The sequence below is a fragment of the Pteronotus mesoamericanus genome, unplaced genomic scaffold (assembly GCF_021234165.1).
Source record: "Pteronotus mesoamericanus isolate MK-2021 breed Mesoamerican mustached bat unplaced genomic scaffold, CSHL_Meso_final contig_101, whole genome shotgun sequence".
Classification (NCBI taxonomy): domain Eukaryota; kingdom Metazoa; phylum Chordata; class Mammalia; order Chiroptera; family Mormoopidae; genus Pteronotus; species Pteronotus mesoamericanus.
Window position 1 is genome coordinate 15293662 of NW_026555001.1, and position 62366 is coordinate 15356027.

Genomic DNA, 62366 nt, shown 5'->3' on the forward strand with positions numbered 1-62366 from the left:
TGAAGTGCACAGTCCGGTTGCCACCCCCTTTTTAATCTACAGTGACAGCAGGTGTGAGGGGCAGACGGCATTGAGCGTTTGAAGCTTCGGCTCCAGGCTCGGCCACCGACTTTGCTGCAAGTCGCTCCCTGCTTCCGCTAAAAGGAGGCAGAATGAGCTAATGCGCAGGAAGGTACTACAGGTTCGAGGTAACGAATCACCTGTTGGCAAGCTGACCACAGCCTCCCTCCAGGAGCAGTGGCTTGTGACCCCAGAGAGACGGGGCACTCGCTTGCTCCTCCCTCCTTCAGCTGCCCCAGAATTCTGAGTAACAAGACCGCACTCTCTTTGGTCATCAGTGTAGTTTGTGACCTGAAGCAGGAGGGGACAGAGGACGGGGTTCCCGCCCCAGCCCTGCATTCACTGGCTGCATACCCTGGACACTTCTTTCTCTGGGACTCAGTTCACTCATCCGGAAAATAGAGATAATAATGGATGGAAGGGGATCAGGAAGCTTTTTGTCATCCAAAGTCTCTGTATAAAAATAAATAATAATGAACGGTACAGCGCTTGGCAGCAGACTGAGCTCACGAATTCTGACCCCGCATCCTCCACAGAGTGGTTTCTGGCTGGAGTTCCTGGAGTTCTCCCAGACGATCACACTACTCACCCCACATTCTTTCTGGTTCTCTCGAGATAGGTAATGGATCCACACCTGCTTCTGCCTCCGTGTAGGGGGCAGGGGTCACGGGATGACCAGGTGTCAGGAGCGGAGATGTCCCGGCGCCGGCTTGCAAGGGGCAGTGGTCTTCGGGTGAAGGTTGGTCCGGGAGGTCCCGCGGCTGGAGGAGCTCGGCGTGGAGCCGGTGGGCGGGGCTTGGGTGGGCGGGGCTAGTCCCCCGAGAGGGCGCGGGCTCTGGAAATCAGGGGTCTTCGGACCCGGAGAGGCCGAGGCCGCAGAGGGCTCCCGCCCCATCCCACCTGGCTCCCGCGCTGGGCAGTGGGCTTTGGCTACGGGGGTAGGGCTGCGGGGGCGGGGCTTAGGCGTGAGGGGCGAGGCCGGGTAGCCTGGAGGCGGGGCTTGGGGAGCTCGCCCCATTCGGGGCGGGGCTCCGGCGGCCGCGGGATCTGCAGTTCAGACACCCCACGCCACAGGCGCCGCAGTTCCCTCCACTCTGGTGGCCCCGCCGCTCTGCGGGGAGTCCGGGGGTCGGCTGGCCTCTTGGACTTGGCAGGGGGCCGGCCCCACCTCTCCCTCCCTCGGTGGGGCCTAGACGGCCGGGGCCGCGAGGACATGGAGCCCGTTCCCGCCACGGGGGGCTCGGAGACTACTCGCCTGGTGAGCCCCCGGGACCGCGGCGAAGCAGGTGGCGGCCTGCGTTTGAAGAGGTAGGACAGACCTGGGCTAGCCCTCGGCCAGCCGGCCGCCGGGGTGCGCCACCCTCCTGCCATCCGTCCGTTTCGTTGTCTCCCTCGGCGCGGCCCGGGCCGGCTGCCCCAGCGCCCCGCGACCCCTCGGCTTCGCGGCGCCCCGCTCCCTCCTCTGCGGCCACACAGACCCCGACCCCCGCCGCTCGGCAGGCCCGCTACGCGCTCTCCCAGCCACACTCTTCCTCCCGGTCCGGCGAAGCGGCTCCCCGGCCCGCCCCCCGAGCCGCCGCATCCCTCCGCCGCCCCCGCCGCCTCCGGCTGCCCCACGAGCGACTGCCCTCCGTCGGACCGGAGTCCGTGGCAGGCGCCCCGATGTCCGCAGTGCTCCGGGGCCCTGGCGGTGGGAGCACCCGTCGCCTAGGCTTCGGAGCCCCATCGGCAGGCCCCCAGCCCCTCGCTCCGCGCGCTCGGGCTCAGGGCGTCCCCTCCAGCCGTGGCCAGCCGTGGGCTCCCGGACCGAGCATGGGCCCGGGCCCCGCGGCGGCTCTTCCGGGCCCCTGGGGGCGGCGGGCAGGAGGAAGCGAGGGGGCGATGAGGAAGGAGCAGGTGCGGGCTGGGCGGCAGGGGGTATTCCGGGCTGCGCACAGACGGGGCCGGGGGCGGCGAGGTGTGAAATGAGGCGCGCGGAGCGGCCGGGACAGCGGGCCGGGGGCGGCGGGAGAACCGCCTCCGCGTCCCGCCGGCCTCCCGCGCGGCGCCCGCCGGCTCTGTCCGCCTTGCCTTTCCGAGCGCCCGAGCCAGGCCCTCCTTGGCCACCTTCGCTGGCCATTTTGTCTGCTGGCCAACCGTCCGTTTGTCTCTTTTCTCATCTTTCCCCATCTTTCTGTTTCCCTCTCAGCCCATCTCCTTTTGTCTGATATGGTGTCTCTGTATGTGTTTCTGGATCCTTCTCTGGGTGGGGGCTGTAAACCCGTGTGGGTCGGGGAGCAGAAGGAGGGAGGACTCCGTCTGACTCCTTTCTGCAGGGCACTGCAGACGTGGGCGGCTGTGGGGGCTCCAGCCGTGGCCTGGGCATCTCTTCCCATATCCTGTCGACTCTGCTTCAGACCATCTTCCCTCCCTACATCTCCTGCCCCGCTCAATATTATTTGTTGTTTGTTGGAGGTTTCAGAGGGTTAGGAGAGAAAACTGCTTTCCCTTGTCTCTAAACAGCAGATACAGCCCCCACCCCCCCACCCCCCGCCGCCATACACACGCACACTCACACACTAACAATGAGGTTCTTTAGGGCCCAATTCCTGCAGAACAAAAGGGAGCAGCCTGTTGATGGGTGGCTCCCTCGGTGTCCGGCTGCACTGTGCCTCACAGGACCAGCAAAGGCGTCTCACCCACTGCCCCAAAGCCGCGCAGCCTCTGTCTACTCCCCAGACCCATAGCCCTGTCTCCCAGCTCATCTTCATTCTCATATGACCATTAGTCACCAAATCCTGCAGTATATTCTGAAAGAGGCTCTTCCCTACCTGCCTAACCCCTCCTCTAGAAGTCTGCTCAGGGAGCCTCTGGCCTGGTCTGTTCTGGACCCTTCCATCGCCTCTCCTCTCCCAGACGCACATCAGCAAGGGCATCTCAGGGCTCAGGGAAGATATGTGAAATCAATCAGTTGTACTTCCCTTTATGTTCCTTAGAGTTCATCACCTTCCTCCTCTGCCCTTTCCCTGGCTCCTCATAGTTAAACTCCCTGCTGAGCATCTTGTCATTGTCATTCCATGTGTTTGGATGCCCCTTCTCCACCTACGTCTCATCTTCTACATTTCTCCCTCTGTGGCGTTCTCCTCACCCCCAGTAGAGTTGGTCCCTCCCCGCCTATGCTCCGAAGTCCTTTGTTCATAAGGCTCCTGGCCCTGGCCTCTCTGCATAGTAAGTCATTTGTGACACATCTGTCTCTCCTGCTAGATTGGGCTTCAGCATGTGTACACTGCCTGGCACAGCTTGTTGAAGAACGAGGTGGGTTTCAAAGCCACCCCTATCTCCCCTTAGTCTCCGAAAACACACCTAGAATCACACACATCCAGATTCTAAGTCTTGGAAGGGAATTCCCAGAAATGAATCGACTTACCAGCACTCGAATTTTCCCTACAAGCGCCAAAGGTCTCCCCACTTCCCTCACACCTTAATTCGCTCACTTGGAAGAGCTTTCCTGAGCCAGGAGGCCCCAGGCACCCCTCCTTACTTTACTGCTGTGATTCACGTTTCTATCTGGAGCCTTCATGTTCACTCATTGGTATTCTTGTCACACTTCTGTGACTATTTCTAGGACTGTATTTTTCTATTTAGGTCCTTTATTCTGTAGAAAGTTCTGTCCTTGCCGGGGTTCAGGTTGGGCAGCAGTGAGGGTGAGAATTGGGCCAGAATGGGCTTAAAGCCCAGTCAGCCTGCGCTCAGCCTCTGACGTTCCCCAGATGAAGCCCTCAGCCCCAGTCATCTGTCAAGGGAGGTCTATGGCCCTGTGCCTTCACAGTGGCCTCAGCTGGGTGCTTATGTTCAGACCGAGGTCCAGCTAACGTGCGGCAGGCTCCAAAGCCAATGTTCCTACTGCCACCATCTCCAGTCACAGCATCCTGCACACCGTCCTCCCCATGACAACCCAGCTCTGGAACCCGGCCATTAGCTCTCTGTGCCAGGAGCCTCAGACTTCTTGGGTCCCAACATTCCACTCCTCCCTTAAAGGGCCGCACTTCAGCAGCGCGCCTGGAGAGGGAAGGTGAAGGGCCTGGGAGTGGAGGCACAGGCCGTGGGGCTGGGAAGTAGGAGACGCCGAGGGCAGGATCCTGTGCGGAGTCCTGCCCCACACCGTCACGCCACCTTCCCTTCCTGTGGCCTCTGTCTGGTGTGCGCGCTTCGTCTTCATTCAAGTCCTCCCTGTCCTTCAAGGGCCTTCTCATGGTGCCTCCTTCAGTTTTTCCCTGACTTCCTCATTAGAATCATCATGTTTCTCTATCAGAGCCCTGATGTCACGTTAGCTGCTCTAAGGGCTATCACTACCTTCTGGACACATTTGTCTGCTCCCAGAGATCAGAACGAATTCTGTTGGACGATTTGCTCATTTGCTGTGCCTTATGGTGCCTATCATAATGGATTGAACTGGTTGGAATCCAGTCTCAGCTCTACCACCAACTAGCTGTGTGGCCTCCATAAGTCCTCTCCCTCTCTGAGCCTCATACCTCTAATTCTTCTTCTTCATCTCCATCTTCATCGTCATCATCTTTCTTCTTCCTCTTCTTCTTCTCCTCTGCCTCCTCCTCCTCTTCCTTCTTTTAGAAAGATAGATTGCTTTCAATTAGTTTTAACCCTAAAGCTTTAAAAAGTGGAATCAATCAGAAGGCAAGCATATAGGGGAATAATTTTGCCAGCACTTCTCTTGTACACTCATATTTTAGATTCTCCTTTGGAGTAAAACAGGCTCAACTGTTTACAAGGTAATTTCGGAGTTGTAAACTCTCCGTGTTTCCTCACGGTGCTCCCCCACTGAATTTTGGTCACCACGATCAGACAGACAGAAAGTGTGAGGACCCTTTTCTCTTGCACCTGCACTGGAACCTTAGGAGCGGACCGCAGCTGCTCCAGGTCTGTCCAATAGAGGCATGGCTCGTACTTCTAATTTCTTCAATAAGATGTTAGACTGGCCGCCTCTAAGGTGCTTTCCAGCTGTGAAATGTTTAAGAAAAGGAAAGGAAGGCTGAGATCCAGGTGTTCGTTTAGGCCCCATCTCTCGTGTGGCCCCCTGCCCACAAGGTCCCAGGCTTGGCCAGGCCCTGGGAAGGAGTGAAAGATGGGCCGCGTTGGGCGAAGCCAGGCCGCAGGATCCAGGGTCTGAGAGCGGGCTGGGCCCCAGGTGAACCGCGTTGCCTGCCGCAGTCTCTTTACAGAGCCCTCAGAGCCCCTGCCCGAGGAGCCCAAACCTGTGGAGATGCCCTTCCACCACTGCCACAGGGACCCCCTGCCACAGCCGGGTCTCACCCCCGAGAGGCGGCAGGCACAGAGGCAGCTCTGTGCCGCCTGCGCCGTGTGCTGCGTCTTCATGGCCGGGGAGGTGGTCGGTAAGTTGGAGAGCTGCTCCTCCAAGCCCATCCTCCCGGCGCCTGCCTGAGCCGCTCCCCGCTCACAGTCCCCGGGGTGTTCCTGGGTGGTGACGCAGAGAAGATGGCGATGGCTGGGACGCGGCAGTTGGGAGCCTGGGACCCCAGAGTAGGCGAGAGTGAGGGACAGCACCAGGGGAAGTTCAGGGCGAGGTCCAGGGCTGCCTTCCGTGGTAACTGCTCTTTTAAAAGCCCTATTTTCTTGTTATTAAAATATGTCACTGTAGAAAAGCTAGAAAGTGTGGGTAAGTGAAAAGAAGAAAATAAAACTCTCTGTAATCCCATCCCCCGTGAAAAGTCACGGCTCACATTCGGGTGCCTGGCCCCATTCCCATGCCGGCGCACCCACCCTGCAGAACCAGACCGTACATCGTTGTACCCTTGCAGGCGGGTATTTGGCACACAGCCTGGCCATTATGACCGATGCAGCCCACCTGCTGGCAGACGTGGGCAGCATGGTGGGCAGCCTCTTCTCCCTTTGGCTCTCTACCCGTCCAGCCACCCGCACCATGACCTTTGGCTGGCACCGCTCCGGTAAGCCTCCTGCATGACCTGGTGACCCTCCAGTCTTGCCAGAGGGTACCTCTTAGGGTCCCCGGCAGGTCTCTGATAGCTTGTCTTCGCCTGCAGAGACTCTGGGGGCTTTGGCCTCTGTGGTCTCCCTCTGGATGGTCACCGGCATCCTCCTGTACCTGGCCTTCATCCGCCTGCTGCACAGCGACTACCACATCGAGGGGGGCGCCATGCTGCTGACCGCCAGCATCGCAGTCTGTGCCAACATGCTGTACGTCCCGTACAGAGCAGGCGCCTTGTAGGGTCCAGGGCAAGGGATCCTCCTCTGGGCTGGGAGAGCTGGCAACACAAACGCAGTCCCCATCAGCCTGCCCTGGGAATGCCTGAGAAGGGTCTGGGGCAGGGACCTAAAATTCAGTCAACAGACACTTGTTAAAGGCCTGCTGTGAGTCCCATCCACTCTTGCTGGGGGCTTTCATCAGTATTATCTCATTGAAAGCTCACACCCGCCCTATGAGGCAGGTTGTATTGCCCCTAGTATACAGTTAATGGAATAGATTTGAGAGGTGACCAGGTGACCTGCCCAGGCCACATAGCTATTGAAGTAGCAGGGCCAGCATCTGAATTCAAATCCCTGGCACCACGTGCTGTATTCTTGGCCCCGGGCTACACTATTAGTCTCTCTTAGACAATGTTGTCTTCTTCCTGGGGCTGGGAAAATAGGGAGAAACTAAGTGGAGAAAGAGCTCTGGGAGGTGGGAGGAGGAGGAGCAGAAATAGGCAGAGGAGGCAGAGGCAGGCCCCCCTGGGCTGAGCTGCTCTGCTTCCCCCTCAGAATGGCCTTTGTGCTGCACCAGGCTGGACCCCCCCACAGCCACGGGTCCAGGGGGGCTGAGTATGCACCGCTGGAGGAAGGGCCCGAGCAGCCGCTGCCCCTGGGGAACACCAGCGTCCGGGCGGCCTTTGTGCATGTGCTGGGGGACCTCCTGCAGAGCCTCGGGGTGCTGGCTGCCTCTATCCTCATCTACTTCAAGGTACTGCCCATCAGGCCCGCCGCAGCGTCCTTCCTCCGGCCCCACAGCCCATCCTCCCCTTCCCAGGACCTGCAGCCTCCCTGCAACCCCACCCCAGCGCCTAGCTCCCCAGGACGTCTAGGGTCACGGTCCCTCTCCCCTGAACAGGGTTCTCAGGTGACTCTTAGGGCCTCTTTGTCCAGGACACCCCTAGATCTTGCTCTGAAAATTCGCTGGTTCCCGCGCTCAGGGGTCTCTCTCTCTGTCTCTCCAGCCTCAGTACAAGGCAGCCGACCCCATCAGCACCTTCCTCTTCTCCATCTGTGCCCTTGGGTCCACAGCTCCCACCCTTCGAGATGTTCTCCGTGTCCTCATGGAAGGTGAGTCCGACCCCACGGCTCCCCGCCCCGCCGGCCCCTCTGACCTCATTGCAGCACTGGGCCCTCTATTCTCCGATGCGTGTTGGAGGGAAGGCTGGGGCTCTGGGGCCGATTCAGGCACCGGGTGAATGGTGGGGATCAACGGGATGAGTGGGGACAGAATGGGGAGGCTGCCCCTGGGCAGGAGCAGCTCTAGAAGGAAGGCTTGGCCGGTGCTGCTTGCAGGTACCCCCCGAAATCTGGGGTTTGAGCCAGTGAGGGATACACTGTTGTCAGTGCCAGGAGTCCGGGCAACTCATGAGCTACACCTGTGGTCCCTGACGCTCACTTACCATGTTGCCTCCGCACATCTGGCCATCGGTGAGTCCACACTGGCCCCAGCCACCTATTCCTAGAAACATGTCTCCCTTTCCCTCCCCCCACAAACTCGGGAAGATAGCCTGAATTACTGGGATCGTTTCAGTCTCTCTCTCCATCTCTGTGTCTGTCTGTCTGTCTGTCTGTCTCTCTCTCACACACACACGTGCATGTTGGAGCCAAAGAGCCCTGGACAGGCTGTTCTGGGGGAGGTTTCACCCTCTTTAAAGTGGGGCAGGGAACCAGTAACCCTTTATAAGATCGCTAGTATCTCCGTGGGATGGGTCCTGGGGATGAGGCGCAGTTAGGTAAATTCCAGCACGTCCACTCAGTGGGATGTCATGTAACTACTAAAAATGACAATTGTGAAGACTGTAGGGCAACTAGGGAAATTGTTTATAGTACAATGCTAAGAGGAAAAAGCTGAATATAAAGTTATATCTACATTATGATTCAACTATTAAAAATATATATGGTGACTCACAAGCTGACAAAGTATTTTTGAGTTTCTTCCAGATGCAGGAAGCAATCAGAGACTTGCAATTTGGATGCCAAAAATATTATACTTTGTGGGATATTTGATGATGTTTCTAAAGGGACAGTGGGACAGAATTTTTAACATCTGGGTTGTCCTGGAAAATTGGGCAGCCTGGCTGCTGAAATGCAGCTGTATACGGATACTCAAAGAACAAAGAGAACAGAAAAATAAGAACAGTTTAGCGTGTTAGCGCAGTCGATTTGGGGTGAGTCTCTCCAACCTTTTCTTAGACATTTTTATGCTTTTCAAACAACACAAAAAGCAAATGAAGCTCCCCGTTGAAGCCTGGCTTGAATGCTCTGCAAGCCCCTGGGTCTCCCCCCACCGATCCTTATCTCAGCCCAGCCTGTTCCCGGCTCCCCTGGGAACCTGCTGTCTCTTATCGCTCCCCCACAGACTCCACGGCGGACCCTGAAGCGGTCCTGGCCGAAGCCACATCCCGGCTCCACTCCCGGTTTGGATTCTCAAGCTCCACCCTGCAGGTCGAGCAGTACCAGCCGGAGATGGCCCAGTGCCTGCGCTGCCGGGAGCCTCCCCAGGCCTGAGCGGGCCCTGCCCTCACCCACTGCCAGGCCCTGGCTCCGCCCCGGACTCTCAGCAGCTGCCTCCTTGCTCTTGGAGAACGGACAGAGCTGGGCCCTTACCCTTCCTCTCTCCCTCCTTCCACCTTCCAACTTCCCAGCCCCAAGCCCCAGTGGGCAAGACCAAAGTATTGGGGGGTGGGGTGGATGTGGGGCGGGAATTGGGCTGAGCAGGGAATCAGCGCAGTGGGGGTGGGGGTGGCAGTCCCGTGGTCCCAGCTCCCCACAGTCTGGGAGCCGCGAGCATCCTTTCCGTGCAGTTCATTTGTCTGCATGGCAGGCTGGCTGGCTGGGCATCTGCCCGTCTGTGTGCTGCTGGTGTGCCTATGCCTGGGGGAGGTCAGCAGGGGCCCCTCCCCACGTGGCCCTCGCCCTGTCTATGCAGGAGCCCCGAAACTTGCACTTTGTCCGTGTGTTCTGGCCCTGTGGCTCTGTCTGTGTGCGCACGTGTGTGTGTTTCTTGGTGCTGTGGCCTGTGTGTCTCTGTGCCTGTGTGGCTGTGCTATGGTCCCTATGAGTCTGCACCATCCATGTGTCCGTTTGGGGGTCTGTGTCCATCCCTCTGTTGGTGCTGTGCCCTGGCTATCCCAGAGAGAGGGAGGACTCCGCCGCAGCTCCACCAATAAACGTATCTCACTGCACCTTTCGGCCCCGGTGCTGAGTCCTCGGGAGGGGGAAATAGAATCAGTCACCTGAACAGTGACAGAATCCTGCAGCCCAAGCGAAGCGACCTTCCACAGCCCGCAGACCCCTTCCCAGCCCCTCTACCCTCTCCACCGTCAAATACACGTTCCGATGATGTAGGCCAAACCCACCTGGTTCTTTACCTCGTTTCCCTGTTCACAGCATGCGCGAGCCTGGGTCCTCGGCTCGGGGAGAGTCCCCGGGAGCCCTGGGCTGGGGTGCAGGAGAAAGCAGGAAGGCGAGGAGCCAAGGGATTTTGGACAATCGTTCCTAAAAGCTCCCGCAGGCAGGCCACAGTGGCCTTGGGCTGGTTGGAGGGAAGCTGCGTCCTGCTGGGGACTAGCGGTTGGACCACAGTGTGGATGAGGGCCTGGCTTTCAAGCTTGCGATGTGGGGGGTGGGGGGCGGGCGGCGGTGCAGGTTCTCCCTGACTGCCCCAGCCCTGAGTCCAGGTCTGGGCTGCGGGCACCAAGCACCCCTTTACAGTTATTCCCCTTTTGCTTTAAGAATCATATATATTTTGACAGATTTGCTCTTACAAACCAGACTCAGTGAGGGATTGATTTTTGCCTTTTAAAAATCAAACCATTTGTACTCTGATTTTAGATCTAGTGCTTTGGATCAGCAGGAGTTCTCCAGACTTCCCACCCCAGATTGATAAAATTCCACCTGAAGCAAAGACACAGTATTTTTTTTTATTATCCTGTGCATATTTCTGCAAGGCTTTCCCCCCGTAATGGGAATATCTTTATTATAAAAGTTATCTAATTTTTATCAGTAAAACATAGTATAAATATATGCTTGTTTTAAGGGTTCAACAAAAGAAATATGTATAAAGTAGGAAGTGAAATGTTACCCCTATAATCTACTCCCAGAGATAGCTGCTCTTCCCAGTTCCAAGCCTCCCCGCCCGTATTTTTATATACATACAAACACTTCTATATAATAACATAAATGGGACCACGGTATCCTGTAAGCTGCTCTTATGACTCAACCGTACGTCCTGGCTGCATTTTGCCATGTCAATGCACATAGATTTCGTCACTCTTTTTAAGGTGAGGCCTCTGGCTTGGTTGGAAATAGGCCCCCCGACTCTGATCCTTAGCTGGGGGCCTGGGCCCAGGCTGGTGAGTCACTGCTGGCCTGATGGTCTGAGGTGGACATGGGAGGCTGGGCCAAGGTGACAGACAGGCTGGCAGTCCAGCCCACGAGGAGCGTGGAGGCTGCCCCAGCTGCTCTCCATGCTTTGCCAGCTCCTGATACGTTTCTCATTTTACGTCTCATTGATTACTGGCCCCAAGCGACAGAAATGGGGGTGGGGGTGGTGAAGAGGGAGAAAATGGGGGCGGAGAAGAAGGAGGAAGTGGAGGGTGGGGAAAATGAGGACTAGACGTCCACCTTAGCCATCGCCTCACACCGCAGGCCGACCCTGTGGACACAGTGCTGGGGCCCTCTGCAGGGGAGGGAACAGGCTGCTAGAGCCTCACGAAGCGTGCAGTCCCTGCCCCACGCCCCTGCAAGGTGAGGAAGAGGGAGGAGAGGCTAAGGGAGGGAAAAGGACTTCCCCACGGTCACCCATTAAGTGACGAGGGCAGGACCAGAGCCCGGCACTCACTGCCCCACAGGAGCCGTTGAAGCCCTTGCCCAGCTGAGTTTCTGGGCTCCTTGCTCAGCACCGGCTGCCCCCGGCGCCCCGGGCCCTGGGGCTCTGGACTCTGGCTCCTGGGCTCTGCCTCTGCCCTTGACCAATAGTCTGGTCACTGTTAACCTCCCTGCCTCCCAGCTTTTCGAATTGTAAAAAGAGGGATTAGGTGACACTGTGGGTGAGAATGTGCCTGGTATACAGAGGGTCTGTAGGAAAGGGTTAGCGTTTGGGTGGAGTCCAGGATGCAGGGGAACGGGGGCGGGGAGGGGGCCCAGCACCCTGGCAGCAGGGACAGGAGCCAACATTTATTGAACTTTTAGCAAAAGGCATCAACGTACCTATTATCTGCACTTTACATACGGCGAAACTGAGGCGAACTTGTCCAAGGTCGTACTGCTAATGACTGTCAAGAGTTGAGATTCACACTCAGTTCTGACCGCCCTAAGTCCCTAGCTGTTTCCTTCAAGCCCCCTGCCTCTCTATCCACCTCCAGGCGGGGCTCCGTCAGGGACCGGGAAGCCGTCAGGGTCAGAAGCATCCTTCTTCATCAGTACAGCAGTCCCGAGGGAGTCTGGGAAATCCTTATCTGCAGGAGCTGCCTGCACCACCCCTGTTATCTCCCCAACCACTGCTTCCACTGGCTAATCCAGAGGCCCCGTCCCTCTTGGAGCCGGTCCCTGGTGAGAAAATAGGTGGTGGAGGGAGAGGTGAGGAGAGGGGCTGGAAAGCGGTGGGGAGGCGGAGGAAGGGCAGTGAGGAAGGGCCACCATCCATCAGCACAGTCCTGGACGCTCATTACACGGCTGGTTAACCAGGGGGAGAGGGGAGGGGGCCGGCGGCAGAGGGGCCGGAGGAAAGGAAGAGCCAGAGGATGAAGTGCTCGGGAGGAAGGGAGACAGGACTGGCATCCTGAGAGTGCAGCTGTACGTGTGTTCACAGGAGACAGGAGGCCAAGGAGCCTGGCAGAAAAGCCAGAATGGAAGGGTGCACCCATTCTGCAGAGCCTGGGCCTGGGTGGAATCCAGGCAGAGGACAGGCCCCGCCTTCCTCACTGCGCAGCTTACCGGGGGCTGCTGGGCGAGGTGGGGGGTGGGGGGGCAGACACACCTTTCTCTCCAAGGGGCGAGGACTGAGGGCCCTGCAGGCCAGGGCAGCAACCTGTCCGGGGTCAAGAGGAAGAATGGGGTGGTAAAGCCGTGTCCCTCTCCCTCCACTCACCCTGCCACCCCTTCAGGGACTTCGGTGCAGGCTAGTCTAAAGCAGGAGCTGTGGGCCCATCCTGCTGCCACTGTCAGAGGGGGAGCAGCGCCCCCACGAGGCCTGTGCCGTGGTAGCAGCAGAGGCGGCCGGAAGGCTCTGGAGGGAATCTCAGGACCTGAGTCAGGATGGGAAAACCCCTGCCCTCCTCCTGGCAGATTCTCCCACCTCCGTGGAGAACTGCATTTAGGGAGTTTCCTTTATAGTTCAAGAATTCTTCACTCCCCAACTCAGGGAGTTCCCAGGGCCTCCCGGTCTGTGCCATGAGCTGCAGGGCCATCCGGCCAGCACATGGCAATGCCTTCTGGGGGCTGGGCAGTTCCCAGGCCCCTCTGGGGCAGAGCCCGAGGCTGTGGATGCAGCTGGGATCACAAATGACCCCACAGACAAAGTAGACCCTATTTCTAGAACGTGGGAGAGGAAGAGTGGGGAGTGTGGGTTTCGAGGGCCCAGGGTTGCCAGGGCCTGGGCCTCTCTCCTTCGGGCCCGCTCCCTGCCCTCTCTCCACCCTCGCTGCTCCCTTGCTCAGCACCCTGCAGCCCCAGGAAGCAGCCCCCAGCTGGCCTGGGCAAAGCTGGCTCATAAGACTGTCTTCTCCGTGTAGGAGCTGACCCTCTGCCCTGGGCACCAGTCTAGAGGTCACAGGAGCCACCCTGGGAAGGGCACATCTCTTGGACCCCTCCCCTCCAGCACCAGAACTCTGCGGCCTCTGGAAGACTTCCTGGTCAGTCCCCAGAGGGTGGCTCACTGCTGGGGAGAAGGCCAGCGCAGCCACCAATAGCCTCCCCTATCGGAGGTTAGAGTCGCGATGCTCGATGCTCGGAGGGAAAGGCTGCTGGCTCCTTGTTCAGAACAATTTCCATTCTTAAAACAGGAAGCCTTCTCAGAGCAGAGCAGGAAAGCACCGTGCAAGTGGCTATCCAGGGGCAAGTCTTCTGAGTTTTCCTCTCCCATTTGGTGCTGTGCCCGTGACGTCTGGTGCCAGGGTTCACTGCCTGACTTTCTCTGGGACCTGAACAGTCTGCACATTCAATTCCATTCTCTTATTTCCTTAGGCTCAACTGAGATAGGCTACACATTTTAAAAGGACAATAGCCAAAATCCTCAGCAGAAACAAAGGGGGACCAAACCCGGGAAATAAAAGACAGTTAAAGCTTACCAAAGTAAGCAGGTTTGAGACCCTCCAACAGCCAACTTGCTTTTTCTGGCCCTTGACGTCTGCTCAGAGATCACCTCCCTGTTGCCCTCCGCCCTGCCCCCCCCCCGCCCCCTGCTGCACCGGAGCAGGGCTCGGATCAGGACTCGCACACGGGACTCCTGGGAGGCTCGGGGCTGGGGGCAAGGCGGGGTGGAGATGAGGTTGCACGTCTGCACAGTGTTCTGGAGGGGAGGCGCTGCTTCGCTCACGTTTGCCCAGCACCCCACTTGCAGCCCGGCACGGGGGCAGCTCAGCACTGACTGTTGGTGAAGGAGTGAAAGGATGGGAAGATGGGGAACAAACGGACGTGGGGTCAGTAGAAAGCCCATCAAGTTCTCTCTTCATCCTCCGACTCCCACCAGCGGGCCAGTAAGCCAGGGCCTTACAGCTGACTCTCCAGGGCAAATCTGCAGGAGCATTTGGTGGTAACTAACCAGCGGCCTCTCAAGGGGGAAGAAATTAGTATTTCTAGGTTCCTTGGACTGGGAGGGGGGAGGTGACATGCCTGCCCAGAGCCCTGCCCTGGACATCGTCTCCCCACCCCTACCACAAACTCATGGTGTCTAGTTTCCACTTGAGCCCAACTTGGTGACCCTCTCATTAATCTGTGGATTTATCACAGCTGTCTCAGCCTTTTTTTTTTTTTTTTTTTTTTTTTTTTAGAGGATAAGGGAGGGAGAAAGAGAGGGAGAGAAACATCGATATGAGAAAGAAACACTGCCTCTCACATGCACCCTGACTGGGGACCGAACCCGCAACCTAGGCACATGCCCTGATTGGGTGTTGAACTGGTGAGCTTTTGCTTTGTAGGATAACACCCAATAAACTGAGCCACAGAGGTCAAGGCAGACATCTTCTCAGCCTTTCCTAGACTCTTTCAGGTCCAATCCCAACACCTCTTTTCCCCTTGCCTCTTGGGACTGCTGCCTCTAAACCAGTCCCTCACTAAGCCCCTGAAATCTGGTGTCTACCTTACCACCACAAAGCTGCTTGTGTTGACGATTCCGCCAACAAATGTTTATTGAACATCTACAGTGTGTGCAATACCGTTCTAGATGCTTGAGATAGATTAGTGAATAAAGTTCCTGTGCTATGGCACTTATCACATATACATGTCATGTTTTTTTCTGTTGTACCTTGCCCCAATTTGCTACCTTCATTATCTACATGACATCTCCATAGAGATGTGCCACAGCAGCTGACAACATCCTGCCCAAACAGAACCCGTCCTACCCCACGCCGGCTCTCTGGTCCACAGTGGTCCTCATTCTGCCAACCTCGAAGTCCCCCACCACGGAGTCCTCTTCCACGCTCTCCTTTCCTGAGTATTTTATAACATCCATTCCTGTCCGTTAGCCCAGACCCTCTCCACCCGTCACCTGCGTTTAGTGCGACAACGCTGAACTGGCTTTCCTGCTGGCGGAATAGCCCCCGCCCCCATCTCTTTCAGAGCCTGCTTCCAGCCTAGCCTTCCCTGGGCACTCATTTCTCCCTGGCACTCCTTCCCTGCTCCACGCCTCCACAAGGCAACGACCCCCACAGTCTGCGGAGGTATTGTTACACAATTAGAGATGCCTGCCAAGTTACATTGGAACTCCCTACTCTACTCTTTCAGCTTAAAGCCCTAAGGGCACCGACTTGCCTATGGCTGCAGCTTGTTAGCAACAACAGGCGGGAATAGGGTAAAGGTGTTGACAGAGCTCCGAGAGAGGTGTCTATTTTGAGGGGATTTGCTTCTTCACCAGGGTAGACAGTGAAGAGTTGGGAGAAATGACTTTCCAATGGTAACAAGGAAGCACCTAAGGTCAGACCTCTTTTCACAGGAGATGGGGAGAATAAGGGTTTACCGGGAAGTGAGTCAAAAAGTATGTTAATATTTGTGAAGTGCTAGAACAGTGTTTGGCATGTAATTAGAGCTATGTTAACTTAAAAAAAAGAAAAAGAAATATAGATCAGCCCTGGCTGGTGTGGCTCAGTGGATTGAGCACTGACCTGTGAACCAAAGGGTTGCTGTTTCGATTCCCCATCAGGGCACATGCCTAGGTGGTGGGGCCAGGTCCCCAGTTGAGAAGCAACCGATCTCTGTTTCTCTCCCTCTCTCCCTCCCCCATCTCTAAAAATATAGATCAAATCTCTTAAGCATCTCAGGAGGAAAGAAGACTGGAAATTTTAAAAATAAAAACTTTTTATGGTTAATAATTACTTGGAGCCTATGACGTTCTCAATGAATGTAGAACAGGCTCATTTATAGGTATTTTGTTTAAAGGACTGTTTCTCTCTTTTTTGCTTTTAGAGAGAGGGGAAGGGAGGGAGAGAAACATCGATTGGTTGCCTCTCACGTGACCCGACCGAGGACTAAACTCGCAACCCAGGCATGTGCCCTGACCAAGAATCGAACCCCAGACCCTTCAGTCTACAGGACAATGCCCCAACCAACCAAACCACACTGGCCAGGGCGAGGACTGCTTCTTGCTGATAGCTTCTTATATTTCTCAGTGTAATAAGATCTCATTTCTGGTTGTAGGGGGAAAAGTTTAGTCAGCTTAGAGCTGTGTTATGATTAGGAGAGCCAAAGAAAGGATCAGGGCAGAAACACCTCCCACCACTTAGCAACTGAGTGGAATGTGTATGCCTCCTGGCAGCAAACACCGCTTCCACTTGAGGACGAGGCTCTCCAGGTTCTGTGGGAATCTGTGTGCAACGGGTTCCCAAGTCAGTGGGAAAGTAATCTTATTTGTTTGAATAGCCCAAGAAGGATAACGGAAGCTCTAGAAAGGAGTAGAAGCGTTCTGTAAATGGTAACTCTCTTTTCCCACCACCAACGTCTTCTAGGTACCCAGGCAGGAACTTGTCAGGGCCAGGGCTTGCGAAGCCTGGGAAGGGTTCATGTTAGGGGGACTGGAGAGATCTTGGCTCCCCAGAGGGGCAGATGGCCTTCCCGCTCGTGCCACCCTTGTTGGAACGGCACCTGTGGTTATGAATCCCCTTCTGTTGGAGTCCACCTGCAAGCCTCTTGGTCTGGTCCATCGGCCTCTCCACCTGAACTGTGCAGGGCAACACCCTGGGTCCGGGGGCATCTCCTTGCTGTGCTGCAGGCGCAGGCCGGCCACTCCCGGGCTGCAGCTGTACCCGGAGGTCCCTCATCCTCCCCTGCCCACCTGCCAAAGCTTGCCCTTCTCCAGGAACTAGCTCAAATCCCCACCTTGGGGGCCTTTTGGACTCCAGATCTGTGCTGACCTCTTTTTCTGAAAACTGGCTCCCCACAAACACATTAGGCTTGTTCTCTGGTTGGTTAGATTTGTGTGCTTTGTCTCTCCCACTGGTTTTTTTTGTTTTTAAGACTTGTTTATTTTTAGAGAGGGCGAGAGAGAGGGAGAAAGAGGGGGAAACATTGATGTGAGAAACATTCGTCGGTTGCTTCTCATACACACTCCAACCCCAAGTCTGAACCCAAAACCCAGGCATGTGCCCTGACTGGGAATCAAACTGGCAACCTTTCACTTTGCAGGCTGATGCCTAGCCAACTGAGCCACACTGGTCAGGGCTGGTTCTTTTTGTTTTAATAGAAAGATGGGTTTGAAGTGGTCTCATATGTGAACCCTAGCTATGTGGCTGGGTAAGCCACCCAGTAACTCTTCTGAGCCAGTTTCGGCATCTGCAAAATGGTCAGGAAGTTGGCATAAGATTAAATAATGTGTTAAGTTCTTGCTCACACCTTCAAAAAAATGAGTTCCTTCTCCTTTTCCTATCGCTGTAACATGTTAACAGCTCTTTGCTTGAAGGAGGTTCTTCCTGGGTGATGCTGGAGCTATTTGGACTGCCATGGGTAAATGTGCTCAATCAAGTCTCTGGATGCCTTACCACCTCAGAGGCTTCAAAACTGCGGGTGAGAACTATTTTGCTCATTCTTGTACTTCCAGCGCTCATGGTGCTTTGTACCCAGAGGGTGCTAGGTGAGAGTCTGTTGGATCAAGAAATGCCTCTAATGCTAACAGAACAGCTCACACACCTTGAACCACCCACAGAAGCCCTAACCTGCAGACTCATGAGCGATTCCAGCCCAGTTCCCTACCCGAGTTCCCAAGCCAAGGTGCCCCTCAGCCCTCCAAGGCACCTGCCCGTGTCCCTAGTCCAGTGTGAAAAGTCCAGTGTCGGGCAGAAGCTCCCAGGGATAATAGGTAGGCGGGGCTCCTGGAAGCGCTGGCAGCTGGAGAGCTCCAAGGCGGGGTCTGGAGGATGCAGTGGCTGCCTTGGCTACTGAAGGAGTGGACTAACCAGACAGAGGAAAGGCCTCCAGGATAACGAGCCTCCCCAGTCAGGATCCGGCTGCTCGGCCTGCCTTTCACCATGACTCACATCAGGGCTTTGAGTGCAACTTAATTGAGGAAGGAGGGCTGGACACTCTCGGTGTAGCACAGGCCTGAGAGAGCACCAGCAGAACAGCCTGTTCCTGCCCCGAACCCCAAAGGGCCACGACTCTGACAATGCTGAGCTTGGCTGCTCAGCCCTGGCCAGAGCAAGAGCCTGCCAGTTCTCATTTTCTAGAAGAAAGCTCTGCTTATTGCACTTAGCATCCTTTGCTGAAGCCAGAATAACCGCAAAGAAGCAGGAACAAGCCGCAACTAAGCTATGTATTAAGTCAGTAGAAAAACTGTACAGAGGGGAAGTGCAACATGGAGACAGGGTCAGCCCTCACGCTGCGGAGTGCCAGTGCAGTCCAATGCCTGAAGCGCGGCCTGCATGTGTGTGCATACGAGCACGTGAGCTACCCACGCACCCCAGAGCATCTACTAAGTGTGCTGCCCCCGTGGGGGGCACTGGATTCCGTGCCCAGCAGCTGGGCCCACGGCGGAGGTGCTGGGCCCTAGAAGCGGCCCAGCACGGTGGCTAACAGAGCCATGCGAATGTACATGCCGTTCTCAGCCTGGCGGAAGTAGGCTGCTCGGGGGTCCGAGTCCACCTCCACGCTGCAAGGGAAGGGACAGAGTTGCCATGAAGCTCGAGAGGGCCTGGGAGGGCTAAGTGGCCTCCCACAGCCAGCCCTCCCCCACCGCCTCGTGCATCTGCAATGTGATGGCATGTCACCTTATCTCGTTGACGCGGGGCATCGGGTGCATCACCACCATCTTCTTCTTGGCCCGGGTCATGATGTGGGGGGTGAGGATGAACTGGCCGAAGCACTGTGAGGTGGACAGGGCCTGTCAGCACCTCAGGGCAGGGTGGCCATGAGGCCATGGGCCTGGCCCACCCAGGTGCCCTCCACACCCACACGGCGTCATCGCAACTGGGGGCCCAGCTGCCCGGTCTCGAGGCTGGATGCCCGACAGCCCTGGCCCTGGCTTCTCCTCCACCCTGGCACTCACAGCTTCGTATTCCTGGGCAGAGCCAAAGCGTTCCTTCTGGATTCGCGTCATGTAGAGCACGTCGGTGTCGGGAAGCGCCTCCTCGATGCTCTCAAACTCCTCCTGAAGGATGAGGCCGAGGCATGGTGAATGCAGCGCCAGGTTCCGCACCTGCCTGCCCCACGTCCCCACAGCCTCCCAGGGTCTCACCTGCTTGGTGCCACGGGAGGCCACAAAGGCCCGCACGTTGGAGGGCATGCGCAGGCTGGGAGGGGCCACATAGCGCAGGCTGACCCGGTACTGGGTGAGCAGGCAAGCCAGGGAATGCACTGTGCGGCCATGCTTCAGGTCCCCCACCATTGTGATCTAGGGGAGGAGCTCAATCACCAAGAGGGCCCCCAGACTGAGCACCCCCCTTCCCATTTCACAGCTTCTGGCTGCAGCACCAGGACGTGGCATTCCTCCTGGGTCAGTGTGCCCCGGCATAAAGGAAATACTCCCAGCGGCCTCCCTCGCCAGACCTTCCTGGGGAGGCCACTGGCCTCACCGTCATGCCGTTGACAGTGCCCAGCTCCTCCCGGATGGTGAAGACGTCCAGCAGGGCCTGGGTGGGATGCTCTCCTACCCCGTCCCCTGCATTGATCACTGGCCTCCGGCAGTGCTTGGCCGCCAGCTGTGAAAGGGGCACAAGGAAGGAGAATCATGCCTTCTGCGTCTCCCTGCCTCAGCCCCACTCCCCTTGGGTCCCCAGGCACAGGTGCACAGGCTGGCCTCACCTCCACTGCTCCGGGCTGGGGGTGCCGAAGCACCACGACGTCGGCGTAGCAACTCATGGTCTGCACGGAGTCAGCCAGGGATTCGCCCTTCTGGACAGAGGATGTGGCTTCCGAGAAGCTGAGCACAGCGCCCCCGAGCCGGGCCATGGCGGCTGAGAAGGAGCTGCTGGTCCTCGTGCTCACCTCGTAGAACATGGAGGCCATCACCTTCCCCTGGGGCAGGTAAGATTCCGAGCGTGTGCGTGCACGTCTTGGGGAGCCCACAGGCTGCTGCTTGCCTTCCTCCCCGGCTCACAGGAGAGGAATGCTGGGAGAAGCCTTCCCCCGAACCTCCCGGTGAACTGCGTTTCCACCATTTTTGTTACTGAGCTAAAGACTCTGCCTTCAAAAGGCCATTACTAAGTGTCTGCATGAGACACATGCTCCCTGGGAGAAAAGGAAAGATTCCAGCTCACTCCCTTGAATGTGTCAGCACACACCGCATGACCAGGAAGGGGGGCCGATGCTCGAGGCTCCGCGAGCCAGCCGCGTGTTGACAGGAGGACAGGCACGGGGGGCCCAGGGCAGCAGGCCTTCCCAGAGCAAAGCTGAGTCACCGTGTGGGGTTCGGACTCACGCGAGGGGCTATGGCAGGGGGCGGGAGGCCCTTCTGACCACGGCACAGCCCCGCACGCACAGCTCACAGCCCTGACCCTGACCTTGAGGATGTCGAGGCTCCGCTCCTTCTGCACCATCATACGCAGCGTGTGTGCCACGTTGAAGAGGTGAGACATCTACGAAAGATCCCGAGTCAGCTGGAAAGGCAGAGGCCCCCGAGGGCCTAGCCCCAACCTGCCAGATCCTCAAAGCTCTGGGTGTTCCCATCCTCCCTCCCCCAGGCACCTGATCCTTGGTGAACTGCTGGACGGACAGGATATGTTGGCCCACTAGTGAGTGCAGCAGGGGTGAGGTCTGGGGGTGCAGCAGGCCAGGGGTCCCCAGGTTCTGGGGTGACGCCTGTCTAGGTACTGGTTGTGGAGGGTAGCAGGTGCCTTCAAGGGTTCCCATCAGCTCTGCTGTGAGGGGCCGGGCAGAAGAGGCTGGTCAGAGGGCTCCTCCTACCCAAGCCAGATCAGAGGCCCCGAGGCGAGGGCGTGTTCTGGGGCAGTCTCTCACCTGCCTCCGCTGCCTTCCGGGGCGCCTTTTCCTTTGGCTCCTCGGCTGCAAACAGGCAACAGAGAGGATAGACAGACGTACGCCTGCGGCTTGAGGTCCGCGCGGAGCCCCGTTCCCCCAGGGCTCTGAATCGGTGTCTATGTTAAACCAACTCACACCACAGTAGCGCTAGCAGGTTAGGGGAGAGCGGGAACTACTAGCGGCTCTGGGGACACACACGATTTCCCATGGCGGCTGTTGCGTGTGAGCAATGGCCCCCTCCCTGGACCCTCCCAGGTGGCAAAGGGATCCTAAGGAAGGGGAGTGGCCAGGCTCACATCCATGGGCCACCTGGATTTACCCCGCGCTCTGCTGCCCTGTGGGATCCCAGCTCCCGGGCGCGGCAACGCAGCTGCCCACAACAAAAGAGGGCCTGTGAGGAGCTGTGGGATGCCCTCCTTACGATGGGCAGGCTGACTTAGGCAAAGGTGGGTACAGTGGGTCAGACTGGGTGCGGGGGCGGCGGGAAGAACAGGGAAAGGGGACAAAGAGGCAGTGCTGGGAGTGTGGGCCTGGATTGCTTCCTAGGCCACTGAGCCCCAACGTGGTCTGTCTGGGTCCTGGACAATGTGGGGGGGGGGGTGCGGAGAGGAGCCTGGCCCGCCCCATCTCTAAGTCCAGGCAGCCTACCCTCCACATAACGGGACGCTCTCTTACCTGGCAGGCCCGGGTCCGAGGCTCGGTGGATCCGGGGTGGCAGGTGGAAACGGCCATCAGGAAGCCCTGGGATGCCCCGGCGGGGCCTTTCGGGGGTCTAGGAAGAAAACATCGGTCTAGTGTTTTGAAAACTATTAATCCACCCCCTCCTCAAATTCAACCCATCGTGAAAAGCCAAACTAGTCACTGTCCACGTGGATTCTATTCTCCATCACTGCCCTTCATCACCACGCTGTCCCCAGCAGGGGCAGACACACCGGCCTTTTGCAGGTGTGTGCCAGCCCCGTGACAGCCCCCAGACACAGCTCTGGTTGGGTTAATGGGCTTGTGTGTTTCCCGTAGGGAGCTTCCTAAGCTAGGAGTTAATTCTGTGTTTTGCAGGCGACAGAGAGAGGGAGGTGGTGGGGACTTTAACTGTCAAGTGAAGAGCCTTCTGCCCCTAAAACCACCAATGAAAATGTTCACGCTGTTAGTCCTACCCTGGCTGCAACTGAGGACACCGCCACCCCAGCCCCGAGCAGCGTGGGTACCGTGGTGACTTCACCGGTGGCAGGCGCTGACGGCGTGAGCTGGGGAACAGCTCCCTGAGGCCACTTGCGCACATCCTGCCCGTAGCCGGGGGGCACCAGCACCTGCAGGCAGGGGGCAGGGCGGGGGAGTGAGGAAGGGTCAGGACAGGGATTGCGAAGGAATGGAAGCCATCAAGGAGGAAAAAATACCCCGTGGGACCTGTGCCCACACACGGATAGGACAGCTGGAGGGGACGGTGGGACACACAGCTGGGCTGTGGTGGGACGAAAGTGACACAAGGGGGTTAGGCACAGGCCACACTCGTACCTGCCCATCAATATAAGCAACCTCTCCTCGTAGGACCACACGCCGAACGGTGCCCTTCACCTTCTGCCCCTCAAAGGGTGTCCAGTGGGCCTTGGAGAAGGGCATGTGGCTGGGGACTGTCCACTCATGCTCCAGATCCACCTGTCCAGAGGCACGGGTTATGTTAGGGCAAGGCTGCCCCGTGGACGAGACCAGGGGAAGGCGAGCCCCCCGCCCTCTGAGCCATCACCGCGTCATCCACACACCTCCACGTAGGTGTCCTCTTGCGGGGGCAGGTGAAAGATCCGCCGGGGGTTATGGTGCAGCCGCTGTAGCAGGTCGTCCAGGCTGAGGCGGCCCTCACTTACCGCCGTCAGCAGCAGGGGCAGCATGGTCTCGAGCCCGGGGAAGCCGGGGGGCGGCCTGGGCCCGCGCTTCTCCTCCAGGGTGTGGGGGGCTGGGAGAAAGAGCATTATGCTCAGCACCAATCACCTCCACGCCTGGCGACTCACCCCAGCCGCCAGGGCTCACAGGGTTGCCTCACTCCCAACACTAATTTTTTCTGGGAATCAGAAAATAGGGAAACAGGGACTCCTGCCATCTCCTGGGGCCCATACCCCTCCCCCATATTCCCTTGTTTACAATTTTGCTTATTTGCTCACTCATTCTTTCAGTGAACATTTTTTGAGCACCTATCGCAGACCAGGCAATGCATCAGAGGCTGGGGTGCCAGACCGATCAAGTCCCAGTCTTCATGGCGCTGGGGTCCTGGCCCAGACCCCGCGAGCTGGGCACGGGCTCTGCTGGGCAGAAGGGGCACACCATGGGCCCTCTCACCATGGTCGGAGGCAAAGCAGTCGATGACAGCCATGTTCTCCCACAGGGCCTCCACGTCCTGGCGGGAGCCGAGCTCAGGCCGCACCTCGCCCTTCCCAGGCCCCAGGCGCTCCAGGTCCTCACGGCTCAGGAACAGGTGGTGGGGCGCCACCTCGCAGGTCACTGGCAGCCCCCGTGCCTTTGCAGCTTTAATTAGCAGGATCTGCGGGGAGAGAGGGGAGAGCTAGAGGTCCTCGCTGTGTGTCCTGCCCTACAAAGCCCCCGCAGCCAAAAAGCTGAGGGTTCTGGCTCTAGACTCGTCTGAACTTCCACTGCCATGGACTCCCCCGACCGCCTGGTGTTACTAGGAAAGCAACAGGGGCACCGGGACCTCCGGTGTGTCTCACCTCTTCCTTCCGTGCCACGTGACAGATGTGCACTGAGCGCTGGGTCAGCTGAGCCACCATAAGGACGGCAGCCACACTCTGCCCCTCTGCGTGGGCCACAATGGGAAGGTGGGAAGGCCACGTCTCGAAATGCTGGGGGCAGAAAGAGCTCTGAGGGAGTGCACAGCGCCGCCGCTGCTCCTTGCTCGTTGGGCTGGAGCCCTCGCGCGCCCTCGCAGCTCCTTTGCGTCAGCCCAGCTGGTGGGCCCTCCGGCCAGCAGCCAGTGGGTGGCTGCCTCTTCCCATGCGCCCACTCCCTACCTCCAACCACTGCGCCACGCTGTCCAGCTGCAGCTCAGAGAAGGTCTCGTTGAGGTAGAGCTTCAGCCCTGCAGCAGACCCCGCCACGGCACCCAGGGTCCCTGCGTTTTCCGACGAGGCTCCGAGGAATAAGGCGAAGTCACAGCGGGCGCCAGCTTCTGCCAGCTGGAGAAGGTACATATGAGGTAGGCCCATCAGCATCTGTGCTGGCCTGGCTGCGGTGGCCGGGCCCTGTGGGGGGCAGAGGGAGCAGGGCTCGGGGGCAGTGGAGGCTGGTGGGAGCACCGTGAAGCAGGAGTGCGAGGGCTCACCTTCTGGGCCAGGGCCAGAGCAGGGGCATCGACGATGGGGGGCCGGGTATTAGGCATGGCACACACCATGGTGACGCCCCCGGCCAGGGCAGCCGCTGTGCCTGAGGCAAAGTCCTCCTTGTGTGTGCCGCCTGGTTCCCGCAGGTGCACGTGGACGTCAATCAAGCCTGGGAGGACACGGGGGCGGAAAGATCAAAGGCAGGCTCAGAGACACGAAGGACAGCAAGGAGGCGAGCTGAGGCGGCGGGAAAATACAAGTGGGAGGTGGCAAGATTCCTCAGCCAAGGGCACTGCGGATTGAGGGATAAATGAGCTAAGGTGGGCAGATTCTGGGGCCTCCACACTCTACACAGCCCGGGGCAGGGAGGGGGCCCCGCAGCCGCTCTGCCACACGGGGTCTCTGCGCCAGCTGTCACCAGCGTCCAGAGCTGGGTTCTCCCACGATCTGCACTTACCAGGTAGCCGCACAAGCTTCTGGGAGGTCATGCAGTCAACGTGCACCTTCATTGGAGGGGCTGGCCCGATCTGGCCCAGGGCCTGCAGGCGGAAACCGTGGTCAGCTCTGATTAAGGGCATCTCGGGGGGTGCAGGTAGGGGTGGGTTTCCCGTAAGCCCGGCGCCTCCCCCTCTATCCTCCCCTTCTCTCTGCAGCCACAGAGCTTGCTTACTAGCATGGCTGCTTCACACTGAGGTCTCCCAGCCCCACGACATACTCACTTCTCCCTTCTCCCCCATTAGCAGTAGCTGTCTCCCTCCCGCACCCAGGTCTCAGTCACCTCCACAAATAGCTTGGTGCATTTGATATCAATGATGAGGGGCACGGAGAAGTCAGCAGCCAGACGTCGGGTACGGTAGCCCTTGGTGACAAAGGAAGAGAGGCGGCGGCCCCCAGCTCCACGCATGGACAGGTTAATCACGAGCTCAAAGTGGTTCTCAGCCAGCTGCTCCAGGATGCTTCGTTGTGGTGGGCACTCACCATCGACTGCCTCCTCGAAGTGCCAGTCCACGGCTGTTACCTGCGGGCCAGAGACAAGGTCAGGGCCAATCCGAGCACGGCAGGGGTCACGAGGGCCAGCCTGAAGGGAGGGGAGGTGGCCCAGGGAGGGGCCCGTAAGGGGAAGACTGAGGACCCACAGATGGGGACCAGGGCTGCCTCTACTTGCTAATGGCAGTCTATCTCTTGACAGGGAAGATATCTCTAAACTTGGTCACCAAGAACTCTGGGCAGTATAGCCCCACCCCGCCCCACGCATACATAAGAGATCAAATTCTGGAAGAAAACTTATCAGGATGTGAACAGTGGTTAGAGAGGTTGTCAGGGATTTTTTTTTTCTTTGCTGCATATTCTACTTTCTCTGTGTAGAACATACATGATTTGTATAATAACAATCAAAGCAGGGCAAGAGGGAGAATTCTCTAGTGCTTTCAGACCCCTGGGGGGGGGGGGGGCAGCGCAGGGCAGGCCGGGGGCGCTGTACCTTGACACCGTGCTCCGTGTAGAAGTCAGCGGTGCCCAGGCTGGCGTAGAGGCTGTAGCCCAGGCTCTCCAGCAGCCGCACGGTGGGGAGTAGCTCGCTTTTGTTCTGCATCGAGCAGGAGGAGGACGAGGTTGTTTCTCCCGTCTTCTACTTACTTCAAGGCCAGGCCATCTGCCCCCACCTCTCTGGGCGCCCCCCACTGGATTCTGTACCTTATAGCTGCCAATGGTCAGTAAGATGTTCTTCTTGGGGATCTTAAAGCCGGTGCTGAGCATGGCCTTGAGGTAGGCCTCGCAGCGGCTCTCCCCAAAGCCAGCCACCTCCCCGGTGCTGGTCATTTCCACGCCCAGAACCACATCCGCACCCGCCAGGCGGGAGAATGAGAACTGGGGCACCTGAGGGAGCAGGGTGGGGAGGTCGAGGTGTGAGGGACCCGCCTCCCTGGAGTGGGACAGGCAGCCAGTCCTGCGTGTCCCACCTGCCCTGCTGCTGCCCTGCGTGTCCCCTCCACGCTCCCCGGCCTTCCCTCGGCTTCCGCTCAGCTCTCCCTGGCCTTGGAACGCTTCCTCAACAAGCTCTGCATCTCAAGCGTCCTGACCACCCCTCCAGGCCTAATTCAAATGCCACCTCTTCTCTCACGCCTTCCCTGGCCACCCTTTTTGGAAATGGCACCTCTACCTGCCATCTCTAAACTCCTTTAGCGTTTTGTTTGTATCTCGTTATGTGGGTTTAGTACAGACTGTTCTGTAAACAAGCTGTTTTGGACCCAGCTTCTCTTGCCTCCCATCACAAGAGCGTAACTCCTTCAGGGGTGTCCAACCTGCGGCAATGAATGCGGCTCAACACAAAATTATAAATTTCCTGAAAACATTATGAGATTTTTTTTGTGATTACGTGTCACAATGTATTTAATGTGTGGCCCAAGACAATTCTTCCAGTGTGGCCCGGCGATGCCAAAAGGCTGGACAGCCCTGTAAAGGGCTGAAGGCCCTCTCATCACTCCTATGGCCTAGCGATGCCCTGCCCACAGTAGGTGCTGGTTTACATGCTGACAATTTGTGCAGTGAGGGACCCTGTCCTACTCTGCCTACCTGCTGCTGACTGTGAACCTCAGGGTTTCCAACCTCCTCACCTTGACCCCCACGACTCCAGAGCCAGTCATGAGCCCCACAGGTTCCACTTCTTCCCCCATGATGACCCGCGTGGCTAAGGCGACTAGGTCTACACCTAGCGTCTTGGAGACGAAGGGAAAGGAGCGAGACACACGCACGTTGCACTCAATGACTTTCAGCTGGTCATCCTGGGGCGGAGGAGAATGGGTCAGGCCTTGCGGACACTACCCCGCCGGCCTCAACTCTTCCCCTTGCTCACTGTTCTGTGGGGAATGAACTAGGTAAAAACCCTGACCACACCGCGGGCCCCGGCTATCCCTGCCCCTCAGCCTGCCTGCCGGTTCTCAGAAGGGGAGGAGACCAGCGCAGAACCAGGAGGCGCTGTGGGCCTTTCGTCCCTTCCTTGAGCCCCGCCTTCCCACCTTGGCAATGAGCTGCAGATTGAAGGGTCCTGTGACCTGCAGCTCCTGGCCCACAGCATGCACGATGGCTTGGATCCGCTCCAGGGTTTTGGCAGTGATGTCCTGTGGGGGGGTCACCAGCGTGGCATCCCCTGAATGCACGCCTGCGTTCTCCACGTGCTCAGAGATGGCGATGGCGGCCACCACACCATCACAGGCCACGGCGTCCACGTCGATCTCCTAGTGAGGGGCGGCACACGGGGCAACGGGGTGTAGGGCAAGGGCCTTTTTCTTCTGCCACTTGCCCCGCGGTGGTCCCTTCCTGTAAGAGCCTCGGCACAGCCCACCCTTCCCAGCTCACTGTGCCTACGGATTTCTGTAGGACCTGAGAGGGGGACGGTCTCCTCTAGGGCTGGGTGCCTGCCCTCAGGGACTTCTTGGTCTGCAGCCTCCTACCTTGGCCTCCTGGATGAACTTGGAGATGACCACAGGGTGCTCCTTGGAGACGGCCGCCGCGCTGCTCAGGAAGCGCTCCAGGTCCCCGTCGGAGTAGGCCACATTCATCGCGGCGCCGCTCAGCACGTAGGAGGGGCGCACCACGCAGGGGTACCCCACGCTCTGGCAGAACTGGCGAGCGGACTGAGGGCACAGGGAACTTAGCCGGATTGGTCGCAACCCCCCCCACCCCCCGCCGTGACATCCTCCAGCCTCCCAGCAGGCCCCAGCCCACCTCTAGGTCACTGAGCTCCCTCCACTGAGGCTGGCTGATACCGATGGTATCGAGGAGCCGGGAGAACTTGAAACGGTTCTCGGCTGAGTCGATGGCTTCAGGGGAGGTGCCCAGCACCCGGCACTGCTGCCGATGCAAGGCCATGGCCATGTTGTTGGGCAGCTGCCCACCCATGGAGAGGATCACGCCTTCAGGATTCTCCAGCTCGTAGATGTCCATCACCACCTACAGCGCAGGATGGGAATCAAGTGGTGGTGACGCGTGGGGTCAGGGACCTCAGCCTTCTGGCTCGCTGCTCCTCGCCCTCCACGGACATCCCCTCACATCCCACAACTTCCTAAGACTCTCAGTCAGCCAGCTACTCCCACCGGATCCTGGCCGTGCAGGCGAAGGGGCGGCCTCCAGCCCTCTCACCTCAAAAGAGATCTCGTCAAAGTAGAGTCGGTCACACATGTCATAGTCAGTGCTGACTGTCTCTGGGTTGTAGTTCACCATGATGGTCTTATACCCCATCTGCAATGGAGAGGGGACTGCTATTAACAAGGAGGTGAGAGGAAGAGATAGAGAAACTCAGCCAAAGCCCCTCCTGTAGAGAGCGCCACCTCAGCTTCCTGAAATAGCTGTAAGGACAGCTGGCTCGGGAGGGAAGCAGGGCCAACACAGCCGGTAATGAAGAAGTAGCTACAAAGTATTGGAAAGGAGACATATGCCTTGTGTGGGACACAAGGTAGGCTTAGGGGACCCTTGCCCCCAGCCCAAAGCCCTAGCACAGACGTAAAGAGTAACAATGAACAGAAGGTGATTAAGTACAGGGGGGAAGGCCATCTCTGGAGCTGGGCAGAACAGCAGAGAAAACAGTATGAACGACTAGCTCGCGGACCTTCCGGAGCTGCTGGATGCAGCCCACAGCACACCAGTCGAACTCGACGCTGGAGCCGATACGGTAGACACCAGAGCCGAGCACCAGCACGTGAGGCGTCCGAAAGGTGAGGTCGTGGGTGGTGCTCCAGTACGTCAGGTACAAGTAGTTCGTCTGAGCCGGCCACTCAGCTGCCACTGTGTCGATCTGTTTCACCGCCGGGCAGATCCCCAGCTCCTGACGCAGCTTGCGAACAGCCAGCTCTGTGCTACAGAAGGGCAGAAACATAGGCCCTGGGAGCGGGGTACACACTGAGCCGGGGAGGCAGCTCCCAGGGCAGGGATCCCAGAGGAAAATACCTGAGGGATGAAGGTCAGAAGCCTGCAAAGCTCCCCGCTCTCCCTCCTTCCGAGGGAGAGTTCACTGCCCCATGTCTCAGCCCGGGGCCCACACTGACCCCTCTCACCTCAGAACTGCAAGGGCAATCTGCTTGTCCGAGAAGCCAAGGCGCTTGGCTTGGTACAGCAAGGACGGGGGCAAGGGCTGTCCACGGCGCTGCTCCAGCAGCTGGGCATGCGCAACAATCCGCTTCATGCGGTGCAGGAACCAGCGGTCGATGCGTGTGAGTTCGTACAGGCGCTCCACTGAGTAGCCAGCCCACAGAGCAGCTGCCACCACAAAGATCCGCTTATCTGTTGGCGTCTCCAGCTCCTAATGGGAGGGGCCAGGCAGATGGAGACAAGGGTTGTGCTGAGGTAGGAGATGGCAGAATGTTAGGCAAAATGTTCCCAATCTACTGTCAGCACCTCAAAGAGCCTGAGAGCATAACTGTCACCATCTTGGAAAAGGAAACTGCAGGCTGGAGCAGAGACTCTGCAGTTGCATAAACTGGACACTGGTCCTGTCTCTGCCTCTTTCTGCTGGTGAGGCTTTGAGCACATTCCACAACCTTGCTAAGCCTCAGTCTCCTCATCTATAAGAGCAAGTCTAATAATACATCCTCATATAATGACAATTGAGATGATATCACAACATTCTCAGCAAAGTGAAAACTCAGCCCATGTCCAACAGTGACTGCTGCTATTACTGGCAACGGGCTCTTGGGCTGGGGACAGAGTAGGAAGGTCCATTTTAGGAGTGTTTCCAGGGGATGGGGGTGCCACTTACCATATCGCTGACTGGCTTTACTGTGTGATCAAAGCCCACACAGTTCTCGTCCACCATGCGCAGAGCCTTCTGGAAGGCCTCCTCGAAAGAACGCCCAATGCCCATGACTTCGCCTGGAGACATAGGACGTAAAGACTGAGCGGGGGCAGCTGCCCAGAATGTCTGTGGTTAACAGTCAAATCTCCAGGGGGTTCTCAAGTCCTGTGCTACCGTGGTGGGATTCATGGTGTTTCATTAATGAAACATCTTAAAACTCTCAGCCCTCCCCGCTATGATCTCATGTTTTGTTTATTAGTGAATATGGAACTAAAGTGCCTAAGATGGGCACGCAGACATTGGAACATGTCAGTTTATAACAGTGGCCCAGCCATTGACAGTTATCCAGTTATTTGGTTTGCTTTACTCATATTGTGAAGATACCATCTAGGATCTGACTTATCACTTAAAACTTTAAAATAGTCTGAATAGGAAGATGATCCCACTTACTCGCTGAATCTACCCAGAGCTAGTCACATTTGTAACTATCGCATTAGAGTATTTCTTCCTGGACTTTTCTCGCATGTGGGTTTTATACAAGATTATACTGCACCCATAATTTCCATCCTGCTTTTTCCCTAGTCTTAAGCCATGTTCCCACATTGCTTTGTGACCTTATTACCAGCAGTTTAATTCCTGCATGATTTACCACAGTTTAACTGCTAGCTCACTGAACGACATTTAGCTTCGAGGTGTGTATCATTTTTTTTCTTAAAGACTTTATTTTTAGAGGGAGCGGTAAAGGAGGGAGAAAGAGAGGGAGAGACACATCAACGTGTGGTTGCCTCTCGCAAACCCCCAACTGGGGACCTGGTCTACAACCCATGCGTGTGCTCTGACTGGGAATCGAACTGGCCACCCTTCAGGTTGCAGGCCGGCACGCAATCCACTGAACCACACCAGCCAGGACTGCTTTGAAGTGCTTATCATTCTAAGAAAGGCTGTTCTTAGCGATGTTTTCTGTGCTTTGGATTAGCTACTTAGGATAAATTTCCAGAAGTGAGGGGCAACAGGTGAGACAAATTTTCTGGCTCTTGGTAAGAATTAATTGCTAGAGAAGTTTGTGCTTTGTAATACAAAGTGTGTAAGTTTAACCAAACTTCTAAGAAGTGTGTATAATCATTTGAAACAATTTTGCTAATAAGCAAATATTATCTCATTTAACTAGATTTCTATTTATTAATAAGAAGGAGCCTCCCCCTGAGTTTGCTGACTGATTTCCTCTTCTGTAAAGTTTTTGTTCATGTCTCCTGACAATTTACCCTACGGTCTTCAAATATTTCTCACCAATTGTATTTTTTATTAACAGTGCTAATACTTGTTTTTGTAAAAAGAATTTAAAACATGAAGATGCCAATAGTAGTGTTAAGGAAGTGGATTATGAGTGATTTTAACTTCTTTGTAATGTGGTTATATTATAAAAATTTTTATTTTGGGTAAAAGAAAAACCCAAAACACTAACACTTGCATGCCTCGAAAAATCCTGAAATCATATATATGCCCAAATTAATCTCTGTGTGCCAAGATCACAGGTGATTGATGATTCTTTGGTTAAACTGTCTTTTCTAATTTTTCAATGATAGATGTATCTTAGCAGTATAGTAAAAGTTACAAAAAGTTACCAAAGACCACACTCCAAGAATACTTGAATAGACAATAAAACGCTGAAATGTCTCCTCTAGGAATCCAATCTCTGATTGTTCTACTTTCAATCCACTTCTTTTAGTCACAATTTAATTATGGCTTTGTTCCCATGTTTATTACAATTTTCATATAACAGAAATTCATCTCCAGAAGGAACAACTTGGCAGTCTTGTAAGATTTCTAAAAATTCCGAAATAATATCTGAGCTCAGACTTATCTTGTTTAAAGGCTACTATTGCTTTTCATGGAGATTTGAGCACACGAAATGTTCCCATCCTTAGCTGGTGGCACTGTGGTGCATGCACATGCTTGTTTGGGCTGAAATGTTTTAGAGGACAGTCTAAGGCAACTTAAAAGGACGCTCAAAGGAAGTATGTGAACTCAGTCCCAGCATACGGTACCACGGCTTGGAGGTTGCCCACCACATCCACTCACTGCTCACTACTAAATGTCCTTGTTTTTATGAAAAAGATCTCAGAAATCCTGGTCTGATCTTACACATTGAGTTAAAAAAAAAATTCTCATTTAGTGACCATGGCAGAAAGCTATGCTAAGAATGCCTACCACTGTGCTGACTTGGACCTATGGGTTCGCAGATAAACAGCGGTCACTGTCTGCCCGAAGCATCAGCATTTAAACTAACAAAGAAAACAAACCATCACTGCCACGAACAGCCTGAGGGCCACGGGCAAAATTCCATAAAATGCTGTGGGTGGGGTTTCATGGAACTGGCCGCAGGGCACGAGAGGAACAGTAGCGGCCAGGTCCAGTTTTCAGTTCTTGGCTCTGCCCTCTGTTTGGCCACAGCTCTTTCCCTTGGTGGACACCTCAGTTACTCAACAGTAAAATGAGAGCAATGAGACCCCCCGATGGCTAGCACCCGCTCCAAGAGCTCCTGACATGCCATTTGGGAGTGCAGGTGGCATATGTATTCTGACACAGATTTCCAGATGCCTTTGATCCCTGCTCCTAACAAGAACTATCTTAGTTTGAAATGTCCTATTAGCTCTGAGAAACTGTGTTCCCAAGAATCTGCTGATACAGACACTGAAACACCATGCCAGGGAATGAACTCTGATGTTCTACATTCTTGAGACCAGTGGGACCTCGTGGGATGATCTGGGGCGGGGGCGTCTCTTGGGATGTGTCTCTCACCAACGCTCTTCATGCAGCTCCCGATCTTTGTGCTGACACGGAGGAACTTGCTGAGGTCCCAGCGAGGAATCTTCACCACGCAATAATCCAGGCTGGGCTCAAAGGCAGCGGTGCCCCCTGTCACTGAGTTCCTGGGAGCCATTAGGTGAGGGTGCCAGAGGACAGAGCAGAAGGTATAAAGGGTGAGCTTCCAGATAGCTCTCCCCATCCCCATACATCCGGGCCCGTGTCCTTTTTATATTCCCTGACCATGAATGTCTTCTTTACCCTCCCTGATCTCTCCCCCACCCTTGTACCTGAGCTCAGGCAGAGGGATGCCCAAAGCCAGCTTGGCTGCCACATAGGCCAGTGGATAGCCTGTGGCCTTACTGGCCAGAGCGGAGCTGCGAGAGAGCCTGGCATTCACTTCAATGATGTAATACTACAAAAAGAGAGAACAGAGAAAGAGTTGCCAGGTAACTGGGTTGGAAGGCCCACCTAGGAGAGATCTCAAGACAGGCAAGAAAATAAAGCCCTTCCCAAAGGGATGGCTGGCTAAGCCCCCTACCCAAGGCCCAACCCTACCAAAGACAATGCTGGCTTCTACCCCAGAGTCCGCAGGCCCAATGGGCTTCTTGGCTTTGAGGATTCAAAATTATGGAAGAAGTCCAACAGTTAGAACATTAGCTCCGGGAAGAGTCTCACCTGCTCAGACTCGGGGTTCAGGGCATACTGCACATTGCACTCTCCGACAATCCCAAGGTGCTGGGTCACCTTGATGGCCGTCTGCCGCAGTAGCTGGTACTCTCTGTCATTCAGCGTCTGGCTTGGGGCCACCACTATGGACTCGCCGGTGTGGATGCCCAGCGGGTCCAAATTTTCCATGTTGCACACCTATAAAGGGACGGTCCCCTAGAGGTCACCACCAAAGGGGGTCAGGAGAGGCAGGAGCCTGCATCCACCCTGGGTCTAAGGGGTGTCGAACCCTCGGAGATCTCGGCCCTGGCCTCTGCTCTCACAGAAGCTCACAGCACCCAACAGTACTCCCACCCCATCTCCATCACTCACCGTGACACAGTTGCCGTAGGCATCTCTCACTACCTCATACTCGATCTCCTTCCATCCCTTCAGGGACTTGTCTACCAGGACTTGGCTGGTGTGGGCAAAAGCTGGGGCCACGAGAGCAGAGAGCTCCTCCCTGTTAGAGGCAAAGCCAGAGCCCAGGCCGCCCAGGGCAAAGGCTGCACGCACCAGCACCGGGTACCCCAGTCTCTCGGCGGCTGCCTGGGCCTGCAGTGGGCAGAGGAGACGAACCAACAGGTCAGGCCTCGGCTGCCTGCTGCACAGAGGGTTCCCGGACCCAGAGAAAATAAGGTATAAAGAAAATGACACCATCCTGCCTCTCTCCAACCACCTCTCAAACCTGTTCAAGAGAATTCGCCGCCTCACTGGGGGCCACGTGTTCTCCAATCTCCGCCATCCTGGAGGCAAAGGCGCGCCTGTCCTCCGTCAGCTCAATGGTCTCCACGGGCGTGCCCAGGACCCGGACACCATACCGGGCCAGCACTCCAGCCTTGGTCAGCTCCACGCCACAGTTCAGGGCCGTCTGGCCCCCAAAAGTCAGTAATATGCCATCTGGGCGTTCATTGCGGATCACCTGAGGAGGGAATGAGAGGAACAGCAGGCATTAAGGCCTGGGGTGAGGGAACGGAGCGAGGAAGTTCAGAACCAGTGAGACCACCAGCTCTGCTGCCCACATGGGCTCCCTCCTCAGTCCAGCTTTACTCCAGTCATACCTGGGTTACGTAGTGAGGTGTTATGGGGAGGAAATAGACCTTGTCAGCCAGCCCCTGGGAGGTCTGCACTGTGGCAATATTGGGGTTGATCAGCAATGTCTGGATGTTTTCCTCCTTCAGGGCCTTGATCGCCTAGGGAGACAAAAACGGCACGTCAGCCTTGACTGCAGAAGCAAGATTGTAAGCGGTCTTAGGCAGGCATCTCTCTTCCCCTTCTTTCCTCCTTGTGCTCTTAGTCCCCAACAACCAACTGCCACTCCTTAGCTCCTCACCTTTCTGCAAGTTCCCCAGGCTGCCTCCTTCATTTTCTCCCCACAACCAATGTCCATACCTGTCTCCCTAAGACTCTATCCACTCCTGAGGTGCATACACCCAAAGCGGCAGGCTGGCCATGACTTACCTGAGAACCTGAGTAGTCAAACTCTCCAGCCTGGCCAATGGAGAGGCCCCCTGAGCCCAGGATCAGAACCTTCCGCGGTGGTGGGAGTCCAGAGCCTGGGCTGGGAGTCCCAGGTGGACAGAGGCGCTGAGCCAGTCGCTCTCGAACTACGGAAACAAAGAAAGTGACAGATGCCCTGGCCGGAGAGCTCAGTTGGTTAGAGCATCGTCCCAATACACCAAGGTTGCGGGTCCCATCTCTGGTCAGGACAATGCAAAATCAACTGATGAATGTATAAATAAGAGAAACAAATCAGTGTTTCTCTCCCTCTCCTAATAAATAAAATAGAATAACACAAAATAAAATCAAAGTCATAGACTGTAAAGAGCTCAACGGGACCTGAGAGAAATCATCTGGATTAGCTCCCTCACTTTACAGAAGAATCCAGAACAAGTCATGCTTCTAATGAGTGGCAGAGTCAGAACAAGAACTCAGGACTCATGACTTCGGAGCTGCTTTCAGTAGAAGTATAAATAAGCCATCTTAAATGAATCATCTTGGTTTGGTTGTCTTCCCAACCCACCCCCTTAACCTCCCAAACACGTATCCATATGTCCATCATAGAGCCAGCCCTATTCTCGCTCCACCACCCAGATCTACTCAGGAGCTCACCTGTCTGGCCCCCAGGGTTTCCAGCTATGGCTTCTTTCACAGTTTCCAGAAAGACATCAAAAAGAAGCTCCATATCTGAAGGGCCGGCATGGTGCTCTGGGTGAAACTGGACACTGTTGAAGAGATTGTGACACCAAACCTGCCATTATCACTGGCCTGGGCCTGGGCAGGCCTGGAGGTGGGTAGAGGGATAGATGACAGGGGCCTACTATCATGCTTTCCTTTTTGATCTTGAGGTCCCAGGGGCTTCAAAGCTGGACACACGCCATCACCCTGCCAGGACCCCCCAGGCTCACCTGAAGAAGGGCAGGCGGTCATGTACGATGCCTTCATTGGAATGATCGTTGGCGTTGGTGAAGAGAGGGAGCCAGCCTGCTGGCAGCGAGTCTGTCTCCACGGCAAACCCGTGATTCTGGGAGGTCAGGAAGCAGCGCCCAGAGCCCACCAGCAAGCATGGCTGGTTATGGCCTCGGTTCCCGTACCTGGAGACGGAAGTCCGTTGAGTCGCAGGCCCCTTTCACCCTTGTTTGCCTCTGGGTCAAACCCAGCTCTCACTGTACTCAGGCCTCTCACCAGCTCCTGCTGTTCCAACACTCACACACACCGATGCTGTGCCCGTTCCCAGGGCTCCCCGCCTCATGTCAGCAGTGTTGGCCCTTCTTCTCCCTACAAGTCTCACCTCATCTTGTAAGTCTTGGCCCCGATGGCTAAGGCCAACAGCTGGTGGCCCAGGCAGATCCCGAAGACAGGCCGGGGATTAGGCTCAGACAAGACACGGCTCAATGCGGATATCACATTGGGATAGGAGGCGGGGTCACCAGGGCCATTACTCAGGAAGAGACCCTCATATTCTGGAATGGGTAAAAGAGATGACATCAAAACCAGTATTCAACTAGAGACGCACTTGAAGCCCTTACCACGAGAGCAAAAGCCCTTATCTTCACTGTCTCCCCTGCAACTCACGTTGACTTTTAGCAATTAGGTTGAGGGGCAGAACTTCCACCCATGCTGTTTGTCCGTGGTCCTACAGAGGCCCCAGTACTCACCCTGGCTGTCCAAGGCATGGTCCCAGGGTACCACAGTGACCTCAGCCCCACGCCGGCACAAGCATCGGATCTGATTATACTTGAGGCCACAGTCCAGAGCAAGGATCCGAGGGGCACCCCCGGCATTGAATACCCGTGGAGCCTGAGAAATACAGGGTGACAGTTGGCAGCTGTGATCAGCGGGTACAGACATGCACACACCAACCCTTAACTTCTGATGCCTCTTCTGATTCTCCCTCAGGTGTTTTCCCCGTTATGGGCAGAATACAGCTACCGTGCTATAGCTTGAGACACTCTCCCACTCTACTTCTGTACCTCAATGGAGACCTCTGGCACCAGGGGGCGGGCATTGGGGTCCACGAATGGCAGGTCTAAAGGCTCTGTCTCGTCCTGGACCAGCTTTCCCAGCAGAGACCCCTGCTCTCGCAACTTCTTAGTCAGCTCTCGAGTGTCCACTCCTGTCAAAACAGCACACTCTGAGAGGTGGTACTCCCTGCCTCAGCCACGCCTGAGGGTGAGACTGCCAGGAGCACTTCCGTTCCAGAGCCCCAGGCAACACCCAGCTGCTCTCTGGGCATCAAAATGCTGGGCCACCCTGATGAGCACACACTACCATCAGGTAAGCTCGCCAGAAGTGTCACATCTGAATCGTACCATGACTCTAGAGCTATCTGTTTACAGAAAAAGAACACACTAAATAACACTGCAAAGAAAAACTGACCTGTTTCTGTCAAATAAAATTTGTCCAGGCCCCTTAAATTAAAAAGATATGACCATATGCAATGTATGGATCTTGTTTAGATCCAGTAAAAAAAAAAAAACCACAAAAAAAAACCAAACTGGGAAAATTTTAAACCTTGCCTGGACATTTGATGATATTAAGGAATTATTGTTAACTTTTTAAACAATTATGACTGGTGTGACTCAGTGGGTTGGGCACCATCCTGCAATCTGAAAGGTCACTGGATAGATTTCTGTTGGGCCACCTGCCTGGGTTGCAGGCCAGATCCCCAGTTGGAGGCATGTGAAAGGTAACCAATCAATGTAGCTCTCTTTCTCTTTCCCTTCCCCCCTCTCTAAAAATAAATAAGTAATTTTTTTAAAAAAGAAAAGTATGATGTTATTGTGGTCATGTTTTTAAAGGATTCCTTTCTTCATAAATAACTATTTATGGATGAAAAAAGATTTGCTTCAGAATAATCTGGGGGTTATGGTAGTGGTGATGCAGTAAGTTTAGCCCTGAGTTGGTGGCTAAAGAAGTTGGGGGTTCATTAGATATTTCTCTCCTTTTGTATGTGTGAAATTTCCCATGTGAGCAAGAGCTCAGGTCCTTGCCCCAGACCCCGAGCTAAACCTTCCAATCAGATTCACTTTATCACAACCTTGGAGTCAAGTCCCAATAATGCACACGGATCTTCTCTTGACTCTTTTTGTCCGGGCACCTGTGCTCTGCCCGAACACACTCGCGTCTGCCCCATACCTTGCAGGCCAGGTATGCCATGCTGCTGCAGCCACTCGTGCAGGGTGCGGCTCGCACTCCAGTGGCTGGGTGTGGGGCAGCACTCTCCCACCACCAATCCTGCCACATGGATCCCCGAGGATTCAAACCACTGTTGATGGAAGGAAGAGGTCGTGAGGAGCCCAGGGTCACATACCTTCCTATGTCGTCTCCCCCTGGTACGGCATGGACCCTGTACTTCAGCCACACTGACTTGCCGCTCTTTCAACACAGCAAGCGCCTCATGCTTTTGCCCTTTACCAGCAGTGTTGTCTCCCATATGAAATACTGAATACACGGGCCCAGGGTGCCTGATTAATTGTTCATTAGTTTTCCTTTTTCTTTATCTGAAACTGAGATCACAGATCCCCTCTTCTGTGAAGCTACCCCCTCACCCAACTGCAGCCTGTGCCTCCTCCTTAGAGCTCATCTAAGCTCACTTCATTTCCATTGCTCTTGCTACGTACAGGGTAATATGAATGTGTTTGCACCTTCCTCACACAACTGTGAACTCAAGACCAAGGTGACTGATACATGGTAGCAGTCAATAAAGATTTACTGAGAGCCCAGGAAGATAACAGTGCAGCATGAAAAAAGACAAAGTTCCTAATAGTCCTAACAGTGTTAATTTGTTACTCAGGGAGCATGAAAATTAACAAGGTAACATAAATAAATGTCATAATTACAGAGTGTGATAAACAGTGTTTATGACAGGTGGTGCGCAGTACCTTACTAAATAAAAATAAAGGTTCAGGGAATAATAATAATATGCATGATTAAACCCTCCCCCTTCATAGGGGTTTATAGTTTAAAAAGGTAACACAAATTTGTTATCCAACAGATAAGCATTTAATAATTAAACAGAGAAACAAGTCATTTATGTGGGAGGAAGTGACATTCAAATTACATCTGCTAGTGGAAGAATTAAAGGAAGATGAATATTGAGACTGTTATTTAGGGATTTGAAGGATAGTTCAGTAGACTCCTCTGTGTCCAGGACTTGTCTGTACATGGACAAGTGTGTTTACAACACACGTGCCACAAAAGCATCTGCGGTGGTCTGGTGGCTCTAGGGGTCCTTGCCCTAGTTCTATCAGGGCCGCAATTCTGCAGGTTTATTCAATCAATTTTGCCAGTGTTTCCAGCTGAAGATCAACATATGTTAACTAAGATACTGCATTATAAACTAGAATGCATTGTATTTATAGGTTTGTAGTGAAGAATGGTCCTTTTGAGGAATAACAAGGGTGTCCCTTACCTAGAGTGCCCTCTCCCATGTGGAAGGCAAACTAATAACTAAGGGTCAGTAAGCCTGGGCTCAGGACAAAACAAGTTTGAGAAAGACTGTGCCTAGGCTACGGTGACTTCCCCTCTTATGTTTTTTATTATTATTATTATTGTTGTTGTTATTATTATTGCTTGAACTCTCAGAGGGCAACTTAATTTACAAATTCCAGGAGAGGAGGAATAGGGGAGACCTCACTGTGGGAAGAAGCTGAGTTTTCTTATCTAGATATAAGAAATCTACTGAAAAGTGGTCGAAAATGAAGCAAGGTAAGGAAAGTAGGTTTAGAAAATGATAATCAGCTTCATTGGTTTGGTAGGTGAACTGGGACCCGCTGTCACTGGAAAGAGTGTGACCCTAGTTTCTAGTCTATTTCCCACTAGTCTATTTAGTCTTAAAGCGCTGCTCCTTCATAGGACTCTGTTACTGAAAAATCTTAACTGGTTCCTCCCCCTCCTCCGCCACTGGTTCCTTACCAAAGCCCAGCCTCTTTGGCTTAGCCTCCAGCACTGTGCTTTCCAAAGTACTTAACAAGCCCTGCATAGTACTTGTTTTATCACTTTGGTATCTTTGTCCTCTCCAGGGCGCCTAGCAGACTGTCAATGTCTTCACTTGACTAACAGTTAATAATCACTGATTTGAAAAGGAACGTGAAGAAAGCATCGGGTGTGGCTACCTTGCTGAGCCCGAACTCATCCACTTCATCTGGGGGGATGCCATAGTTGCCGATCAGAGGATATGTCAGCACCAAGATCTGTGCTTTGTAGGAAGGGTCAGTGAGGGCCTCGGGGTAGCCGACCATGCCTGTTTGAAACACTGCAAGAAAGAGGCAGGTCTGAGGCTCAGGCAGGACAACCTTCAGATCACTGCCCCCACGCGATGAGAACGCCCCAGTGAAGGTTGCCCTGACTATGAGATGAAAGGGGCTGGGCCGAGGACTTGGGCGCCGAAAGGCGGGGAGAGGGGGCAGGCGGATTGTGCGGGCGGGAAAATGGCGGGGTCTGGACAGGGCAGGCTGGGCAAAGAGGGCCAGCAGAGTGGGATGAGGTCGGCAGCCGGACCGGGCTTGCTTACCCACTTCTCCGGCAGTCGACACAGCGGCCCCGAAGGGCTGGCCCCGCAGGACCAACCCATCCTCCAACACCAGGGTCGCCATGGGAACGAGATGAGATGTGGGCAAACAGAGAAGCTGGAAGCGCAGCAAGTTTCTGCCTTTGATGGAACCACGTGAGGACTGTGAGCCCGGAATCGGTACACGTGGCTAGCGGACCGGATGGCTGTAGCGCGGCGGAAAGCCCAGGAGCCCCAGGCGCGCAGGGAAGTGGCAGACTGCGGCGGCGCAGGCAGCGGGCGGCGTGAGGGGCGAGGCCGGCACGTAAAGGGGCGGGGCAAGGGCGGTGACGACATTGGAGGCGCCTTTCTTCCTAGCGCACAGCACGGAGAAACGGGTGAAAGAAAGCTGACACCCCGAAAGCAACCTCTCCCACCCCAACCAAGAAACACAAAGCCAGGGCACCTTTCCCTAAAAAAAAAAAAAAAAAAAGGTTTATTATCGTTAACAGCACAAATGGGAACTGGTACTAGTCCACTCCTGGATTGGAATATGATGCTCCAGCATAGCGCAATGTCCCATCTTCCTTTCAACCTCGGCCTCGCGCAGGATCCTCTGGCCAGCCGGTATCGGAAGCAAATCTTGCTGGCTGGGCTAAGTGGGATCGCGGTGTTCTTTAGGTCTGAAGGAAGACTTATGTGGTTCATGAAGCCTTCGCTTTTCGGCGTTGGGTCCCCCAAAGCAGGATAGAGATGGATAATGTGGTGGATCCCAGAATCCCAAAGAACAGAAGCAGCGAGAAGGAGCCCTGTGAATAAAAGTATTAAAAAAAATACAACAAAAAACAACTCATACAGGGTTACACCAAGGGCTACATCCTAACACACAGTTCTTTCCTAGTATACCTATCCCCTCATCCAGAGCAATTCTCTTAGGAGTTTCCTTTACTACATGATCTGCATCAGCTCCTGGCTTTCTTCTTTCTGAGAGATTTTCACTATGCTCTTAACTCTAATGAGATTTAACTACTCACCTGGCGCATACACTTGTAGCCATGGAATCCATCAGCACAAATACATTGCAAAAGACCTGGACCATCAGACACACAAGATCCATTCTCAGGACATATTTCTGGGAGCCAGAGAGAAACACAACATCACTCGATCTCATTAGATACGTTTCTCAAATATGTTTCAATGTAGATTCTCTCGATTGTTTCTATGTCAAAGATAATCAGAACATAAATAATAATGTATTTTAAGACCTTTTCTTTCCAAGGGGTTAGAGCCTCAAAAACCTAAACAAAAGGTGTGTAAGCAATTTTACTGTCTTCTTATCTAACGGGGAGACTACAAAGGAGGAAAGGCAAAGCCCTGGAAGGTAGCTGAGTTGGTTAGAGTGTCACACAGATATACCAAGTTTGCAGGTTCAATCCCTGGTCAGGCCATATACAAGAAACAACCAATGAATGCATAAATAAGTGGAACAACAAATCAGTGTTTCTCCCCCCGCCCCCCCCCGCGCCTTCTCTTCCCTCAAATCAATAAAAATTTTAAAAAGAATTTAAATTTTTAAGAAATCTAAAAAAACCCCAAAAACAACAAAGGAGGAAAAAACAGTTCCCAAAAGGGTGGAGGTGAAACAGCGTACCTGTATCCCCTGTGCTATTGCAAAGGTTCCTTTGCCCTTGGCAGGTTTGATAGTTTGTATAAGTGGTGACAATATTCCAGGCATTAATACCTCCAGGACAGTTGACATCTTGTGGTAGTATCCTGAACACAACAAAGGTGGTCTTAATATGCAACCCAATGTTGCTGAGCTCACAGCACTGCCTATCTTTGATTTTCTCCCAAACCCATACTATTACTTACAGAGTCTGGAGCTGGGTAAAGCCACGGAATGTGTTGGCCAAGTCATCCTTGAGGGGGTTTGCTTGCAGGTCTCTGAAAAGCATGCACTGTTAGCACTGCACTTTAGGAAAACATCCTGTTAACATTCACACATCTTCCTAGCATGGTATTCCAGTTCTCATTCTGAGTTGTCCAAGTTTAGATACCAGTATTCACACATCTTTTTGGCAATGCATCCTCAAAGACTTTCCCATCAACTCTTCACTATAGCACTTTTTGGTAGGGAAAATAACCACTTACATGATGACAGCAGTATGTGCCTGAGCAAAGTCTGGACCTGGGTCCTTCAGAGAACAGTTCTGGAGATCCAGCCTGAGGAAATAAGGTAATCAGTGCAACTATGTGTCTCTCCTCTTTTTCCACTGTAGGCTAATGCAACCCTTTTTCTGCTAATATTAGTTGAACACAGCTGGGTTCAGGGTCACAAACTAAGTGCTATAGTAGATGTTTTAATTCTGCACTGTCCAATTCAGTCACCGCTACGTGTAGCTACTTAATTTAAATTAAAAACATTCAGTCCCTCATTTGCACTTAAAATGTTCTCAAAGCCACCCTTCAAATGTTCAAGAACTACTAACATGTCGTTAACAGCTATGGAGAGTATATATACGGAACATTTCCATGATGGCAGAAAGTTCTTTGTATCTGTGCATATATTGGAAGAAAGTTGTTTTTTGTATCGATTAGTGAATCTCACATTATGATATATATGATTCTCAGATTCACAAAGGATCTTCAAATGGAAAGAAAATTCAAATCACATAAATGAAGGTTTTTTCCAAATGCATTTCCTGCCACAGTTTGGATATAAACTACTGGATATTAAGGACCATGTCACATTATTTTCTCCAGTATCTATTGCTGTCTGTTCCTTTATTCTACAAATATTTACTGAGTGCTTATTAATTGCAAACATTTGGAGTATTAAAAAAACCCTCTCAAAGTCTTAGCCTTCAAACGGCTTACAATGTAGTAGAGGAACAAGATGATCACCAAAAATAAAAACAATAGAAACATTATATTATAATATGAAAGAAATCACAGGACAGTATACAAATAAATGAGTAGTACAGATTAGTGGAAGTAAAAAAAATATTACTCTGATATTTAGTAGTAGGGAAAATTCACAAAAGATGTTGCAAAAAGAATGGATATGTCTTCATTTGGTGGAGGAAGGCATTTTTGGGTAAGGAGAGAGGCCTGAACAAAGAAACAAAGGTACAATGCTTTTGGAGGTAGACCCAAGCCAGACACTCATAAAGGGTCTGGATGGACAAATAATTGGAATTCTAATTTTAAAGCTATCAGGTGGTAATGGAAGAAATTTGGTTTTCAGAAAGTTTAATGCAGAAGTATTTAGGTAGATTAGGGAAAGAGGAAAATGAAAGCAAGACATGACATTTTGAGTCTGAAGTGAGGGTACACTAAAGAGGAAATGTTAATAGGAAGCTAGAGGTACCTGCTTGGAGAGAGGTAAAAGGACACTAAAAGAGATCAAGTTTTAGTAGACACCTGCATGGTGGTTAAAGGTGAAGCTGTAAAAATTAGGTGGATTCTCAAGAGGGTAAAGGGAAAAAAATGCAGAGACTAACATGGATAAGGGGACAGGAAGCAGAGTGTGCCTCAAAAACAAACATGAATTAATCAGAAAGGGGGAAAAAAAAACACACTTTAGCACAGTGTCCTGGAGGCTACAGGGTCTTTTCAGACACACACAGTAAATAATCAAAAGATTTGATAATAAACAAACAAACAAAACTCTTTTAAAAACAAAGCCATAAAAGCCTTTAAATCAAAACAGGCAAAAATTAAGACTTGTTTGTAATTTCAACCAGGAAGAAACGCAGGACTGTTTACCTAGCTAAAAATGCTGTAACATTTAAAAGACTGAGAATCACAGTTGAAGTGCCTCCAAAACAGGCAAAAATATTTATCCCCAAAACCAGTCAGGCAAGACTTGATGAATCTAGGTTGGGAACTCTTTTCTACTATCCAGGGATGTCTTCTCCTCCCTCACCCCAGGATGATGCCCTTCTGATTCAGGCAGCAGCGGGCGTGCAACATTAGCTCTGGTGTCTGCTTACAATAAAGGGCCACTTCTGACAAATTTCGCACACTCCCAGGGCACTGGACGCATATCTGCGGAAGAGAGAAAACTATTAGGACTCAAAAAGAAGAAAAAAAAAAAAAAAAGGCCAGGAACAAAGAGGGATCAACCGTTAACTGCCAGTACACCTCTCCAGAACTCCTCTAACGCAGAGAAGGGACGTGTCCTACCTTTAAATCAGGTTTGACCAAAAGATGCATTTCTTCCCAGGCGCCAAATCAGCGCACCAGACTACGTCCAGGGAAGGCCCTCATCTTTGAGGATCACTACCGAACATATTTATTACGTTCTTTCCAGTGACTTCTCAATCTGACAGCCCTGGTTTGGCCGATTATTGTAAAAGAACAGCACGTACACAAAGAACTCATCAAGCATTACAGAAAGTACAGTCCTGCCACCGCACGATATAACTTTCGTGCGCGGAGAGCCAGAGAAGAGTAAAAGGACTCATCTGTAGAAAGAATTTAGTTTAAGCGAGATCAAAGTTGAAAGGTCTTTGGAAGTTGATTGGGCTAGGACGCTGGGAAAACTGCGCGGAGTGAATAATCGTTGGCGGGAGCCAGCTGGATTACTGCTGGGAAGGCCTCAAGGGCGAAATCGGAGGTGCTGTTCGGCTGGGAGGAGCCGAGAGCAGGCAAGCGCGACACCAGGGGGCCCAACACCTCTGCTTCAGTCCGACTTCTAACTTGCTTCTGTACCTCGGGTAGCGCCAGATCCCTTTCCACGCCCAGAGCGAGGAACAGGGCCGCAGCCCAGGGTAGCGGGATCGAAGGACTGCCAGGACGACGAGGGGACATTTTCCGGCTCCTTTCGTCCTTCTCAGCAACTCGCGAGACTTGCGCGCGTGGCTCCGCCCCCAGGGGGCGTGGACTAGTGGTGCAGGCATGTGTTGCGGACTAGTGGTGCGGGCTAGTAGGTCAGGGTTGGGTGGATGGGTGCTGGGGGTTGCTGCTGCCCACAGAGGTCAGCTCTATTCTCCGCGCGTCTCCGTCCTCGTTGGAGGAAACTGGCAGAACCGTCTCCTTCTTCCCTGTTAGCGAAGGCCTCCCCGCCGCCGCTCTTTCAGTCTAGCGTTCCTAGCGTCCGAACGCCGAGGCTGCTCCTTCAGCCCTCAGTAAACACATGGCGGGGCGGGTAGGGGGCGGGGCCCCGCTGTCAATCGGCCGGCGACCGGTGGCCCGCGCTCTCACGCGGTGCCGTGCCTAAACGCGGAGACCCGGCAGGTGGGCCGGACAGGGGCGAGTCGGTACGAAGCGGCGCCCGAGAACCGCCTCAGAGCTTAGAGGGAGGGACAAAGAGGGGAGGGGCGAATTTTGCAGTTCCCTAGCCTGGGGGGCCCAGGAAAATCCTTAAAACACGCGGCGAGGTGGTAGTAGCGTTCGCGCCACCTCGCTTGTGGAGGGAAGGTGGGAAGCCAGGAAATAGAGAGGGTAAGGGTGATGGAGGAGTGAAGGGCGAAGGGCAGACCGCGGCAGGAGGGGACGAGCCCGGGGATGCCTTGGGCACCCTATCCCCTTCACCCCGGTCCTGACACCACGCGACGTGCGGAGCCCCATGGAGGAGGTAGGGGCAGGGTCGTAGACGCGTCCCTAGCTCCTTTCCTTTGCTTTCCTAGAAGAAGGGAACCATGCTGATCTCAGAAAGAACGACGGGACCGTCTTAGTCTTGCCAGAACCACGGAGGTAAGGGGAAGGCGAGCCTCCATCCAGGGTGCCCTTGGCCCTCACCCACAGGTGCAGGGTGGCGATTGTGAGTGACGCCTTGCCCGCAGGGACTGAGTATTAAGGCCTTAGTAATTAAAATTAAAAGTTAGCATTAAGTTTTAAATTAAAATTAGCATTTTAGTGAGGGGCCCCAAAGCCTTCCACATCTTGAGGAATTCTAGGCTCAAGGTCAGATTTTGAAGGAATTCTTTTTAGGACATTTGGTCTTGCTGTGGCCCCCTTTTGGAGGAGTCAAAGCAATTCTGGTGAAGTTTGTGACTGAAGTGAGGGTGGGGTAGTGGAAAAGATTTCCTTTCTTGCCTTAAGCATTTGCAGAGGGGCCCCACCCTGGCTGGGAGTTGCGTACCGACCTTAGAACCTAAAGATCAGAATGGTTGCAAGGGTCGCTGGTGCAATTCCCAGTCAGGGGGCACTTGCCCCGATTGCAGGCGGGCCCCCCATTATAGGTGCGGGAGAGGAAAAAAAATATCTAAAAAAAAAATGTGTGTGTGTGTCTGTATGGAAAGGGTCCCATTTGTACCCTGTGTATTCCAGTTTTTTGGTTTGTTTTTTTTTAAGATTTTATTTATTTTTAGAGAGGGAGAGAAACATCAATCAGTTGTGTCTTGCATGCCCCCCCAACCCAGGACGTGACCCACAATCCAGACATGTGCCCTGACCGGGAATTGAACTGGAGATCTTTTGATTCACAGGCTGGTGCTCAATCCACTGAGGCACACTAGGCAGGGCCCTGTGTGTTCCAGTTTTAATGAAACAACTCAGCTCTTACGTTTGGCTCATGGTCTCTCAGAGAGATACAGGTCCATAGGGTTCAGATCAGTGTAGAGTTTTTAGAAAGCCACGATCTTGTTCTTAGAATCATGTCTGATTGTGACTTTGTTACTGGGTCAGGCTTTTCCTGACCTGTCCAGACTGCTCTCTTCCAACATCTGGAAGGATTCCCCGCACCTTGTGCAAACAGGTAGAATTCTGTCAGGGAACCCTGCCAGTTTACCCCAGCAGTTTCCAGCTCTGTATGTCTGTTTTAGTTTATGCTGAAACCCTTCTCCAACTACCTGCCTATCCATATCACTAACCCTTTACCACTACACATTCTTATTTGCACACAGCAGCCATCTTTTACTTTCCAGTAATTCCCCTCACCTCTAGCCCAGCAGTAAAAAAAAAAAAAAAATTGCTAGAGGAGTGAGAAAACGAGCTGTGGCAAAGTACTAAGACGCAAGGCATCTTTAGGTTAAACCAGAGTGGCCTACTGGGAACATTGTTCGGAGGACTGACATTTGTAACGTGTGATCCAAGAATGGTGAGCTTTGATTTCCTCTCTTCATTGACCCCAGGAGGTCTGGAGTTCAGGTTTCATCTGTGTAGGCAACATCTACCCAAGAGCACAGTGTGGAAGAGCCAGAAGACAGCCAGGCTCACCTTTTTCCCAGTGAACAAGAACAGAAGATGTAGCTTATAATGATCTGTGTCTACATTAGTTGAAATTTAAACTTTGTCCCATGAGTGACTGACTACAGTTAACATTCTGCTTCTGTCCTTGTTCTGGGAGTAGTAAGGTTGGAGCCCCAGGTGAATAACCTGTTGAACCTGCCAATAGGACTGTATCTTTCTCCTGTGTTTTGTTTCATGCTGTGTCACCTTAAGGAAGTTATTTCACTTCTCTAAACTTCAGTTTCCTAGGGAGTATTCGTGTAAAGTGTGTAACTTGAGTCAACTGGTGTTTTGAGATTGATAGCTATGGTTCTGTCTTCATTTATTTTAATTATTTTTTTATCAGTTATTATAATTAGTTATTAACAATGTAAAGTACATAACATGCTCCTGGGTTACATAGAAGGCATTCAAAAAATGTTAACTGTCATCATGTTAGGCCATCTAAGTGCATGTCATTCTCTTGTGTTTTTTCCCTCATATCAGTAAGTACCCTAGGGCAGCGATTTTCAACTGGTGTGCTGCAAGAAGTACACTGGTATGCCGCAAGAATTTTTAAAACATGCAATACCTGACTTTTAATCAGGGGCACTGACCTCTTTTCTAGATTGTCAAATAAACAAATGACAACAGTCAACACAGCAACAGCCATCTGGTGTGAATGAGTCAAAATTAATACCTGTTTATTTTTTTGGTTCTGTCGGCAAAAAATATATATTTTTTGGTGTGCTGCAGAACTGTAGGAATTAGTTTATGTGTGCCATGGAGATGAAAAGATTGAAAATTTCCGCCCTAGGGGAATAGTTTCTGAAGACAGTATGGTATGAATGGATAATGGATGGATGGATGGGGAAGTAAATAGACCAGGGTTCTAATCTAGCCTTTGATGGTAATCAGCTCTGTGGTGTTGAAAAGATCAATGAGACCTAAGCCCCTGTGTCTTTTGTAAACAAGGGTGTTGTCTTAGTGATCTCTTTAAGATTCTTTTAAATTTTAAAATACTATGATCCTGTCCTCATTCTAAGGATAATGGTATATTATTTGAGAATTAGTATTTCTTGTGCAGGAGTCAGAAGAGCACCTTTCCCATCTTCTCTCAGCTCTTCCTTTCCAACTCCCTCTGGCACACAGTGCCAAGTGTAGCGTAGAATGAAAGCCTAATCCATCTAAGAATGTTGTTGACTGTGAGCTCCCTGCTCCCTGTTCTGGAGCTGGAGTTTGGAGGCCATCGGGTGATAGGGCCATTTGGATCACAGCAATTGGTTCCCTGAAGGGGCCAGAACAAATAGCTTCTGAGTTTCACTCCACCCCCAATTCCTAATCTCACTGTAGCTACTTACAGAGCCAGGCTGTCCGTCTCTGCCCAGCCCCAGACACACAGCTTCTCCAGGCAGCTCTGCCTCAGGACAGGGATTGCTTCCCTAGGTAAGGAGTCTGTCTCAGCAGGAAAGGACCACTCTCCTTGGCTGTTCCTCTTGCCCTAGCTCCCTGGCTGGTTTGCTTCTCCCCAAAGTTCCTGTAATCGTTAACTCTGAACCCCTGGTCCTCTCACTTTTTTTTTTTTTAATCCCACAAGAAGCTGTAACTTTATTAATGATAGAAACAGTACAAATTTCAAACCGAGCTGCAGTTTACTCTTTTGAAACACCAAAAAAGAATCCTCTTTTTTTAGATGGTCACATTGTTAATTCCGTAATAGCATTTACAGTATCATTACTGCTGTTCTTCAGGGCTCAGGCTGCCTTTGCTCCCAACACATTTGCTTGTGACATGACCAATTCCATGTCTTTAACTTTAACGCCTGTTTCATCAGCCTCTTCCTCTTCACTCCTCTTGTCCAGTTGGAGTCTGTGCGTTTTCCTGAATGGTTGAGACAACTTAACCTTGAACTTTGAATTTCTCAGCAGCTGCTAGCTGTGCTTGCTGAGGTAAATCCTTGGTCTTGGTTTCCAAAAAAACTATACAGATGTGTGAAGCTGGGCTCTTGTGGACATCTGGTTTTGTGATGACAAAGAGGATATTCTTAGATTTTTGGAAAGTGACCCTAGTCACCTGTCAAAGACTCAGTTTGGACATAGCTTTTCTGTGCCTTCTTTTTACTTTGGCTTGGCTTGGCTTTACTGGCTGAATCTTCATCGGTTTCAGCTGCTGCTGCCAGCTAGGCTTGTTGTGATTGCCTGTGCGGAATCTTGTTCTTGAACTCTGGTACTGATTCATCAGTATCAGATTCTGCTTCAGACCCTGTCTCAGCCTGGGGCTGTGGCGACCCCAGCTCTGTAGCAGAGATGGTTTCTGTGGCTTCCCTGGGCATTTTGTGTGGGGAACCCCTCGCACTTTAGAATCCCATTGCTCTTTCCAGATCTGGTATCAACGGTGGCATTACAGGTAGAGTAGCTGAAAGGTAGGTGGCAGGGCTTACCTAGTTGTGTTGGGAGAATGGAGTGGTTGAGCAGAGCGTGCCTGCAGTGGAGTTAGGGGTGGCCATGGAGGTGGTCTCATTCGGAATCAGAGCTGGCCAGGGGTGCTATCAGCAAGGTGAAACTGGGGATCATGGGAGGTGGGCGCTGAGGCCGGGGGGAATAGAGGACTAGAGGAAGGCATGCTGTTCTTACTAGTCTCCTTTTCACTTCCCCGCTGGGCTGTGGCGCCGGGTTGGGCTCTGCTGGCTTAGTGTGCTGTGGTGACTGGGTCTGTGCCTGCAGGTGGGGGCAGGGATATCCGAGAAGAAACATGGGCTAGAGTTGATTCTGCCTCTGTTATGGGGTGAAGACCTAAGAAGTTTCTTATATTTCACAGCTATGCATGCTCTAAAGGCATTGGCCAAGTAGTTGTCTCCTGGCTGTCTCATTCTGCCGCTTCCTCCCTACTTTTTCCCCACCAAAGCCATACTGGGACCTGCAGACTTTCAAGGTCTGACACTGAGCTGGCTGGTCCAAGTTTGGTGTGTATAGGATGCACAGGTCTGAGAGTGGGTGGCCATGAAGGCAGGGTAGGCCTGACTAGGAGCTGATTTCTCTGCAGGTCATCCTGGACAATGTCACTTGGTGGAGAAGAAGGACCGTGAGACCTTGGTTGAGAGCCAGGTGGTAGCCACTTGCTTGTCACTTCCCAGCCAAGTGGCAGGCCAGAACCCAGGAGCAGCCAGTGTCTACAGGTCATAGACACAGAGAGGACATGAGTCTGGGGGTGACCTCCCCCGCACCCCTCCCCACAGCCTCAGAGCCAGGCATGGTACAATCTGCCTTCTCCCTTGTGGACTATGTGGTCTTCATCCTGGTGCTGGTTCTCTCCCTTGCCATCGGGCTTTACCATGCCTGCCATGGCTGGGGCCGGCATACCATCGGCCAGCTGCAGATCGCCGACCGCAAAATGGGCTGCCTTCCCGTGGCGCTGTCCCTGCTGGCCACCTTCCAGTCGGCTGTGGCCATCCTGGGGGTGCCGTCTGAGATCTACCGAAATGGGACCCAGTATTGGTTCCTGGGCTGCTCGTATTTGCTGGGGCTGCTGATCCCTGCACACGTCTTCATCCCTGTCTTCTACCGTCTGCATCTCACCAGTGCCTATGAGGTGAGCAGGGAGCAAGGGAGGCGCACACTAGACCCTCAGGCTCAGGGATGGAGAGCGGGGAGAGGGCACATGTGAGGGATCTGGACCCTCCGATTACCTGTGCCTAATGAGAGTGACAGGGACCACGTCATGTATTTATAGGTTCTTTCCGGGTGAGGTCAAGCCGGGGGGCCAGGAGGCTGCTGCGCTGAGTGGGGCCAGAGTGGATGTGGATGGGATATCCTCTGATCTTTCTAGACCCCTTGAGGGAAATGACGTGTGCATTGTGGAGGGTGGAGTGGGGAGGAATGCCTTGTGTGTTTTCTGGTGTTTTTTTAAAATTCCTTCTTAGTACCTGGAGCTCCGATTCAATAAAACTGTGCGAGTTTTTGGGACCTTGACCTTCATCTTCCAGATGGTGAGTGGAGTGAGGCTAGCACGGAGCCTGGGGCACGGTGGGGGGCCTGAACGCGGGCCAGCCAAGGCAGCTGGAGCCTCCCCTGCTCTCACACTGGCAGGAGTAAGATTCCTGCCTGGGGTTGGTGCCCCCAACGCCCCCAGAGGCGTCCTGCTCTCCATTCCTGCCGGTTCCACAGACACTGTGGTGGCCGCGAGCCAAAGTTTGGAAGAAGGGAGAAGGCAGTAAGCCTAGGTGAGAGGAGGCTGTTGGGATATTGGAGCCAAGGTCCATCTTTCCTCCACTCCCTGCCCCCCGCACCGCTCTTCCCCTCCCATGCTTTCTTCTGTACCCCACAGGTGATCTACATGGGGGTTGTGCTCTATGCGCCATCACTGGCCCTCAACGCAGGTGAGTCACAGCCCCGTCCCCAGCCCCAGTAGGGCCAGGGGAGCGCCTTTGGGAGGGGTGGAGGTGGGGAGAGAGGAGTGTGCAGAAAAGAACCTGACCTCGGCCTAGGAATCATTCACTGTGTGGCCCTTGGCGGGTCTCCACCAGAGGTGAGAGCAGGTTGCCTCACTTCACTGACAGCTAATCAGACATGGCCGTGCCCTGTCTGAATTGGTTAAACACCACCTTTTGGTGGAGCTCTGTGTGCATTTTTTTCCACCGTGGTGAATGATTTATTTCGTCCTAAATGACCAAATGCTTCATGTCTTACCAGGGCTTCTCTGGCTTCCCCACTAGGAAATCCTCTTCCAGAGATGCACATGTGACTTTTGTCTCTTTACAGTGACTGGCTTTGATCTGTGGCTCTCAGTGCTGGCCCTAGGCATTGTCTGTACCATTTACACAGCTCTGGTGAGTGCGGCAAGTCTTGGGGGAGGAGGGAGAACAGACGAAGTAGGGAGGTGAAATGGAAGAAAAGGAAAAGGAGGGATGAATGAGATAAGGTAGGAGGAGAGATGAGATAAGGATATAGGTGAGAAGGTGGAATGAAATTCTAGGGATGAATGGAATGAGATATAGGAGATGGGATGGAGGAGAGGGGACGGCATGTGAAGATAAGGGATGGGGTCGAAATGATGTCAACAGAGTCTTAGGGGTTATGCCGCTGGCAGCGATGTAATGTAGCACCCTTGCTGGTGATGTTGCGTCCTCCCTGTGGATGGTTTTGAAGACATTTGTGTCAGGCATGCTGTTTTTCTTCCAGGGTGGGCTAAAGGCAGTCATCTGGACAGATGTGTTCCAGACACTGGTCATGTTCCTAGGGCAGCTGGCGGTTATCATCGTGGGGTCAGCCAAGGTGGGCAGCTTGGGGCATGTGTGGGACGTGGCCTCGCAGCATGGCCTCATCTCTGGGATCAAGTAAGTACACCCCTTGCCCTGACTGGGGACTGCAGCGCATAGGGTTACAGTGAGCAGAGGGCGGGCAGCAGAAGCCTTAGGTGCAGCACGGAGGCGGGTGGGAAGCTGGCACTCCAGAGGGGGAGGCTGATCACAGGGCTGCAGCTGGTGGTTAAGAAGGGTCAGGCACTGTTCGTGCCTGGAATGAGCCTCTGGGTTGGAGGAAGGGAGCCCTCCCTCCAGCTTGCTAGCCTGTCTCTTGAGGCCACCCAGTTCTTGACTTCAGTAGTTGCTTAGCCCCGCAGTAACAAGGCAGCATTTATTTCAGTCTCGACCCGGACCCTTTCGTGCGGCATACTTTCTGGACCTTGGCCTTCGGGGGTGTCTTCATGATGCTGTCCTTATATGGGGTGAACCAGGCTCAGGTGCAGCGCTACCTCAGCTCCCGCACAGAGAAGGCTGCTGTACTGTGAGTGCAGGGACAGGGAGACGGGGGAGCAAGGGCTGGGGGAAGAGGGTGGGCCCCGGATCCACGGAGGCAGTCTGAGTGGGGGCAGGATGTCAGCACACCCCTGCATTGGGGTCAGGATGTGAGTCTGCGTTCTGGGGCTCAGGGACATGCCTGAGGGTATCTGTTAAGCCCCGCACTCCCCTCGGCCCTGGCTTCCTTTGCAGCTCCTGCTATGCGGTCTTCCCTTGCCAGCAGGTGGTCCTCAGCATGGGCTGCCTCATTGGCCTGGTCATGTTCGCCTACTACCAGGAGTATCCCATGAGCCCCCAGCAGAGTCAGGCAGCCCCTGACCAGGTGAGACGGCCTTTCTGGCCCCCTTCTGTGCCCAAGAGGGGTCAACCTGGGCCCCTTAAGAGGAGTTACTGGATAGCTGCAGAAAGGACTTCCATCCTGGGGGGGGAAGTGGATTTAAAATTTCTTCCATGCTGGGATTCTGTTGATTTAGATGTGGGGACCCTAGCCCTCCACGCCCCACTGTCACCTAATCATATCACCTTGCTGGGTGGGGACCTGCCTGCACTGACTCACCACTGTGTTCCACCTGGCCTCATGAAACCCTCCCAACAGCCTCCTTTTATAGAGAAAAGAGGCTTAACTGGACGGTCAGCGTGCTCAGATCATATTGCTAGATGGGTCAGAGCTGGGGTATGAAGCAGGTCCTCTTTCCAGATAGATTTTCTCTCTCCTTACTGTGGGGTCACTTTTGGCACTAGGCCCCTCTTCCTGATGCTCCAGACCGGCTGGGTCATGGGCAGGGCGTCCTGTGCGCTGTGCGCTTGGGGAGGGCCCACCTCTTAGGAGAGCTGTGTGCTTCTGCTCTACCTCCAGTTTGTCCTGTATTTCGTGATGGATCTCCTGAAAGACCTGCCAGGCCTGCCTGGGCTCTTTGTCGCCTGCCTCTTCAGCGGCTCCCTCAGGTACCGTCTTTGACTCTTTCCCTCAGGCTCGGCGCAGCTGACGCATGTGTGCTGCAGGGCGCCAGGTGGAGGAGGGGATGCCTCATTATGCTCATCCATTGGGCGGTGACAAGGGACAGCTCATTTGTGTTGGGCAGAGCGTGTCCTCTCCCAGGAGATGAAGGGCTCTTCTATAATACCAGGAGTTGATCAACTAAACAAAACCTGTACCCCCTCAAAAACGGACAAGTGTCCTTACCTTCCAGCCTTCCTCCTCGGCTGCCAAGTGTGAGGAACATTTCTTGACTTCACAGGTCATCCCCTGCCTTTAGGCAGCTATTCCCTCAATAGAGTCCCTTGTTAGTTTTGCTTCTCTCAGTGCAAGTTGTCTTTCCCTTCCTCCTTTCAGCACCATATCCTCTGCTTTTAATTCACTGGCAACTGTTACGATGGAAGACCTGATTCGACCCTGGTTCCCTCAGTTCTCAGAAGGCCGGGCTACCATGCTTTCCAGAATCCTTGGTAGGATCATGCTTCCTTATCTCCTCAGTCTTGTTCTAAGATATTGAGCCCTGGGAGCCCTGGCAGCCGTGTCGAGCCCTGTCACCAGTCTGCTTTAAAGCACCAGCGTTAGCCTGGGCTCAGCACTTGCCGATTTATTGGATGAAGCACGGTACCTCGTCTGCAGCTCAGGGCACTTCCTGGTGAGGTCTCTGAGTCAGATAGGGGTGCGGACAGGTGCGGAGAGGGACCTGGAGCTGGGGCATAAATGTGCCCTGTTTCCAGGGACACAGAGGTGGCGGTCTGCCCAGGGGAGGAGCTTTGCTCTACTTCCCACCCCTCTTTCCTGTGCTTACTCATATCTTGTCTCCTCCCTTCTTTTGCCCCAGCCTTTAGCTATGGGCTACTCTGCCTGGGAATGGCCTATGTTTCCTCCCAGATGGGACCAGTGTTGCAGGTAGGTAATGACTATGGAGGGAAGAAAGCAAGTTTTAGGGGAGAAAAGAGCAGACTGGAACTGGGAATTGAGGAACGCAGCTATCGTGAAGGGAATAAAATAGGGACAGGTGTCAGAAATTCATTCCCCTTCAATGGCCTGCCGTTAGCTCTGAGCAGACTCAAGTAGCCAAAGGCCCAGAGTCATTCCTGGGACCTTGTTGGCTCATAGATGCTAAAGGTCAGCCTCAGAGGAGAGCCCAAAGCACTCTCCCTTCCTCATCCCTGCCCCTGGAATCCTGATCATGCTGGGTCCAGATGGAAGAGGTGAGCTCGGAGGCGGTGTTGACGAGGCTGGGGCTCAGCCTCTGTTTTTTTCCCAACCCCGTTCCCCGCAGGCAGCAATCAGCATCTTCGGCATGGTTGGGGGGCCGCTGCTAGGACTCTTCTGCCTTGGCATGTTCTTCCCTTGTGCCAACCCTCCTGTGAGTGACCCATCTGGCTCCACAGTCACGTGGGGGGATGGACCCGGGGGGTGGCTTGGCAGGGCCCTCACCATGAGTGCTGGGAACTGGCGTGATGGTTTGGTAGGGCTGGCATTGTGACAGGAAAGTGCGCCGTGTCATTGGGCAGGGTGCCATTGTGGGCCTGTTGGCTGGCCTCGTCATGGCTTTCTGGATCGGCATTGGGAGCATAGTGACCAGAATGGGCTCCAGCATAGCACCCTCACCCTCTAACGTATCCAGCTGGTTCCTGCCCAGCAATCTGTCCACTGTCACCATGACCACGCTGATGCCCTCAGCCACCTTCGCCAGGTGAGTTAGGTCTCTCTCCTTCAGGAGAATAGCTCATTTTTGAGGGACTTCCCAGGGGCCTTGCTAAAGAATGGGCCACCAGAAGCCCAGGAAAATGTTGGGTGTTGGGTCCCAAGACCCTAGGACCATGCAGGTGGATAGAGACAGGTGGCCAAAGAATTCCCTGTCAATGAATTGTCCTCACTCCTCCATTCTCCCCAGGCCCACAGGGCTGCAGCGGCTCTATTCCCTGTCATATTTATGGTACAGCGCTCACAACTCCACCACAGTCATTGTGGTGGGCCTGATTGTCAGTCTCCTCACTGGTGAGAGGGTGTGCGATGGGGTCGTAAAAAAACAGGGTGGGCTGAGGGAGGGCACTCAGGGAATCTGGACTTTGGGGGGAAAGAATCGACCCTGCCCTTGGGGCTCCTGGTATCTTTAACAGTCAGGTTTCTTGGCTGAGCTCCAGGAGATGGGCGGGGCTGGGAACCATGACAACAGAGGGCTTGCTAGATTGTACACTGGTTACGTGGTGAGACTCAGGCACCTTGACCTTCAGGGGGAATGCGGGGCCGGACCCTGAACCCTCGGACCATTTACCCAGTGTTGCCAAGACTCCTGGCCCTCCTGCCTGCGTCCTGTCAGAAGCGACTCCACTGCAAAACCTGCAGCCAGGTAGTGCCTGTGTTGCCCGCAGGGCCCCCTTCCGCCCCTCTCCACACTACCGCCTGACCTTCTGGGGCCCTTCCGTCCCTTTTCTTTCTCCCCACACCCAGCACGCCTCTCTGATGATAGCCTGGGCCCGGCCTGGCCTGCGGCAGCTGCCCCAGCTCCTCCCCGTGGGGGAGCGCCGGCTCGGGCAGGAGGGTCTGGGCGCAGAGACGCAGGGGTGCCGGCCTCTCCTCTGCTCCCCGTCGTGCTGCTGCCCCTCCAGCTGGGGCCCAGGCGGGGTCTTCCACCCGTTCCGCCAGCGTCGTTTCCCCAGCCCTTCGTCTCCTGCTCCTCAGTCCATCCCTTTGCCCTGTGTGTCCCCAGGACCTCTCTGTGGACACCAGAGGGTTCCCGGAGAAGATGAGTAATGGGATGCTGAAGGGCTGCGGAGAGAAGGAGGCCATGGCCGTGCCCGAGGAAGGCCCAGTCTACCAGGGCAGCAGCCCCACCTGCATCCTCCAGGAGACCTCACTGTGATCTGGACTCAGGAACCAGCCTGAGTCTACCCTGTGATACGGGAGGAGCTACTTGATGTGTTCTGCAGGACACTGCATGACCAGATGACCTAGCTTACACCAAAGGACCTTGTTCTTAGGGGTCTGTGTTGCAGTAGAAGCTGCCATTATCACGGGAGGTGTGAGGATAGGACAGGACTTTGTCAGAAAAGAGGATAGTAGAGAATCCTCAGGGTAAAGGGATAATAGCTTCTGATTGAACTCCAAGCTCTTTTGAAGTGGATGGAAACCACAGTGCAGGTTACCGCTGCCATGGGACTTGATCTGACAAGATTGACCACCTCCACTGTAAACTAGCTGTTGCTTCCCTTGCAATCTCATCTAAGCACAGATTCTGTCTGCCACTAAGGACCCCTGTGACCCTTGTGTCAGGTTGTCTGTGACACCCAGATCACCCTCATTCTTACCTGTCTACCTCCAGTTTTGAGAGGGAGGTTTTGGTGTTCTTGGGAGGCCTCTTGGAATATACAGGTACATTCATCTGCTTTGTGTAGAGTAGGGGAAGCTTCCCCCCCGACTGCCCCAGCCCCACCTCTCATGGGCACTTAGGGATGGGGCAGAGGTTGATCTTAGAGACCAGGGCAAGACCAGGTACACCGTGGAGTGTCCATCTTGACTCCTGAGCCATGCCAACCTAGTGTCACTTTGTCATTTGCGCTCCTGTTAACTTTTGGAGTTTCTTCCCCACATATCTTTGTTCCTAGGGAATAAAAGTAACATTGGAACTGGAATCTGGGCTCTTGTACTGTCTGCAGCTGCTCTTGTCTACCCCAGCCCATCCCTGGAGAGGCCAAGAGCCCTCATTTCCCACGCACAGGTCTACTAAGGAGAAACTGGGGACCAGCTCTGGCTCCATGATGTTTCAAGCCATGTCCCTGGCATGTCTGCAGGGGGCAGCACTGTGTTCGTCAGGGTGAAAGATGCCTGCTCCCTCTTCTGCTTCTCATCCCTTGTGGCTCAGTCTGTCCCCTGCTGAGCCCCAGGAATGAGAAGCAGCAAGGGGAAAGAATGCAGCTCTTCCCTTGCTGCTCTGAGATTTTCACTTTTGATGCTAGAAGAATGCTGGTACTCGGCTTTAAAAAGAGTATCCAAGCCCTGGCTGGTGTGGCTAGGTGGCTTGAGTGCTGGCCTGCAAGCCAAAGGGTCGCTGGTTTCATTCCTGCACATGCCTGGGTTGCAGGAAATTTTAATGAAGTGTTGAAAAGTTCTCCCTTTGAGATCAGGAACAAGATAAAGAAGATTGCTATTACAGTTTCATCTCACGGTTGTACTTGACATACTTGATATTCTAGTCAGCACAGTCATCTGGAAGCTCAAAACAAAGGCTTGTCAATTGAATGATGAATTTGACCATATTAAGGTTTAAAACTTATCTTCAGTGAAAGAAACCATTAAAAGAGTGAAATAGACAACATAAAGAAGTAGAGAAAATTTGTGTCACGTGAAGCTGACTTAAAGAACACCTCATGCTCTGGCCAGGCAGCTCAGTTTGTTAGAGCAATGGCCCAGTACACCCAGGTTGTGGGTTCCATCCCCAGTCAGGACACGAAGCAACCAAAGAATGCGTAAATAAGTGGAACGAGAAATTGATGTTTCTCTACCTTCCTCTCTCCCTCTCTAAAATCAATAAATAAAAATTTAAAGACCTTACAACATAAAAAAAGAAACTGTCCTGTTAAAAATGGGGAAAAGATTTGAACTGACATTTTACAAGAGTAAATGCAAATGGCCTATTGACATGTGAAAAATTGATTGTTAGTAATGAAAGAAATGCCAATTAAAAACAAGATTCAATTACATACTAGGTTGGCTGAAAATGACTTCATGTATAGTTGCGAGCCATTGACTTGATTCTTGCTAAAGGCTTACTCATTGCTTTTGTACCATTGCCGCAATGTCCGCATTATATCCTAGTATCAGAAAACTAGCTTTAACTTCAGTGATAAATAAGGTCCTCATTAAGGTTTCAGGGAACCCTAGAGGGTTTGTTGACCTCTCTGAAAATGGCTGCCCTGAATCAGGAGATGTAAAAAAACTCATAGCAACATAATTACTCCAAAGTGGAGACAACCCGAAGTCCATAAAATCTAGGGCTACTACACTCTTATCAGAATGCTATGCAGCAAAGACCAAAAATTAAACATAGTCACACATAACAAGCTGAAGTGCTTTTTAAAATTTTTTTGTTGATTGATTTTAGAGAAACATTGATATGTTGTTCCCCTTATTTACACATTCATTGGTTGATTTCTTGGATGTGCCCTGACCAGGATCAAACCTTCAACCTTGGCGTATAGGGACGATGTTCTAACCAACTGGGCTACCCAGACAGAGTGACAAACTGAAAACACTGTGCTTTCCATTTGTTAAAGCTCAATATGGACACAAATAAGCTCTGTTGTTTATGGATGCATATGAAGGTGGTAAAAATATAGAGAACATCCAGGAGAATGATTACTTTGAGCAAACAGGGTAGATGATATGATTGGGAGGGGCAGGGTTTGTAGGTATTAACTCTTCCCTGGGTGGGAATATTGTAAAGGTTTGCTTTAAGCATTGCAAACATGTTTTATTTTTATTTTTAAAAAGATTTTATTTATGTATTTTTAAAGAGAGGGGAAGGGGGGGAGAAAGAAAGGAAGAGAAACATCAGGTGTGTGATTGCCTCTCGCACAGCCCCTCCTGGGAACATGGCCTGCAACCCAGGCATGTGCCCTGACTGGGAATTGAACCAGCGGACCCCCTTGGTTTGCAGGCTGGTGCTCAATCCAGTGAGCCACACCAGCCAGAGCTACAAACATGTTTTATATGCTCCATGTATATTTTGCAATAAAAATTTTAATCTAATGTATGATAGTCATTGACACAGCTCTCATTTTCAGTACATTAAGAAGAAAGGCAAGATGCAGAATCATATAACATGCCCCCTTTTGTAGCACGGTGATAAGGAAAACAGCACATTAATGCTTGTTTGTGTACATTTACTGTCTGGAAGGGTACAGGAGAAACTAACAATGATGAATGCTGGTGAGAAAGGACAGGATGGTACGGAAACCAGGGCGGGAGGGGGGTCTTCTCTCTCATCCCTCTGCATCTTTTTATACACTTTGATATTGATACTAATACAATTCATGTATTACCAATACTGAAGTACTTTTCAAAGCCCTATACATCTGGAAGTTTAAAAAACACTTCTAAATGACATCTGTATGAAAGATAAATCACACTGGAAATTATAAACCATTTAGAAATGATTGCAATTTAAGCACTATTACGTAACAGAAACTGTGGCATTAGACAAGCAATTTTTTAAATGCTGCACAATCTGATGAGCAAAAAATAATTTCATTTAATTGGCTTTTCTTCATTACTATTGAGTTTGAGCATTTTTTTTTTTCTCTTCTTTTCTCCCTCCCCCTTCTCCTCTTCCTCTTTTTTTTGGTTTGGATTTTTCTGTGAAATTCCTGGTCATATCCTTTGTCAATTGAAGTAATTGTCTGGATATTAATTCAATACAACAATTTTTCTCCCACTCTTTGCCTTTTATTTTAACTTTTATTATAGCATTTCTTTTAGAAGAAGTTTAAATTTTATGAGAACAGATCTTTCAGGTTTTTTTTTTTTAATAATTCTGGGTTTTATATCTTGTCTAGGAAAGCATTCTCTACCCCAATATTATTAAAAATATAGTTTAAAGGCTTTTAAAATGTTTTAACTTTTTTTCTAATTGTTAAACTCTTTGTACCATCCATGTTTGAGGTGATGAAGCAGGAGGTTCAATCTAACATTTTCCCTTCAATAGCTAACCAGCCATCTCACGTGGTTCATTGAAAAAGCCAGCCTTCCCACACAAATTTTAAATGTCCCCTCTATTGTAAGTTTAATTTGCACACAAATAGGGCTCTGTTCTGCATTTTATTCTGTTCCACTGATTTATTTGTCTACTTCAATCCCTTTAATTTCATATTACTAAATATATTTGTATTATGTTTACATATTTACATATGTTTATATTTATATTTTCATACAGGGAGATTCCCATTCAATAATTTTATTCAGATTTTTCTGGCTGCTATTGAACATTTTCCAGAAGAGAATCAGAATGATTAAATTCCAATTTAAAAATCCTATTAAGATTTGGTTGAGGTTACATAAAATTTATAGATTAATTTGATTGTCCTGGATGACAAGAGCGTAGAAACTGGTCTTCCTGGATGCTGGGCATACCAGATCTCAGTGGCTTTCCAGGCAGAGTCTCCTTTGTGAGTTTTATTTCTTTCTGACAGGCAATTCCAGGGAGGTGTGGCTCTGAACTGTCCACATGGGGTCCTCAATACCCAAAGCGTGGATGGTGCTTAACAGTGGGCTCCTCTCTTGGTCTTTGGACCAGCACTGTAACTAAAAATGTTGCAAGCAGACTCAGATGCAAAAGGTCCACTTAACTTGGAATATTCCCCTGTAGAAATGCAGCAGTAATCCTAATCAACCTCTGCTTAAGAACCTCAGCAAATTGAGAGATGCTCCCCATTTACTGTGCAAAACATACTGACCAACATCCACTAAAATCCTGGCACTAACAGGCTACTCTCTAAAGCAGTTGTACACACATGGCTCCCACCGGTTGAGTTGCATACTTGCCAAGGACCAGTTACGTTTTTTTCTCCAACCTGACTTTACCAGTAGTACCTTTTACGTTTAGTTACTTTGCTGTCAGGTGGGAATAATGTCCAGGTCCCCCTCTAGGGCTGTCTCCTGGCTGGTGACTCCCTGTGCTGTCTCCAGTGACACTGGATGTAGGGTTCTGCTTTCTAACTTTATGGCTTTGTGTATTTTGAATGTTTCATGTAAATGGGATCATAAAATATGTGGTTCTTTGTGACTGGCTTCTTTCACTTAACGTTCTCTGGGTCCACATTGTAGCATGTGTCAGTAGTTAATTCCTTTTTATTGCTGAAAAATATTATGTTGTGTGACTA

The 62366-nt window shown here is 52.9% G+C and overlaps 4 protein-coding genes and 1 pseudogene across 12 annotated transcripts; 2 read left to right on the forward strand and 3 right to left on the reverse strand.

The window, feature by feature from the left end:
- The first annotated feature begins 1265 nt into the window (after window positions 1–1265).
- On the forward strand, window positions 1266–8832 carry SLC30A3 (solute carrier family 30 member 3). The gene is made up of 8 exons (XM_054566217.1): window positions 1266–1368; window positions 5266–5447; window positions 5874–6020; window positions 6117–6270; window positions 6835–7033; window positions 7287–7392; window positions 7618–7752; window positions 8684–8832. Exons 1-8 carry the CDS (start codon window positions 1274–1276, stop codon window positions 8830–8832), a joined length of 1167 nt encoding a protein of 388 aa, XP_054422192.1. The 5' UTR covers window positions 1266–1273.
- A 9433-nt stretch (window positions 8833–18265) lies between these two features.
- CAD (carbamoyl-phosphate synthetase 2, aspartate transcarbamylase, and dihydroorotase) lies at window positions 18266–41040 on the reverse strand. The gene is made up of 44 exons (XM_054568643.1): window positions 40583–41040; window positions 40185–40324; window positions 38206–38335; window positions 37041–37183; window positions 36726–36867; window positions 36359–36530; window positions 35976–36161; window positions 35680–35792; window positions 35029–35174; window positions 34629–34760; window positions 34256–34489; window positions 33901–34122; window positions 33538–33726; window positions 33150–33274; window positions 32854–32984; window positions 30019–30131; window positions 29318–29562; window positions 28873–29119; window positions 28407–28505; window positions 27993–28217; window positions 27719–27901; window positions 27284–27502; window positions 26882–27049; window positions 25962–26144; window positions 25750–25854; window positions 25048–25287; window positions 24727–24808; window positions 24272–24438; window positions 23961–24125; window positions 23661–23792; window positions 23275–23476; window positions 22704–22894; window positions 22459–22599; window positions 22152–22253; window positions 21622–21718; window positions 20926–20970; window positions 20653–20822; window positions 20469–20543; window positions 19771–19983; window positions 19542–19667; window positions 19205–19360; window positions 19016–19117; window positions 18738–18832; window positions 18266–18619 (listed from the first exon to the last, which is right to left on the reverse strand). Exons 1-44 carry the CDS (start codon window positions 40662–40664, stop codon window positions 18517–18519), a joined length of 6678 nt encoding a protein of 2225 aa, XP_054424618.1. The 5' UTR covers window positions 40665–41040; the 3' UTR covers window positions 18266–18516.
- Window positions 41041–41048: 8 nt separating this feature from the next.
- ATRAID (all-trans retinoic acid induced differentiation factor) lies at window positions 41049–45423 on the reverse strand. Of its 3 annotated transcripts, none has more exons than XM_054568648.1 (7): window positions 45275–45423; window positions 44487–44608; window positions 42710–42781; window positions 42431–42502; window positions 42210–42331; window positions 41593–41690; window positions 41049–41367 (listed from the first exon to the last, which is right to left on the reverse strand). In XM_054568648.1, the coding sequence occupies exons 1-7, from the start codon at window positions 45371–45373 to the stop codon at window positions 41263–41265; spliced, it is 690 nt and encodes a 229-aa protein (XP_054424623.1). In that variant the 5' UTR covers window positions 45374–45423; the 3' UTR covers window positions 41049–41262. The 3 variants fall into 3 exon arrangements, with proteins under 3 accessions (XP_054424623.1, XP_054424620.1, XP_054424626.1); XM_054568645.1 differs by having other exon boundaries at window positions 45239–45420; XM_054568651.1 differs by lacking the exon at window positions 45275–45423 and adding an exon at window positions 44747–45227.
- An 83-nt stretch (window positions 45424–45506) lies between these two features.
- Window positions 45507–58198, forward strand: SLC5A6 (solute carrier family 5 member 6). 7 transcript variants are annotated; one of them, XM_054568671.1, is made up of 17 exons: window positions 45507–45690; window positions 46192–46258; window positions 50756–51301; window positions 51633–51698; window positions 52037–52088; window positions 52471–52538; window positions 52891–53045; window positions 53353–53493; window positions 53700–53829; window positions 54364–54452; window positions 54841–54953; window positions 55322–55389; window positions 55766–55852; window positions 56001–56182; window positions 56384–56487; window positions 56724–56839; window positions 57200–58198. In XM_054568671.1, the coding sequence occupies exons 3-17, from the start codon at window positions 50909–50911 to the stop codon at window positions 57350–57352; spliced, it is 1917 nt and encodes a 638-aa protein (XP_054424646.1). In that variant the 5' UTR covers window positions 45507–45690; window positions 46192–46258; window positions 50756–50908; the 3' UTR covers window positions 57353–58198. The 7 variants fall into 7 exon arrangements, with proteins under 7 accessions (XP_054424646.1, XP_054424630.1, XP_054424661.1 ...); XM_054568655.1 differs by lacking the exon at window positions 45507–45690 and adding an exon at window positions 45738–45799; XM_054568686.1 differs by lacking the exon at window positions 45507–45690 and adding an exon at window positions 45767–45799 and having other exon boundaries at window positions 46195–46258.
- LOC129066988 (nascent polypeptide-associated complex subunit alpha-like) lies at window positions 49411–50045 on the reverse strand (annotated as a pseudogene).
- Window positions 58199–62366: the final 4168 nt, after the last annotated feature.

Excerpts from the sequence above, each read along its gene's own strand:
- SLC30A3 (XM_054566217.1), top strand. The coding sequence starts at position 1,274 with ATGGAGCCCGTTCCCGCCACGGGGGGCTCGGAGACTACTCGCCTGGTG. Across the intron at positions 5,448-5,873 it reads CATGGCCGGGGAGGTGGTCG|GCGGGTATTTGGCACACAGC; the intron begins GTAAGTTGGAGA and ends GTACCCTTGCAG. Across the intron at positions 7,393-7,617 it reads TCTCCGTGTCCTCATGGAAG|GTACCCCCCGAAATCTGGGG; the intron begins GTGAGTCCGACC and ends TGCTGCTTGCAG.
- CAD (XM_054568643.1), bottom strand. The coding sequence starts at position 40,664 with ATGGCGACCCTGGTGTTGGAGGATGGGTTGGTCCTGCGGGGCCAGCCC. Across the intron at positions 33,727-33,900 it reads CCTACGGCAACTGTGTCACG|GTGTGCAACATGGAAAATTT; the intron begins GTGAGTGATGGA and ends GTCCCTTTATAG. Across the intron at positions 28,506-28,872 it reads GCATCCAGCAGCTCCGGAAG|ATGGGGTATAAGACCATCAT; the intron begins GTCCGCGAGCTA and ends TCTCCATTGCAG.
- ATRAID (XM_054568645.1), bottom strand. The coding sequence starts at position 45,373 with ATGTCCCCTCGTCGTCCTGGCAGTCCTTCGATCCCGCTACCCTGGGCT. Across the intron at positions 44,609-45,238 it reads GAAGTCGGACTGAAGCAGAG|ATATGCGTCCAGTGCCCTGG; the intron begins GTGTTGGGCCCC and ends TCTCTTCCGCAG. Across the intron at positions 42,332-42,430 it reads TTTACCCAGCTCCAGACTCT|GATACTACCACAAGATGTCA; the intron begins GTAAGTAATAGT and ends TGTTGTGTTCAG.
- SLC5A6 (XM_054568671.1), top strand. The coding sequence starts at position 50,909 with ATGAGTCTGGGGGTGACCTCCCCCGCACCCCTCCCCACAGCCTCAGAG. Across the intron at positions 56,183-56,383 it reads CCCTCAGCCACCTTCGCCAG|GCCCACAGGGCTGCAGCGGC; the intron begins GTGAGTTAGGTC and ends CATTCTCCCCAG. Across the intron at positions 56,488-56,723 it reads GATTGTCAGTCTCCTCACTG|GGGGAATGCGGGGCCGGACC; the intron begins GTGAGAGGGTGT and ends CTTGACCTTCAG.